This window comes from Herpailurus yagouaroundi, unplaced genomic scaffold (genome assembly GCF_014898765.1).
Source record: "Herpailurus yagouaroundi ecotype Mexico unplaced genomic scaffold, PumYag 250, whole genome shotgun sequence".
Taxonomy (NCBI): domain Eukaryota; kingdom Metazoa; phylum Chordata; class Mammalia; order Carnivora; family Felidae; genus Herpailurus; species Herpailurus yagouaroundi.
This window is the reverse complement of record NW_024412467.1, coordinates 11,652,539-11,712,784: the sequence shown is the minus strand read 5'-3', so window position 1 is coordinate 11,712,784 and position 60,246 is coordinate 11,652,539. Positions and strand designations below refer to the sequence as shown.

The following is a 60,246-nucleotide window of genomic DNA, read 5'->3' as shown; positions in this document are numbered from 1 at the left end:
TTGGGATCAAGAGCTCATCACGTCGCTCTGCTTACAGCGGCCTTTTTCCACACGCATTCCCAGCACTGACACAACGCGAAACGTTCTGCCGTCCAGGGATTATATTCCAAACAGCTGTTCCCGGATGCTAGGCAGGATCCGTCGGAAACCCCTGAATCCTCGGCTTCAGCAGCGATTCTGCACGCATGCTCCACTCCAGCACCGTGGGGCCCCTAACCCCCAGGCCTTCAGAATGGGACCCTCTGTGAGGTGGGGGTCTTTAAAGAGGTTCGTTCAGGGAAAGTGAGGTCATTAGGATGAGCCCGAATCCCACACGACTGGTATCCCTATACGAAGAAGGGATTAGGACACCGACACGTACAGGAGGCAGACCATCTGGGGACCCGGGGAGCAGCCTGCTGTGGACAGACCAAGGAGAGAGGCTTTGGAAGAAACCCACCCTGCCCACACTTTGCTCTCTGACTTCCAGCCTCCAGAGCTGTGAGGCAATAAATTTCTGTTGCCTGGGCCCCCCCCCCCCCCCGCCCCGCCGTCTGTGGTAAATTTTGTTATGGCTGCCTTAGGAAACTAACCCACCGGTTGAAGCAGAATTTCTGGGAATGAGACCTAAACATCAGTATTTATGAAAGTTTTCCTAGAGTGTTGACTCTGTGTTGTAGAGCTCACTCTTCTAGATTACAAATTCCCCTCAGTCTGCTAAGTCCAGGGCTGACTCTTAGATGGCTTCTCCAAGAAGCCACCATGCATGATACTTAGGGTAACTTCCTTTCTCCCTCCCTCCCTCCTTCCTTCCTTCATTCCTTTCTTCTTTCCTTCCTGGACAACAGAAAAAACAGGACAAGCCACGGCCCTCATCTCAGCCTCAAGCTCGACAGACACGAAGTCAAGTCCCGCCTAACACCTTCTGTTAAAATCCGAACCACTGAGCGGTCCCTAAGCAAATCTTTAATAAAGCCAAGGACCTTGAAAAGGCTCTAATCTGATGAACGACTGACTCCAGGGGACAGACAGACCCTGCTGCAAAGGCTCACAGGGAAAACTGAAGGCAGTGCCTTCCCTCTCTGGGGCGTGCCCCTGTCAGACAGAATCTTTTTGCTTCTTCTTCTTTAACTCGTGCCTCATTCAGCTTTTTAAGTGGCCCGTTGGCCACGGCAACCTCTTCCTAGGACCAAATGGCTACGACAAGTGCAGGAGGAAACCCACACACATCTGTGGGAACGGCCAGGCCTCATTTTTCTGCTAATGGTTGGTTCGAGATAAGCCACCAGCGGTGACCTGGTCCCTGCACGTCTTTGAATAATGGTAGCAAGGTGGGCTTGAGAGTTTGCAAGCCTCCTCTCCTTCCCCGTGTCTCTGTTTCCCCACCTGTACCACGGACGTGGGAGATCCGGACACCTGAGCACCGCTCGGGTGGAGGTGAACGGGTACAGCTTTAATCATCCTCCTTTTCAGCATCCGAACCGTATCCACATGTTTCCCCAGCCGCTTGCCGGCCATCCCCTCCCCCGCTTTTTTTATTCATCCCTGAAAGCTTCTATTATCAATCACTGCGTGGGGTAAATTTTCAAATCAGCAGTCAGAGTTTTTAAGCTGCATGACTTCTATTACAGAAAAAGGAGGCAGGTGACCAACACCAATACGGTCTCAAAAATCCGCTCAGCAGCTTACCACCTTGTGTTCATTCACTCGTTTTTCATGGCCTGTCTCCAGGCTGGTTTTAACAGAGCCTTCTCTGAGGAGGGGTCTGTCCTTCACAGATCCGGGGGGGAAAGTCAGGGGACACACTGAGCTGGAAGAGAGGAAGGAAGGCGAGTAGGCCTGCAGCGCGCTTTTCTTAGGGACGTGATCACGTTTACCGGAACCAGCGAGGCTGGGAAGGGTCACGTGTTAAGACGGGGTGTCTGAAGCTCTCTGGGCCATTCTAGCTTCCCCTTCCCAATCATGCAAGTGTCCCGGAACAATGCCTTCCACCCACTGGCCAGGCCATCGTTAGACAAAAAGCGGAGCCCTCTCGGCTCTGCCCCTGTCCGCTGTGGGGGTTGGCATCTCGGCCCCCTCTACTCTGGCCTCCTGGCTCTTCTTCGCGCTCAGCCGTTGGGACCAAACACGCATTCGCATTCGTCTGGTGTCTGAGGACGTCTTTGCATCCAGACACTGCCTTTAATGTGGCATCTAGAGGTTGAGTAAGACCTCCCGGTCCCTCGGAGATGTGGGCAACCTCTGGCTCACCCCATCCCATTCCAGGCCACCGAATGTCCAAAGTCTTTGCTGCGATTTCAGCTGCTGCTTCTGGTTCCCACACCTTCACGTACCATTTCTGGGCTGCGTCACACGGCGACCCTCCCACACCCCGTGTCCAACACCACTCCTGCAAAGCCGTTAATAGGGACTAGAGACAGGGGGACAGAGGGAGGATTCGCATCAGGCACGTATCCATGATACGTGCTCTTGAGTTCCTCTTGGCCACCCCCTAATCTGGAGGAGGGGGAATCCTCCTTTCCTTCCTCAGACCCAGCACCCAGCCTCTCCCCCAGAAAGTTTAATCTTCTTCCCTCCATTGCGCAAAGATGTACAGACACAAGTGCCCCTCACCGACGTCTCCTCTTTCCGAGAAAGGCCCGTAGCCTTTCTCTGAAGAATGGGCTCACCTCAGGCGACGCTTCATGCAAAGCTCACGAACGTCTAGCAGCCTCCACTGCCTCATCTGACGTGAGGAGCAGCCCCTGAGTCCAGCAAGAGTGGGCCGGTGGCCCCTGACGAGATGGGGCAGGACAAGGCAATGTGCACGTGGTGTGGAAACCAACCAGGCCCCCGGAGACCTTCTCTCGGGCTGGGTGATGAGAGTCAGACTCCGCCAAGGACAGCGGCTGAAGCGGCCGGTGTAGCCGCAAGGAATCTGAGAGACGTCACAGGAAGCAGCCGGCGAGCAGAACCCTGGGGGGCACAGGCCGAAGCAGGAATCGTGTGGTGTGAAACAGGAGGCAGGGGGTAGTGGCAGTTGACGCAGGGCAACAGAGAGGCTGTCCCACAAGGCCAGTCAAGGCCCTTGGGAATGAGAGGAAGCACCATGCTCCCCACATGGCCTCAGCAGGCCTCAGTGTTCCCTGCCTGCTTACTTAATCCCCGGGTGCGCGACAAACCCCCAACGCCTCAGAGGTTCGGAGGCCTTCTCTGCTCCGCGCTCACCAGGCCCCCCACCCCTTGCCCTTGGGGTCAGAGGTCCGTCTTCCTCAGATGCATAACCTGGCGTTCGCAGCCGCTAGCACAGAGGCGACACCCAAGAGTGATTTCCTTCCAGCCCAGCCCTCTACATTATGCCCGGGACATTAGCCTGGTTTCCTTAATTCCTCATATGGCGTTACACAAAAATAAACACTATATAAAAATATATGCCCAACGGGTGCCTGGGTGGCTCAGTCGGTTAAGGGTCCGACTCTAGGTCTCGGCTCCGGTCATGATCTCACGGTTCGTGAGTTCGAGCCCCACGTTGGGCTCTGCGCTGACAGGCGGGGGGGGGGGGGGGGGCCCCTGCGTGGGATTCTCTCTCTCCCTCTCTCTCCGCCCCTCCCCCACCTCAAAGCAAATAAATAAACTTAATATATGTTTATTAATATACGCCCGAGCATGAGACCTTCAACTTTCTGCTTCCAGGTTGACAAGCCAACTACAAGGGACAGTTGGAAACAGAACAACAACTGCCTGGGCCCGTGGAAAGAAAGCTGAGAAAGACCTTGAGGTAAAAACAAGAGCTGTGAGTTTACCTCTCCCGACACCCAAGCAGCCATCCCGCCTCAGTGGCCCCAACCACAGAGCCATGGGACTATCAGGTGTTGATTCAGATCAACTGTGGAAGGGTCAAGCTTGAAAGTCCGCGAGTTAAGTACAAATGGCCCAGTTCTATTTCTACCATCGCGATTCTCCACACACAAAAAAATCTATGGACGAGGTGATTCTGTAACACTCAGAGAGCAAGAGAACCAATCAATGAAAGCTATGGAGTGAGGAAAAGAATCTGCAGGGGTGACCCTTTCTGCTGAGTGCAGACGATGCCTCAGGAAAAACATGGCAGCCTTTTCCTCCCGTCAAAAATGGCTACCTATACCAAAAGGGCAGACTTTAGCTATTTTCTCCGATGGAGGCCTTTCTTTTCTGCTTTCTTGCTGAAAATTTCTGACTCAGTTAATAACCTATGTCTGAATATAGCTTATAGAGGTTCACTTTATGTGGCATTTAAATACATAATAATAATCTCACTGGAGTCTCCACCTCAGAAACTCATATTATGATGGGGGATTACAGTATACAGACCCCATCCTCTACCATCATCCACTTTCCCTACTCACCAGTAACTGGAGGGGTCTAATGGGTCTCCCTCCAGCGGAAAACAACCATATCCTCTGAAGGTGTGAGTAGCACAGGCACGACTTGTGACCGCAAGCCTCTAGGTTTCTTCTGACCTACTTCCCAACCCAGATGATGCTCACACCAATATGGCCCCATAAGCATGCCCACGGCCCAGATGCACACCTACCCATTTCTCTCCCACTCAAGAAAGGATATCAGAATTCAAGAACCTAAGAACAACACCCTTATGGGGGCTCTTTCTGGAATGTGTTATAATGTATCAACAAAGTAAATTATTCAAACCTTTACTATTTCAACTCTTTTTAACACATTCCTTCTTACGTGCAGTGTGGACACCGTGGTTGAGAACACAGACTTCTCAGACACCCTAAGATGCCTACCATTAGAATTGTTGACATCAGACAGGTGAACACAAAGAATAACTGCTACTGTTAACTGACTCATAGAAGATTCCAGCACCTTGAAGGGAACCAAGTCACCTCTGCCTTTCTTAAAATGCACTCACCAAATTTCCATAATGTCCAATGACAATAACAATTGTGTAATACCCAATAAAGGCCCTATTACCCTTTAAACAAAGGAAATGATAAAACATGACAAGTTTATCATCATTATGGATGATTACTATTTTGTGTTGTTTAATATATTTCCTAATTCCCTAAAAGTGAACATCTGCCATTTTTTAATAGGATATTGTTCAAAATATTATGTAAAAAATGTATTTTCAACACTAAGAGTGGAAGGTCATGGGATCTGAGGAGATTCTCCAGGGCACAGGCTAATCCCCATACAACATTTATTCAAGAACCTTCTTAGGGCAATGAGGAGAGGGGGACATTTTCTAAAATATCTCCAAAGGGAGAGGGGGAGAAAGGTAGATGGCTATCACATTTTTACTAAAAGTTTTCTCCTTTTGTTAATGCTTATTTATTTATTTTTGAGAGAGAGAGAGAGAGAGAGAGAGAGACAGAGAGAGAGTGCATGAGTTGGGGAGAAGCAGAAAGAGAGGGAGACACAGAATTCGATGCAGGCTCCAGGCTCCGAGCTGTCAGCACAGAGACCGATGAGGGGCTCAAACTCACAAACCCTGAGATCATGACTTGAGCCAAAATCAAGAGTCAGATGTGGGGCGCCTGGGTGACTCAGTCAGTCAAGCGTCCGACTTCGACTCAGGGCATGATCTTGCAGTTCACAAGTTTGAGTCCCACATCTGGCTCTTTGCTGACAGCTCAGAGCCTGGAGCCTGCTTCAGATTCTGTGTCTCCCTCTCTCTCTCTCTCTCTCTCTCTCTCTCTCTGCCCCTCCCCCACTCATGCTCTCTCTCTCTCTCTCTCTCTCTCTCTCATAAATAAGTAAAAACATTTCAAAAAAAATTTTTTTTTAAAGTTCAGATGCTTGGGGCGCCTGGGTGGCGCAGTCGGTTAAGCGTCTGACTTCAGCCAGGTCACGATCTCGTGGTCCGTGAGTTCGAGCCCCGCGTCAGGCTCTGGGCTGATGGCTCAGAGCCTGGAGCCTGCTTCCGAATCTGTGACTCCCTCTCTCTCTGCCCCTCCCCCCTTCATGCTCTGTCTCTCTCTGTCCCAAAAATAAATAAACGTTGAAAAAAAAATTAAAAAAAAATAAAATAAAGTTCAGACGCCTAACTGACTGAGCCACCCAGGCCTCCCCTTTACTGAAAGATTTCTTGACTGCCTCCCATTGTGATAGAGATTATAACACCACTCCTACCTTCTCAACGAACAATTAGAAGACAACTCTTTCTAAGTGTCTGTGAGACATGACCTCTAGGATCTGTTGTATCAAATACACGTTATATCAAGTCACCTGTCCGCTAAGCTTCTATGAATGAGAGACCTTGGTCTCTGGAAGAGGAGTGTCCCAGAAATGGAAATGAAAATGGATCAAAGGTGCATATCCCACTAACCAACACCAAAACTTATTTGATCACTAAGGGCTTGGGCTTACTTCTTTCCACCTGTCTGGGCAGGTGAACCGAGATCAGGGGTTATGATGCTGAAAATCCAGAGGACCACCGGACAGCTTCTCTATATAGCTCACCATGTCTCTAGCTGAAAAGCGTGAGCTTTGAGGTAGGGTGAGGAGAGAGGGGGGCGCCTACCAGGGCTGTGGAGAGACCGTTACACAGGGGGTGGGTAGTCCCTGCAGGAAGAAGGACGCAAATCAAGAGGAAGAAAAAGAAAAGGGGTCCGGGAGGAGAGAGGTAAAAAAATGAAGCCAAGGTAGGCTAGCGTTCTTCACCACAAACATGGGGGAGACGATGGAGGTTTGCTCTTTTTTTTTTAACGTTTATTTATTTTTTGAGACAGAGAGAGACAGAGCATGAATGGGGGAGGGGCAGAGAGAGAAGGAGACACAGAATCGGAAGCAGGCTCCAGGCTCCGAGCTGTCAGCACAGAACCCCACGCGGGGCTCGAACTCGTGAACCACGAGATCACGACCTGAGCCGAAGTCGGACACTTAGCCGACTGAGCCACCCAGGCGCCCAGAGGTTTGCTCTTTGAGCTCATCAGGAGTGCAAGTGATAGTTCACGAATGTCAAAGGACAGGGGGAGACCCCCCCGGGTGACCTTGGCTTTGCAACGAAAACACACCAGGGAAGCAGAGCGTGCAGATGTTTGTGCAACAGAGCTGGGGGGGGGGGGGGCCGGCCAGTGCCTCCATTATGCTTTCGGGTCTCAGTCCTGGCAAATGACCAATGTCTCTTTAATGTGAAAACAGCATCGGAGGCAATAGCAGAAGCCAAAACTCTGGTGACATTGATTTTGCACGTTCGTGGGGTTGCTTCTAAAGGGGAACTCCCACGGCAGCCAGACAGTTTCTTCACCTAAAACACCGCAATTGTGCAGCCCCACAGAGGCCAACGGGAACAAATCCATTCAGCCCTTTCGACAGCGTCACGTTGACGCTTCAATTACCTGATAACCGCGGCAATGTGTTTCTAGCCGAGCAGGAAGAGTCCAAAAGAGCTTAACCTCTTTTCCCCTTCGGCTTCCTCAAAACTTCCACCTGCTTCCGTTCTTTCACGGCTCAATTTCCGTGGCCAGGTTGTGATCAGCGCAGGAAGGGAGTACCGAAGAAGGGTCCCGGACCTGGATTCAAATCCTGACTCTGCTGTTCACCGGCGGCGTGAACTTGGGCAAGTCGCCTAGATCCTATCAGCTTCGGTTGCCTTGCCTATAAAATAGCGGTTGCTATGGAAAATCAAATCAGGTGATACCTGTTTGGAAGGTGCTGCGATGGTTGTTGTAATGCCAACAGTAATAACTAAATAAGGATTCGGCTTACTCGAAAAACTAACGTGGAGGAGTGCCTGGGTGGCTCAGTCAGTTAAGCGTCCAACTCTTGGTTTCGGCTCAAGGTCACGGTCTCATTCAGGGTTTGTGAGTTCAAGCCCCCCGTTGGGCTCTGCGCTGACAGTGTGGAGCCCGCTTGGGATTCTCAGCCTCTCTCTCCCTCTCTCACTCATTCTCTTTCTCTCAAAACTAAATAAATAAACTTAAAAAAAAAAAAAAAGCTAATGTGAAAAGTACACTTCTTCTCACGAAAATGCTCTTGAGCACCTCATGAGCAGGTGGTAAGTAGCCAATCTGTCTTCAGTTTCACATAAGGATATTCCGCTCCAATTATACCAAAAGCTTCTCAAGAGAAAATTAGCGTTTGACCTGATAACATCATCCTCTGATATAAGAAAACACACACACACACAAATTTTGTGTATCTGGGCGATAATTCTGGGTGATTAATATGATGACAGCTTTTAGTTAATGATAAAGAAAAACATGCGACAGTCAACACCCCAAATTCACTTATAAAAGTTTTTTTTTGTTTTTTCAGTCTAAAGATGGCAGCAGAGAATATTGTAGATGGCTCTGGGCCCCAGATCTATACAGATTTCTACTAAACTAACGGGAGTCCCTTTACGGTATTGATTTGTGTGTCCCTCACTGGAATGGGAGTTCCTGTGACTACCACGTTAGCCTTCTATGGGCACCGCGTGCTGCTACATAGTGGGCTTAAGACGGATACGCGGATGGTCAGTCCGCCTCCGCTAACAGGCCAAGCAAGACCCAATCTTAAAAAGAAAGCCATTCGGTAAGTTGACGTTATACTTGTATCGGTTAACACGAAGCTCGGCTGCCTCCATCGATACCCTAACAAAAAGGACTTAATCAAAACAGGTGTGTATTTCTCTTGCACACAGACGTCTAGAGGGACTCTGTCCACAGCTCCCATGTGCCTGCTCTACTGTGTGTGGCTTTCGTTCCCAAGTTTACATCTTGGTCCAAGACGGCTCTGAAGCTCCAGTCATTATCACCACGACCCAGGGAACAGGAAGGTTAAGAGAACGGTAGGGGTGGGTATTTGGGGAACAAAATGGGGGGCGTGTGTCAGAGGATGCTATGTTCCTCTCGATATCGATCTCTCCACTTTTCAGTACCAGAACCCCAATTTTTATGCCAGTCTATTGCCACCCATAATAAATACTATATCCCCCCGCCCACCTTGCAGCTAAGTGTGAACAGGTGACTAGGTTTTAGACAATGAAACATAAGCAGAAATATGACGTAGAATTTCTGGGAAGTTCCTCCTCTTTAAAAGGAACACAGGTATGATGGCTGGAGCTCTAGCAACCACCTTGGATCATGAAGACCATAAAGACAAAAACTGCATCCTAAGAATGACAGATGAATGAACTAGAGGGAAACTCTGTACCTGCAAACCTCATAGAGGAACCATACCAGCCCTGGATTGCCCACTCTGAACATCTCTTATGCGACAGAGAAATTAACTCTTATCTTTTCTTATGCCACTGTTACATTGCTGGCCCCTATAAAACTGGATCTAGTCCTAAGCAGGACAGAACTGAAGTAGTGAATATTTTTCCCCCTCCTGTCTATTTATCAGTTACCAGTAGCACTATTCTCCACCAACATGGCCGTTCCTGAACCTTCTTTCTCTGTCTCAACCTTGCTCACAGGGAGTAGCAAATAAAGGACACAAAGCCCATCACTTTTAGTTTTGCAAACTATGAACATTTGATAACAAAAGGAGATAAAACATGAGCCATCCACAATTCCCTGCCCAGCTATGGTGAAATTAAAAAGTTAAGAGAATCCCCCTCTAAAATCCCAGAAGCACTTCTGTCGCTGCTCGACATCTATGGCCGTGTTCCCAGCGTGTACTCGGTGAGACAACATATTGTTAGGTAAATGGTGCCTCATTCACTTACGTACTTAAAAATAATAAAGGCAGCAGAAAAGAAATAGTTATTGTTCTATATCAAACAGGCAGATCGAGACCTCTTTCCCATTTGGCCTGAAACTTAGCTGAGCAAGATTACCCCATTTTCCTCCTTACAAATCCCTACATATGTGTGTTTGTGTGTGTGTGTGTGTGTGTGTGTGTGTGTGTATAAAAGGTTCGAGCCACATACATTATCAAAGCAACTTTACAAATGAGCTGTTGCCAACACACCCATGAATACTAAAAATATTTTCCTGGCTAAAAGTTGTCTTCTGTAAGACTGTATTACCACTTGGCCTCTTCCGATAGCCTCAATTCTTGTTATATTTCATTTCTCTTGAAATGAGTTCACGGTACCCCCCCCCAAAATAAAATCAAGTCTTTCACAAATCGACACCCACGGAGAGATCAAGATTAGTAAGTGGATGAAGAGGGCGTGTGGGCAGCGTCTTGGAACCTCTCTGCAAGGTGGTAGCTGGATGCCAATGATCACGACAGACCCCGTGACCCGGAAGAAAAGATCGGTGGACAAAGCCTACTTTGAAGACCTGGGCTCCTGTCCCAGCTCCCGTTTCAACACGTAGTGTAAATTTGGACAAGCGTCTTAGTCTCTCTGGCCTCCTTTCTGTTAATTGGGAATAAGACCAACTTTAAATCACTGGGGTGAGGTTCAACACTATACGAAAGCAGTTTATAATGGCAAAGGGTCGCGTAAACGTACTGTCTGCATGTTTGTATGAAATAGTAGTGTTTGGGTTCTGAGTAATAGAAGCCAAACTGTGGACTTTAAGTATTTGTGTGTATGTATGTATGTGCCTCAAGGATACAGAACATTCTGGAAGAAAAGGAAATGAACTGTTAAACAATGGTTACCTTTTGGGATAGGGTAAATATTTTTTTCACTTTAAACATGGTCAGTGGTGGCTGTATATTAGTTTTAAAATTAAGAAAAAATGTGTACTGTGACTAAAGTTCTTTCCACGATGAAAAAGGAGGAGGCCAAAGCTAACGGATTTGAAAGGAGTAGGATATTCTTGTAGCAATAACCATGAGTCCCCTAAATCAGTCCCGAAGGCCCTTACCCTGATGACCCACAAACTGCGTCCTTCAAATGGATACTAATGCTAGGCTGGCCCTAGCAATGAAGCATCAAGATTTAGAACACAGAAATACTTAAAATTGCTTCAATATTCAATACATGGGTGTTTCCCGCATTAAGAGCCAGCTAGCACCTCTATTTCTAAGGAGTACCTTTTTCATTCAAATAGCACCCTTGTCCCCACAATCAACCAGGCAAAAAAGTGTGTGGGTTCCACAATTATCTTATCTCCCATCATTTCCCTTCCTCTTCTTTACCATCCGTCCTATAATTATTCTAAGTCTTATACCTAAAGCCTGAAAAAAGATTTGAAGGCGATAGGGCGACCAAGTATTAGGTCTCCAAACACCTGGCAGTCAAGAACCTCCTTGCCTCCCCCCCAGATGAAAGCACACATTATTTGTCTTTGGGCAAATCTCACTCTCTTCATTGGCGTCTCCAAATACCCACCATGACTGCCTTGTCTCCAGCGCACCTGCCTCGCTGGGACTAAATTCTCTAGACAGGCCCACGTAGAGTCCTGACCTCCATCCTGACATGGCCACCGCCTCAATCCACACACCAGGCTCCTACCAATGCCATCTGGGAGGCTAGTCGGGAGGGAACAGTCCAGGTGAAAAGGACACCAGAATGGTGGGGCCATTATGAAAACTGGTATGACGGTTTCTCAAGAAAATTAAAGATAGGGGGCGCCTGGGTGGCTCAGTCGGTCAAGCGTCCGACTTCAGCTCAGGTCACGATCCTGTGGTCTGTGGCTTCCCGCCCCACATGGGGCTCTGTGCTGACAGCTCAGAGCCTGGAGCCTGTTTTGGATTCTGTGTCTTTCTCTCTCTCTGCCCCTCCCCCGCTCACATTCCGTCTCTCAAAAATGAATCAGTGGGGAAAAAAGAATTTTTTTTTTAATTAAAGATAGAACTCCCATGGGATCTAATACTGTTCACAACAGCCAAAAGGCAGAAGTGACTCAAATGTCCGTTGACAGATGAACAGATCAACAAACTGTGGTACACACATTATTACTCAACATATACAATAATTATGTGCCGGCTTCGGCAGCACATATACTAAATTTGGAACAACACAGAGAAGATCAGCATGGCCCCTGTGCAAGGACGACACGCAAATTCGTGAAGCGTTCCATGTTTTCATATACACAATGGAATACTACTTGGCAATGAGAAAAGATGAAATCTGGCCTTTTGTAGCAACGTGGATGGAACTGGAGAGTGTGATGCTAAGTGAAATAAGTCTTACAGAGAGAGATACCATATGTTTTCACTCTTAGGTGGATCCTGAGAAACTTAACAGAAGACCCTGGGGGAGGGGAAGGAAAAAAAAAACCTTAGAGAGGGAGGGAGGCAAACCATAAGAGACTCTGAAAAACTGGGAATAAACTGAGGGTTGATGGGGGGGGTGGGAAGGAGGGGAAGGTGGGTGAGGGGCATTGAGGAGGGCACCTGTCGGGATGAGCACTGGGTGTTGTATGGAAACCAATTGGACAATAAATTTCATATTAAAAAAATAATAAAATAATATATATGTACAATATTATCTAGGCTTAGAAAGCAAGAAAATCCTGGCACGGGCTACGATATGGATGAAACCTCAGGACACGATGCCCGGTGAAATAAGCCAGTCACAAAAACACAAATAGTAAAGAATTCCACTTACATGAAGTCGTTAGAGCAGTAAAATTCCTAGAGACAGAAAGTTGAATGGTGTTTCCCAGGGGCTGGGGGGAAAGAAGAAGGGAGTGTTATTGTTTCATGGGAACAGGGTTTCAATTTGCAAGAGGAAAAGAGTCCCGGAGAACGGTTGCACACCTAACTGGCTAAGATGGCCAGTTTTATAGCGTGTCTGTCTTTACCGTAACGTTTTAAAAAGGGAAGCCAACGCTTTGAGCAGTGGCGGCAAAGCAGCCAAAGAGGTTTATCCGGGACACGATTGGTGCTAATTAAAAAGCGACGCCAAAATCTCCTATGTCCTCCCCTGCAACCAAAAGCATCACACACGCCAGCCCACCTGGACCTCCTAAAGTCCAGCCTTAGAAGGCCGGCCTGGGTCGTGTTAAAACCCTGCCATGAGCAAATCCCTTCCAGCTAACGGGAAACTTTCCATCTCTGCATTGCTGTAGCCCCGTAATCAAGACTAAATCTCCGTCCCAAACTGTGCTGCAGAAGAATGGTTTTACATGTAATGGGGTTACCACATAGGGAGAAATTCAAAAAAGCTTCCAGCTGTAGTAATATTATTTCTTGATCTGGGTGGTGGTTACATAAGTATGTTTACTCTGTGATAATTCATCGAGCTATACAATTAGGATTTGTGCACTTTTCTGAATGTAAATTAGGCTTTGATTTTTTTTTAAGTTATTGAAAATTTTTCCAGCCCTGCTTTGTTATTGCTTCGTTCGTTTGTACAGTCGTTGGCCTCTCACAAGATGATGAGTTCCCGAAAGCCTCGGAGAGCCTAGCGGAGTGCTAGACTTTTGTTACAAACTTCATATTTGCCTAGTGACTTCATGGAAGTGTGGAGATCCAGGGGTTATCAGAGGGAAGAGGGTAGTGGGATCGTTTTCTGAAATCCTTTGACATCAGTAAAACGAAAGCTTCCTGACCCCAAAGCTGGAGCTCGAGAATACAGCCACGGCAATCGGCACAGGCTTATAGAGCAAACTCAGCTGTGCTCATGATAACCCACACTCTGGGAAGGTAACAATTTTGATATTAAACATAGATAGATAGATAGATAGATAGATAGACAGATGATAGAGATATATATTAAGATATTTTTAAAATATGTATGTACATATATGTACATACATGTACACACACACACAAACACACACCCCCCAAAAGTGTCAATAAAGCCTAAATCCAGCTTCCCCACAAGAAGAATTAAGACGATGGGGTGAAAACTAGAGCCTATATTGAAAATCGGCTTAAACCAAAATAGATTTGCACGTGGCAAGCTCTGTTGACAAGGTCTATGATGGCGGACTCTTAAGGAAAGTCAAAATTTTAGCCAAAGCTCGTTGGTCTTGAAAATGCTGAGGATTACCAACACTCAACCAATATTACTCAACCAATACCAAGAAGTAGAGGGTTGACCCTGAAGGAGAAGGGCTAGAAACAAGGTACCTCCACGGGGGTGAGGTAGAGCCCCCCTCCCCCAATCACTGATAGGAGGTGCTCAGTTTGATGCCTTTCGCCGGAGAAGACCTTCCAACCTGTATTACTCAACCGTAATACAATCTCACGCACCGGGATGTGGGGAGTGGGTGCTGTTTGCACTTCAGCTATTTGTACGCAGGCCCAGGAAGAGTCCCGCCTGGCAGAGCTGGGCCAGCAGCACGTACAGCGTAGACCTGCCCCCCCCCACCCCACCACCAAAGGAGCCGGAAGCCTCCCATGCTCCACCATTGCCCTCTGTCCATGGGCAGAGAGGGCAGCACGGACCAGAGGGAAGCCAGGGGAGGGCTTGGTGCCAGGGAGATGACTGAGGTCCGACGCCAACACCACACTCGTGTGGGACCCGTGAGATGAACAGAACTGGAGGCAAACGGCGTTCTAGTCATGACACAGAGAAGCCCTTCCGCTCCCGACAATCATTAGAGAAAATGTAAACGCAGCGTGTGGGTCAGTTTCCGATGGGGGAACCAAGAAGCCCTCAGTTCTCTTTCTCCCCCCCCCCCTTTTCTGGTTTTCTCTTGTTTGACAAATCAAACGGAATCCCAAAGGAAAAGCACGGGAGGAGGGAACAGTCTTCCTTCTCCAGGCAGATTTATGGCATTCTGGATGCAGCTTGCGTCCGTCAGGCCAAAATGGTTAGGGTGGGCTAATCCAGTAGAATTACAGCTTCCTATAATGGGGAAAGTTAAATAGACAAGCTCGCCTACCCCGAGGAGAACGAAGCAGAGGTCAGTGCTTGCTGGCTTTGAACATGAATGGCCCCTTCCCCTCCGTCCCCTTTCACATGTGGCCCGGCAACAGTAGCAGACAGATGCGACACAAAGACAGACACACCTGATTAACCATGAATACAACAGCTGTCGCTTCCCCACCGCCGCCACTATCCACAGCCTGGCTCTTTCCGCTCACTTTTTTCCCTTTCTTTCAGCTAGCGCGAGGAAATTAAACCCACCATTAAAACCCAAGTTAGTGGGAGGGTGTCAGCAGCCAGGCCTTTGTCTCTGTGCTCACAGCCTTGTAATAGGTACCTTCTGATTCATCCTTTCATGTGAGGAAGAGTTGCGGACTACTGCCGAGGGCCCAGTCAACTCAAAACCTGAGACCCCGAGAAAGGCCAGCGGTGGGTGAGGCAAGATGGCACCGACTCAGATGGGGAAGGAGAAAGTAGACAGAGCAGCACATTGGGTGTGCACCTGAGAGTTTCCCCCTCTTCCCCTCCCTCCTCCTGTTCATTCTCTGGCCTCCGGTCAACCAGAAATCCCTGCTGCTAAAAACACCCACCCTTAAAACAAACTGGCAGTCATGAATCCACTGACGGGAAGTGGAACTCAAGGCAGCATTGTCTCCCTGTGAGAACTTATTTATTTTTGCCCCATTTGGAGCTCGCCTTCACAAAGAAGAATGAGGGCAAGTGTTGTTTTTCGGGTTTTGTTGTCCTCTCTTAAGTAGCCAAATCCTTGAGTTCAATTTAACTTCCCAGACCTTGAGCGTCAAGTGCAGGGGGGAAATGTGAGTGTTGAAATGCAAATAACTTCCAACGAGGTAAATAAAGGGTAATGGGATTGTGCCAAGCCTCCAGAAACCTACAGAATGGATAATTGGAGCCCTAAGTGTGAACTCTGATTTTTCTTTGGGGGGGGGGGGTTTTTTCCGCGGGCCCCCCCCCCGCCATTTTGGTCAATTTGAGTTAATCATTTGACCTCTGTAAGCCTGCATTTCTATTTGCTTAAAACGGCTCTCTTGGTTGTCAAAAAAGTCTCTTAAGTAGTGACCAAGAGAGACTAATAAAAACGATCAGAAATCACCCAGCCAACATGAAGCCTTCTAACATAATAAGGGGTTGATAACTGAGCGATTTAAGTCAATCTCACAAAAATTCAACAAATACCCCTTACTTCCTCAAGAGTGGAAGAGTAACGGAGTAATTCAAACCTGTCATCCGAAGGCTATTTCTAATGAAGCTTCAGCTCGACGGTATACCTCTGGCTTCCACCAAGACCTCATGGACATATCTCCATCAAGATAATTAAAAAGAAGTCTAACTGAAATGCCTAGAAGGTTTTGTTTCAGACAGCATAGTAGAAGTCCCAAGAGCCTCGTTTGTGTAGGACATTGGGATTTGTTCCAGAACACAAAGGTAGCCTGCCACAGTTGGTAATTTTAGACTCCTCTTTCATCCACTTGATGAATAGCCATATTCACTCTCAAATCAACCTAGGGGTCCCTCCCGCCTCAGAGCGATGCGAAAAGACCTCCCTCATTTTGCCATGCAAACCTTCTCCACAGTTCTTTTTTTTTTTATTTTTTTTTCAACGTTTATTTATTTTTGGGACAGAGAGAGACAGAGCATGAACGGGGGAGGGGCAGAGAGGGAGGGAGACACAGAATCGGAAACAAGCTCCAGGCTCCGAGCCATCAGCCCAGAGCCCGACGCGGGGCTCGAACTCACAGACCGTGAGATCGCGACCTGGCTGAAGTCGGACGCTTAACCGACTGCGCCACCCAGGCGCCCCTTCTCCACAGTTCTTACAGCATCCAAGTGTCTCTTTTTTCTTGCTTCACAGAACCCACAGTTTAAGCAGAGTAAGCCTGTCTGTTTTCAATTCTTAACTTTTCACACATGGCAAACGAGTAGAACTTTTGAACACTGCGATCATCTGGCTGATGAGCAAGCTGTTTTCCATTTCTGGCAACAAATACTTCTGGCTTATCTTGACGGGAGGAAAAGGGATGAGAATACACTTTGGTTGGATAACGTTGATAACATTTGTCATCGCTGCAGCTCAAAAAATAAATAAATAAAATAAAATCGCTTAGAAAAAGTCTCCCTCGGTGTTGCAGAAAATGGCAAAAGATGGGTCGCCACCACGGAGATGCCAGTTAAATTGAATTCATAAATGAATTCCGTGTCCTTTCCATGACAAATGCAACGTAGCATCATGAAGCGTAAGGAGGGCTGGACTAGACAGGAATAAGGGTCTTTGCGTCCTGGGGTCTGGAGTGCTATTGTTGGACACGGTACCTTTAAAGGCTTGCTTCACATGTCTGAACCTGTCCCCCTCCATATAAGTCTGCTGGGGCTGCTGTAACAGAGCAGCGTGGTCCGGGGGGGGCCTTCAACAACACAAATGTGTTGTCTCATGGTTCTGAAGGCTAAAAGTCTATGATCGAGGTGTTGGCAGGCTCCGTTTCTCCTGAGGCCCCTCTTGGCTTGCGGATGCCCATCTTCTCCGTGTGACCTCACGTGGCTTCCCTCTGCGTGTCTGTGTCCTAATCTCCTTTTGTAAGGACGCCAGTCATATTGAATTAGGGCCAACCCTATTGACTGTATTTTAAATTAATTACCTCTTTAAAGACCCTCATTCTAAATACAGGCCCATTCCGAGGTATTGGGGGTTAAGGCTTCAACATACAAATTTGGGGGGAACACGCTTCAGCCCATAATACCCCCTGAGGGACCCATTTGACTGAATTAGCTTAGATCTATCTCAGTTCTAGCACATTCTGCGCCTGTGGCCTGGGTCCATAAACAAAGTGCGTCCATCTTGCCATGATGCACTCACGACAAACATGAAGGAAACAAAGTGGACAGACACATCATTTGAAAGCAGGAAAGTCAATCTCACGGATTCCAGGGGCCATGGCCATGATGATGCCACCTCTGAAAAGAATCAGAAAGACCGAGAAACAGGATTGCTTCCCCTTTCAGTGAAGCGCGTTTCATGCCTGCGTACTCTCACCCCCATTGACCAATGCCCTTAATAAAAGGTATTTTGCCCCCATCTAACATTTAGAAATGGCAAAAAGCAAAGGAATGAATCAGCAAACAGGCAGAACACTCTTCCTATGACTCTTACCTGAGCAAAAACATTACTTCCTGAAAGAGTAGAAAGAGAGAAAGTGGCAGGAATGACTAACAAAGGTGACAAGCTGACGCAAAGAAGCCCAGGACAGCACGAACGTTCGAAACAGGCAAGGTTGTGTGCTGAAATGCAGGTGGGTGGACACATTCCCTCTGGGAAATAAGGCTTGGGTGGGGGATTGCGAATAAAAGGCTTCCAAAAAAAGACATGTGTGTGTAATTTACTTAATAGTTCCACCAACGTGCAGCAGTGGGTTGGGTATGATGATTCTAAACACCCTGTGACACATGTTTACAAAGGAACTGGGTGACTCTATTTTAAATGACACCTTCTTATTCATCACCCCCTCTGAACGGCCTGTTTGCAGCACTGCTAATCACCGGGGTTCTTCTGGAAGCAGCACTGTTTAGTCATGAGCCCTGTGCTGGCAGTAGCTGGGACATGACAGGAAGGACAGCAGCTCATGACTACAAAGATCCGTGGGGGGGGGGGGGGGGGTAGCTCCGCATGATGGCGAATGTTACGGGGTGACTTACATCTCCCAAAAAGATATGTTGAAATTCTAGCCCCTAACACCTCAGAATGAGACCTTATTTGGAAGTAAGGTCGTCACAGATTTAATTAGTTACGATGAGAATACTGCCGTAGGGTGGGCCCTCAATCCAATATGACTAGTATCTTTGTAAGAAGAGGAAGATTTGGACACAGAAATAGAGACACAGGAAGAACGTCACGTGATGACAGAAACAGATTGTAGTGACAATCTCTCCAAGCCAAGGAACTCCAAGTGTTGCTGACAAAGGACAGAAGCTAAGAGAGGCAAGGAAGGAATCTCTCCCGCAGGTTTCAGAGGGAGTGTGGCCCTGCTGACACCTTGATGTCAGATCCCCAAGCCTCCAGCACTGTGAGAATCGGTTCCTGTTGTTTAAGGCATCCCGTCTGTGGTACTTTGTTACACGGCAGATCCAGGCCGTGACACGCCTTGTGGTCAACCCCACAGGCTTCCCGCCAGGTGTTCTGCTCCATGACTTCTCTTTTTCCTTAAGTTGATTGATTTGTTTTGAGAGAGAGAAGGAAAGAGAAAGTTCCAAGCGGGCTCCACCCTGTCGGCTCAGCACCCATGCGGGTCTCGATCCCACGAACCGTGAGCTGATTACCAAGAGTTGGATGCTTAACCGACTGGGCCACCCAGGGGCCCCTCCGTGACTTCTAAAATGATACACTCTTCCAAAGGTCTTCACTTTCAGGGATTTGGCCTTTTTTCTGATTCTGAAAAACCCATGCAAGACCCTCGTTGGCCTTCCTGCCCCTCACCCCAACATGTTGCCCAAAAACTCAGCAGATCAGAGACTGACCCTCTACCCTTTCAGTGGTGACTTCCTCTATAATTTTACCTTTTCCCCGACCAGCGTGACTGCGGACAGGTCTCTAGGTCTCTGTCTCTTCATTAGAAGATGAAGGGCTTGAGCTACAGTAATTTCTAGCCTGAAACATTGGAGCCCACAACCCTTCTTTATTCTTCATCAACGTTTCAGACGCCAAGATGATGAGTATGAAAGGGAGGAAAGCTGTAGTACATTTTCTGTGTCTAAGATCTTGTTACAAAAATTAAATGGAAAATATTTGTTGAATAAACTTCAGCAAGTACCAAGAGGAAAGATAAAGGATATCAATTCAAAGGAAATATTTCAAACCATAGTCAGAGCAATCAAGTAATCAATCAGCCAATATTTACTGACACCCTACGGAGAGACTGAATAGACAAATGGTCAGTGGCCAGGTCGTATATAAAACTAGACTTCTGACCTACAAGCTGCAGTGAACAACCCAGGCGCACAACCCAGTTTCGATAGGAACCAGCCCAGGAAGCCAGCCTGATAAAAAAAAGTCAGAACTTGTAGGAAGTCACATTACTATCTCCAGCAACAATCCAGGAAGCCCAACATTAACCCCTGTAACAACTGGCCCAGAGTCTCCAGGATTTAATGAACAGCTGAAAGTTTTTCTAAGTTTTATTTCCACATCCAACTTTGACCCACCAGAGAAAGCCGAGTACGGGCCCCTAACCAATTCCGTGGGATACTTGCTTCTAGTTAGCCCATCACCAGCTTCCTCATACCAGTCTCCAATCAAGGCATACCTGAAGCCTTCCCCTTTTTCCACTATAAATCTCTCCCCCTCCTCCTCCTGCCTTTAAGTCTTTGCCAAAACATAAGTTATGGCAGCTGACTATAGCAGGTTCTGAAAAATAACCTTTTCTTGTTCTTACTTGGTCGGTCTTCATTTGTTTCCTTAGCACCAAACACGAGTAAATTCTACACTAGGTTCTTGGAGGGTAGGAAAAAAAGTACGAGGAGGTATAAGACAGGGTCCTGATACTCAATAAACTTAAAATCTACAGGATTTGAGATAAAATGCACAAAGATCAGGAATAAGTACCACAACAACGAAGCAAGTGATAAAACCAGTCAGGAATAAAAAGCTTCACGTGCAATTCCAGGCAATGGGTATAGAAGTTTATAGGCGAGGGATGACTTTTGGCCAGGGAGGTCAGATACGAACTGGATTGCAGCACACAGAAGAACATAATTCTAGTCATTCCTGAGATTCCCCTCTTCACGCGGTCATTTAAATTTGAAAGTTTGTGGGAACCAAAAGGAGCCCTGGCAGAAAACGTATTTGTTCCATGACTACTTTCACTGTCACTTGAAGACAGCGTGATTTCTTGGGAAGGTCCCTCCTTTCTCTTCATGAGCCCCAAGTGAGTCAGAATGTTCCCTGAGTCATTCAGACTGTAGACAAGACACCTTTGCCCAATTAGCCTCTCAGTTAAGCTCATCTGCGTTCGTATTCCCAGCCCTCTCCCTCAAATTCTTGGCTACCCACCAAGAGTAGATCTTTATCCACACCAGGCCATTGCTGGAGGCCAAGCAGGGAGCCCTCCCTGACGCCGGGGTTTTAGGGCACAATAAATAGTACCCCCTTCCCTGCCCAATTTCTAAACCAATTAAGAGGCATAAGAATTAGACCGTTAGAGGTAAAAATATCACTATTTTTTAAAAGGACAAAGTCTTGGCTGAAGACTGTGATTTCAGGTCTGTAGGCTTGTTAATATGGTACCACTGAAGTCACGTAGCAGGTACCTGGCAGTGCTGGACGACAGAAAACTGCCACATTGGTCGCTGCCCCTTAAAACTTCAGATTTGAAGAAGCAGAGAATGTTCACTTTCCCCAGGCAGTTCTCAGAAAGAGAAGAGAAGGTGAGGCATGCACGTTCAGTGACTCCATCCACACTGACCACTCTCCTCTTCCTCCAATGCAGTGGCAGAGAGGATGGAAAGAGCCCAAGGGACTTACTCAATGGAAGCAGGTCCCCATGGAAGCAATAGGAGTTGGAACAAATGTTCCCGTATAACCCCCACCACAGGCGGAGCTTAGTCTCCTCAGGATTGAGGTCGGTGGTTCAGGTTTTGGAGACTGTTGTGTTCATCTTCCAATCAGCTTTCTAGGTGTGTAGGATGGTTTAGTGTTGGTCTGGCTGCGTTTCATGGACGCGAGACACACGAAAAGCTTCCATGCTCTTCCACCATCCTCAGGGTCGAGGTCTGGAACATACACACACACACACACACACGAACGCACACACACGCGCACCCACAAACATACGCTCTCACACATGACTACCAATACCAGGGTCATGCTTTGTAGCTCTAAGATTTATGATAAATTTAAAGTCTGAGGGAAACAAACGCACTCATGGAAAAATTTCCCCAGTGAGGGATTGCCCTCAGCATGGACTAGTGTTAGAAGCGTAGACCCCTGAGTCACGCATCCTTAATTTCTGTCCTAGTACTGGCATTAAGTGGCTCAATAATTATTCAAGGTCACTTGCCCTCCAGGTTCTCTGTCCCCAACTGTGCACTGGGAACTGGCACCTTTCTTGCCACATGTATAAAGTGTGAGATAAGTTGGGTAAAGGGGCCACCATATCACTCAACTCCACTCCAGAGGTACCAAGGTGGTCCCGTATTAAGAGAAAATAGTAACACCTTTCTTGAAAAATGGAATAAATGGGGTGCCTGGGTGGCGCAGTCGGTTAAGCGTCCGACTTCAGCCAGGTCATGATCTCGCGGTCCGGGAGTTCGAGCCCCGCGTCAGGCTCTGGGCTGATGGCTCAGGGCCTGGAGCCTGTTTCCGATTCTGTGTCTCCCTCTCTCTCTGCCCCTCCCCTGTTCATGCTCTGTCTCTCTCTGTCCCAAAAATAAAATAAAAAAACGTTGAAAAAAAAATTAAAAAGAAAAATGGAATAAATGTGGAGCAGCCTTCTGTCACCACACAGAACTGTTTCAGCACTAGGGAGTTCATCCAAGAGAGGACCCATGAAAGGGAAACAGAAGGGCAGGAGGGAAGGGTAAGGAAGGTCCCTAAACCTGTGAGCCAAAGGGCTGCGTGTTACTGACTCAATTTGGACAACACATAGCCAGGGGCTTAACAACTCACTTGTGACTCATTACATTGATAACTCTGAGAGCTTTAACCCTCAGCTTTAACCTCTCCCTAAATTATCCCTTAGGAACAAAAAACCAGAACACCCCACTCCCGGAATTATTCATCAGAGAAAGGTAGGAACTTGAAAGGGCGTCCGATATTTTCCCCTGCAGCTTCTTCGGGAACAACTGGCGTTGGCTTATCCCTTGGTCACGGCTGCTCTGTCATGCTCTTGGCAACATGTTCGCCTTTGACCAAGTTTGGGGAAGAAAGGGAAGGAGAAAGAAAAAGTTATGAGAAAGTCGAACTGAGGAAGAAGAGAAGAAAAGGGGGTTCGTCCTGCAAATAGAAGACTAGGGGAAAAATTAAGTGCGAAGTTCTTTCAACTCCTGACTGGCATTCCCCAAGACCCTCTCTACCCCACCCTCCCATCCCAAGACCTCAAAGTCAGAGCTTTGTTTATTGGTAGATATACAGAAAGGCTCAATAGGAGATGTAACACCAGTTGGAAGGGTATTCCTTCATTTTGCCAATAAGGGTCTCATTCCATTTTTTTCTGCTTGTTGCTCTCCCTACTATCTGCTTGCCTTTCACGTGGACTCATTCACCGCATCCTAGGAACCAGGTGCTATGACACGGGCTGCACACGCAGAGAAATGAGACGCCACATCCTACCCTCAGGGAGATCCCAGCCAAGTGGGAGAGACGCTAGAACTGTCGTCGGTCACAGTACAATGAGAGCAGTGCTCAAGCACAAAGGCAGTTGAAGGAGCTTCAGAAGAGGGCTCTAACTTGGGGAGTGAGGTGAGCTCTCATAGGAGGGGTTTTCATTGGGCTCCCCAAGAAACAGACTCGGAGACTCTCCGCGAGAGGCTTCCTGGAGAGGACTCACTTACAAGGGAGAGAGAGAAACGGGACTGAGCAGAGAAAGAAGCTTAACTGTGATGCAGTCGCCAAGGGGGCTTTGGCTCACCCCTCAGGGAGATAGAAAGCTGAGATGGCCTTTCAGAGCTATGGCGGACTGAGGCTCGGTGCCTTGCCTTGACCACTCATTGGACGTGGGCTGTCCCACAGGACCTCGCCCAAGTGGAGGCCAGGGGAGGGATTCATCTGTGAGCCGGCAGCGGGCACCCCCCGCCCTCATGCTTGGGCAATGAGCACATCGGCCATGAAGGGGAGAGGGGAGACGGGGCAAACACCACAGCCTCCACTCTGGGAGGTTTTCCAGAAGAAAGGGGGGTGGAGCTGAGTTTCAGAGCCTGTGGATACTGACAAGGAGAGAAGAGTGTTCTAGGCAGAAAGAACAGCAACGAGCCAAGGCAAGGAAGCTTCAGAAAGCATCACACGTTCGGAAAACCACCAGGCATCCGGCAGACTCATGAGGCATGTTGGAAGACGGGACCTAAGGAGAGGAGCAGGGAAAAAATGAGCCAGGAGAACGGGCAGCCAGATCATTAAGAAGCCCATTTGCTGTGCTAACGAGTCTGGATTTTAGCTTGGAAATAAGGGAAAAGCCAGAGAAGGATTTTCAATATTGTTTGTAGGGTGTTTTTTTTGTTTTTTTGTGTTTTTTTTTTTTTTTCTGATTTATACTATGAGTTTGGGAAATGGATCAAGTACAAAGGAAAAATAAAACAATCTCAAAATCCCACCATCCAGAGATAACCGTAATTAACATTTTGACGGTTTTCCTTCCGGTATTTTTCTATTTATAGACAGACGTATTTAGACAGAGAGAAAGGAGCTTTCAAAAGATCGGAAAGATTATGCCATAGGTGCAGGTTTCTATCTTGTCTTATGATTCGGATCATAAACGTCTCCATGCCCCTAAATGTTTTTCAAACACGTGATTTAAATAACCGCATGGAAGTCTTTTAATTGCATTTAACTAATGTTTTCCTTATGGTTGGACAGGAAGATTTCCTTCTGGATCTTGGCCTGTAACTTTTATTATATCGCAAAGATAAATTCTCAATAAGGGAATGATTGGGTTAAGAGATATAAACATTTTGAGGTTGAAAAAGTTGAAGAGATAAGGCTGGCTCCGTAGAAATGTATTTTATTTCCTTTATTTTCTGTTAACTCGCCTCTCGGTCTTCTGTGAAGAACAGGGACAGAGGTCCAAGCAACTAAGGAGTGTTTCAGTTAACCAAAGGCTGATTCTGAGGTTCTGACACGGACCCACGGGGATCACACGAATGTTCTGACACCGTCAGCGTTGCAAGGAGCATGTGAGATAGTGGCCATGTGCCACGTCTAAAACGGAGTCTGTCCTGACCCTCTACCACTTGGAGCATCCAGACTTCATCTTCTCCTTCCTGTTGGAAAAGAGTCAAACATCCAAAGCCTAGCACTGGGTGACTTGTAAGATTCCTTTTCCCCGCGGAAATTCTCGAATTGCATCTCCGTGAATGTTCCTTACCTCATTCGCTGGGCTTTGAACATACTGCTTCTCCCCTAAGGCGGACAGAAGGAAGAACCTTTAAGCCTTCTATTGACACAGAAATTGTCCCAAATGCTCTTAAATTTACCTTTCTTTGTGCTGCTGTCTGAAAATTACTTTCTCATGGGATATGGTTTGAATTACAGAAACAGTCCATGCCTTTCCCCATTGGTTGCCAGCCCTTCCCCGGGGTCACAGGATACTCCTTTTTGATGTTCACATCCCAATTTTAATCCAACTGTATGTTCTGTCAATGGTCTCTGGAGTCTATATCAGACATCATTCTCAAACAACAGGAAGTTAGCTAATGTGACCAGTTCCGTTCGTTAGGACCCTTCTACGACCACCTGTCTACACAGCCTTCCTGACATGTGTTTGCAATCACATGGAGTTATCTCTACAGCAGCTTGAATTGCCTTCCATCTGAAGTGACCCTTCGGGTGGTGCTCATTCATCTAGCATACCTCTGGTTCTGTTGTCGTTGCTTTAATCTGGCATCTCAGGAGGCAGCATGGTCTAATGAAAAGGCAAACAAATTCCTGACAAGAAGTCTAGGTTCCCGGCATAGTTCTGCCACCAGCAATTTAGGTGACAGAGGGGAATTTACTTCCTATCAACCCATCTCTCAGAGTGGTCATGAGGAAAAACCCAAGTAATATTCACCAAAAGAGAAAACAATGTGCACAGTTGCATACGAACGTGGTAATTTATTGCAGTAATCTTTGTATGAGCAAGTAGTAATATAGTGAATAAAGAAAAATATAGTCATTCAAAATACATTTATTAAGCCCACCAGGGACAACAGCAGGTACTCGGAGAACAAAGGGAAACAGAATACACTCAGAGGATTCCAAGACTGGTTGGAAAGCAGACATAGGAACAAAAACTCGCAGCAACGAAAAAAGCTTTAATGGGCATGCGTATAATGTGATAAGGGAGCATAGAAGAGGAAGCAGCCCATCCTGCCTAGGAAAGTCAGAAAAAATCAACAGGTTATCCCTGAACAGCCTTGAAGGAAGAAAACACACTGTCCAGGCAGCTAAGCCAGGAAAGAAATCATCAGTTACAGAATCTCCAAGAAGAAAAAGAACACCTTGCGTTCAGGAAACCACACGTCCGCCAGCGTGCGGAAAGCGTGTCTCAAGATGTGGCAAGGGTGGAATCTTGCCCCCCTCCTGTGGGATGTTGCTTCCTCCTCTGGGCAAGGTAGAGTCAGTGACGTGTTTACAGCCCGGCTGTATCAGTCATGGTGCAGGCAAGAAACACTGAGATGGGTAATTCGAGAAGAGTTGACGATGGGGTTATGTTCAAATGTGTAGGCAGGGCGTCGGGAAACCACAAGAGGTCCTGTTGCCATCCTTGGGCCTGGAAGGGTGAGGAGAGAGACAGTGATTAAAACTTGGAAGGCAGCCATGTGAGAATTCTCCTAATGGGGGCATCGACTGAGGGATGCCGGGTGCAAGGACCTCCAGGGAAGGAGTGAGGGAGACGAATGGCCCCTCTCCTTGCTCCCACGCCTCCCACCTCATCTCACCAGTGCCCCCATCGCCAAACCCAACCAGAAGCCAGAGGGAGAAGGAGTTTTGGAGGAAAAAGGCCAGGTGTGGAAGGATGGCTTTGCAGGGACAAACAAAAGCAATCTAGCACCAGGCAGGAAAGGCCCAACTGGAATTTCAGGCAGCTCCTCAGGCAGCAATATGGAGAAAGGAGGCTGGGGAGAATAGGGACAAGTAAGACATAATCCAGGTGACAAGTGATGGGGATTTGGTAAGGCGGTGGAGACATTAAGGAAGGGGTACAAAAGATTGAAGAACACTTAGAGATACAGTCTAAAGAAATTGACGGTCACTCACTGGTATATCTCAGAAGCTCTTTCCCATACATGTACGTTGCATGGGGCAATCAATGAAACAAGAAATGAGATGATTCTGTGGGATAGAGTCTGTCCTTTCTGGTATCTGCAACTCGTCTTTTTGTAAGCAGTTCATTTTGGTGATAACGCCAATCCTTGGGTTGGAAGCCAAGAACTGATGACAGGAAGTTCCATCCTTGTCAGATACGTCCATACCCACCATCTGAGAAAAAAAATGAGGCCATCGTAGTGGGCTGAGTGGTGGCCTTCGAAAAAAATGTGTTCACATCCCAGAACCTGTGAAGGTAACTTTATGTGGGGACGTGGTCTTTGCAGCTGCAATTAAGTTAAGGATTTTGAGATGAGATCATCCTGGATTGTCTGGAGGGTCCTAATCCAATGACAAGTGTCCCTATGAGAGACAGAAATGGACAGCACGTGGAGACAGAGACATGGAGAGAAGAAGGCCATGTGAAGACAGAGGCAGAGATTGGAGTTGAACAGCCACAAGCCAAGGAATTACTAGAAGCTGGAAAAGGTGAGGAAGGACTTCTAAAGGCATCTTCCCTAGGGCCTTCAGACAGAGATGGCGAGAACCTGGGTTCTTATGATCATACTGAGCCACTGGATGGACCTCTTCTGAGTCAATATATGTCCGTACCACTTAGGCCACTTTCCCGTGTTCTAGTAGCTGCCGCCGCAAGCACCCTGACCTCTACACGTGTCTTCTGAGGCTTTGCTCCTCAACCACACCACCCCAGGCCTCCCCTGGTGACGCTCCCGTCGCTTGTCAGTTGTCGTGTCTCAGTGACAAATGAAACAACATGGATCAAAGCCCCTCGCACGGTGCTTGGCACATAGTAGGCGCTGGCTAAACTTTCTTGCCGCTGCTCCATCCCACTTCTCAGCTTCTAGCACCATCGCTCTCTCGGATCCCCACCGTTGTTTTTGAAATGCTTGGTGTGATAAAAGCCAGGCCCCAGCAGGCCTCTGGATGGTTGTGTGCTTAGAAGCCCCACTGCCTGGGAGGATATAACTGGAAATTCCACGACCCAGAAGCACCAGCGAATGAAATACCGTCCTTATTAGACCGCCACCGTGGCAAGTCACGGATGCTCTCACTCTTTACAGGATTCAAATATGGTGGCAGGCATAAACACCAACACCACAACAAGCTCGGTGAAATCTGGTTTTCGGTCATTCAGAGCCAAGACGTTTCACGCCTGAGTCATCATTACCAGTATCAGTCTTCACGTTGCAGATGTGCAGAAAGACTGATTAATGCAGAATTCTGATTACTGCAATGTTCACAGTATTACTAAAGGCGAGCCCAAGAACTCTGATCAGCAACTTTTTTTGAAAGAGAGACCACTGGATTTCCCCTCCTTTTTACCCTGAAGGCCCTGGTTCTCGTTCTTGGCCTCGTTCTCGTTCGGAGCGGTTGCGACAAATCCTCATTGACAGCCATGTGCCAAACTTTCTTGAGCTACAACGCTGCCCTGGCATGGACTTTTCTAGAATGCCTCCAAAGAAACCTTCCAGTGGCGGTTTTGTTTTTTCCTTTTCAGCTCTTTGGGTTAAAAGTCGTTCAAAACTTTCATGTGAATCTGAGAGTCATCTCACGAGACTTACTTGGGATATGGTAAAAACAAATGCTGAAAACGCCAGTCTGAGAACATCAGCCTGGGTGGAAAGCGTCATCCCCATTTGCCAGTGACTCACTTTGGTGACTCAGAGCTCATCACTCAATGCAGAGATCCACAGGGCCTATCCACCTTCCTCTGCCTACCTGGAAGGAAATTAGGGCTTCAGTAGATAAAGCTACACAGTGATTTCAGTTCTTCCTGATACAGTTTACATGAATAGGAGGCATTCCAATCTCCCAGGTGTTACGGAGCATTCAAATTTAGGGGAGGGAAGCGGTGGGGAGGTGGGGGAGGGATAGGGAGTGGGATCTTACTTTCTCCAATGTGTTAACCAAAATTGAATGTCCCCAAGACCTAGAAACTTTATAAAAGAGAGAAGGCTCTGATGACAGTTTTAAAGGATCAAAACTTTAAATTTCCTGCAAACTTTAAGGAACCCCCCCCCGAAAAAAATCTTAACGTGCCAGTCCAAACTTCTGTTTCACATGTGTTAAATCCCCTTTCGCTCTGAAAGACTCTCAAGTGTCCGCTAACATTTGAATATTTACACTTTTATTCCTCTGCCATATAATCACCTCAACTGGGACATTATGCAAATATGTGAAATCTTCAAACATAAAATGAAGCCAAGTTACTCACAGCAGGGAAACCCTATGTCATCCTTCATTGACGCATGCCAACAATGTCAGGCCAATCCACTCATTTACTAGAACCAAGATGAACCTACCCACCAGCGTCCAGGAGTTCCCTCTCAAACACATGCAGAGCTAACAAAATACTGAACCTTAAACTCATTTGGAAAATAAGCCTACAAATTTTTTCCTTTAGCAAATGCCACTGGGTGACCCCACCTTCGAGCCAAACGCAGCTTGCCTTGTTTCCCTTGAGTACTGAGTTCTAAAGGCCACTAGTTTCAATCTGTTTTGCCAGAAATAACTTGAAGGCTTTCCTGAACAGGCACCAAAGCCCTTGCAACCATGTAGTCATTTGAAATGAACATCCTAACTTAAAATAACGAAACCCCTTTTTTGTTTGTGATCAAAATTTATATTGGAACACCGCTGTGGAGGCGAAGGCGAGTGCATTCACCCCACACAGGGTATTTGCTGACAAACAAGAATTGGACCGGAAGGTTTAAGTCCAGATGCCAAGACAAAAAACCAATCCTATCTCCGAAAAGAAAACTGTTTCTCTACATGGTCAATAACTCTAGGTTATACCTACGGGTCTCCATTAGTTATAAGAACCAATGGGTAAGTCTTCCTTTACAAAAAGTTTTCTTTTCCTGCAAACATCTGCTATAAGTAGCAGCCTGAAAGAAAAATACAAAAAGGGAGAAAATATTATTTGTTGGGCAAAAACTAGGAACAATCAAAATGGCCTTCAATGGGCCAATGTACAGCTACGCCATGGAATGCTAGTCGGGAATAAAAAAGGGTCACCTATCGATACAAACAACAGCTGGGACAGACTGCAAGGGCATTATGCCGAATGAGAAAAAAGCAAGTCTCAATAGGTCACATACGATACAACAGCGTTTAGGCAGCACTCTCAAAATGGCAAAATTATAGAACTGGGAAATGGATTAGCAGTTGTCATGGGGGCAGGGATGTTGGGTGAGTATGATTAAAAACGTGTAGATGAAGGAAATATCCGTGGTGATAGAATAGCTCTGCGTGTTGATGGCTCCATGAATCTACACATATGATAGAATGGCATAGAACTCCTCCCACGCCGTGTACCAACACCCATTTCCTGGTTCTGATATCGTACTCCAATTATGTACAATGTGAGCGTGGGGGACACTGGGAAAAGGGTATGGGGTCTGGGCTATCTTTGCCCTCAATGCTACTTTTTACACATCCATGATTATTCAAAGTTAAAAAAAAAAAAAAAGAATAAAGAATGATCAAAAAAATCATGAGAAGGGAACGAAAGGAAAGAAAGAAAAAGAAACAACTTGGGGTGACTACTGACCACCCCGGAGATGAAAGATGACCGGGAGTATCTGGAGGAAGGGACAGACAGCAAGACTAAATAGCAGAGGTTACAGTCAGGCAAGCCAACAACCAGAAACTGTTTGGATTGTAAGTTGTACATGAACTCAGGGGACAGAGAAGGGGAAAGATCACGCACGGTTACCCCTTGAATGACAAGGATCAAAATGAAGCCCAGTGAGAAGGAGGACATGGAATTATTGGGCAGCCGTAGCTACTGGAAGGTCTGGTGGGGAGGGAGCAGGTGCACGGGGAGGGGATGGCATATGGCAGCTGATATGCCTTAGGAGGTGCCATACGTCAGATCAGAGGAAGAATGGCGAGGGGACATGTCTGACCTAGAAAGAAATATTGAAAAGGAAGATGCACCATAGAAACCAATAAGCTGAGAAAGAGGGGGCAAAATTCTTGGGCTTAAGCAGAATCACCAATCAAATAGTGACGAGGTGATCAAAGAATATCACAGGTGAGTCAGAAGGGGAAGAGAAAAGTGACAGAAATCAGGAAGACAAATGATGAGCAAGGAAATGCAATGGCCTCTGAGAAGGCGCTCCTTACATGGGTCTAAAACCCAACAACACATGCTGAGCTTTCCAGATGTATTTAACAAACATCTTGGATAGTCTGGTACATGTCAAGTATACGTCAAGTATGATTTTCACATCAGAAAACGTGACTCTTAGTGAGTACCATTCATGTGAAAATAACATAAAACTCCAAGAGGGTGGGTTACCGTCGAGGGGGAAAGAATTTTCACAAGACAACTTTGGAGCAAACATCTTGGAGTTCCCAAGGGCCATATGCAGGAGACTCTCCAGTGTTTCCAAGAGGATAAGCAACCAATAATATCAAAATCTGAAAATTGGGGCGCCTGGGTGGCGCAGTCGGTTAAGCGTCCGACTTCAGCCCGGTCACGATCTCGCGGTCCGTGGGTTCGAGCCCCGGTTCGGGCTCTGGGCTGATGGCTCAAAGCCTGGAGCCTGTTTCCGATTCTATGTCTCCCTCTCTCTCTGCCCCTCCCCTGTTCATGCTGTCTCTCTCTGTCCCAAAAATAAATAAACGTTGAAAAAAAAAATTTTTTTTTGGAAAAAAAAAAAGAAAAAAAGAAAAAAAAAATCTGAAAATTAACACAGTAATTCTAAGCTCTTAGAGTCTGAGATTTAGTGTGGTCATAAAGGAATTCGTATCACAAGGAAAGCCAAAGTTCATGATCCCCATGAGAGACAGTGGGGAAATTCCAAGGAGGGTAGCCCCTAAAAAAGAGAAGGAAAGAAAGGTGGTTGGCCACTCCCCATGGATGGAGAAATTACAGAACAGAAGGTCATTTTCTCTCCCAGCTACTGGAGTAAATATCACTCAGAATTCTTTGCGAACACTCAACAGTGAGGAAAGGACTGATGTCATCCTCTAAAAGTGATCAGACAGGAGTCGATTTATCTCCACGGCCACCAAGCCCCACCTCTAGCTTTGGAGAAGTCAGCAAGTAACCTAAAAACTAAGAAATCCGAAGCAGATGGTAAATGTTGCCAGACATTGATTGCTCCCTTATAAATTATGTCCCTGTGGCGCTGCAAAGAAAATCTCATTTTCCTTAGCAGTTTTACATGAATCCCTTGCGAGAAGCAGAGATGTGCATTTTAAGGAGGAATGCTCTGATAAAACCTAATCTAAGGCTGAGTGCCCACGGTGCTGTGGGTGGCTGGTGCGAAGGACTGAGAGAGGTGAGAAATAGCTAAATTTTTCTGCAAAAGAATCATGGGGATGGGGGTTAGAATTCACTAACTCGTAGACTTTGAGAAATGACTCTGTGGAAGGCTTAAAAGATACAAAGGCCAACAGCTGAGAATAAAATTGAGAGGAGAGAGCTTGACAGCAAATTGAGAAGTGAAGTCTGAACGTTGTGAGATGTAAATCCCCTCTTCAGTTTTCCTTATAAAATCTTCAGTACAGCTTATCTTGACAAGCGCTGGGAAACGTAGAGGATTGTCCAATCACTCCATTTTGCACCGAAACTAATATGACACGGTAGGTTAATTACACTGAAATTAACATTAAAATTTTAAAATACAGGGGTGCCTGGCTGGCTCAGTCCGTGGAGCAGGGGAACTCTTGATCTCTGGGTCGTGAGTTCAAGCCCCACGTTGGGTGTAGAGGTTACTTAAAAATAAAATATTTTTTAAAAATTAAAACTTAAAAATCATAAAAAAATAAATTAAATCTTCAGTACAATCTCTGTTGTGGGGTGAATTTTTGTTGAGGGAAACACACGGAAATGCAGAGCCTCGCTTCAAGGTTGCCACAAGGGCAAAAGCATGAGTAGCAGTTACCTTTTTATTAACTATTAATTATTTAAGTTACAAAGAACCCGGGGACACAAAGCACAAGGGAAGGAGAGAGAGGAGGGGGATTTGTAGGTTGGATCCCTTCTTCTTTTACTAAATTTTTAAATTCTTGAGTCACTTACTCATTCTTGGTTACCAAACAGGCTCTGTGGGAGAAGTATGATCACCTTAGTTTTATTATGTGGGTATGGTCTCATTTGTTCCTTCCCAACCTTCAAGCAGCTTTAAGGATCACAACGATCCTTTTCAGCTCTGATATCCTTTTCCTCTCCCAGGATCTCAAAAGCCTTCCCGTCCTCCTCAGACGCAAGTCTTTCAAAGGATCACACGTACTTCCATTGTTCTGTTGCTGTTTCTTTCTATGGGTTGTCATTGGATTAGAGTTCTTTTTGTAGAATATTATGGTTGACTATTTTACCAAATAACCAGATAATCTCTTTACCACTGCCTTAAATACGATTTTTTTTTCCAAAGGGGTTGGCCTTCCTAGAAGGTTACAAGATCGAAGGGCGTCTATGTTTTGATCCCTTTGCAAATAAATCATATCACAGAGGCAGACTAGGTCATGCTGAATCCAGACAGTAAGTTTCTTTTTTTTGTACCAAACACTAAAATAGAGTACAGTGAAGGCACGTGAAAGCAATAGATCATCTGTGTGGTTTCGTCAACAAGCACATCTGTGAAACCGGAGAGTAGCTTTTCAGCTGGGAGACAGCCGCCGAGGCAGCGAATCAGGGCAAGTCTTGGAGCAAGAAAGACCTGTTCTCCAGTCTTGGCTCTGCTCTTGCTGCTGGAGACTCGATAAAGTTTCTTCACAGCTTGAAAAGCCATTGAAAATAAGAAGGAAGTTTGCCATACAGAAACAGAAACAAAAGTACAAGGCAGATAGTCCCTTATTCCCAACCACACAAATAGTAATTGTCAGAAAATTACAAACAGACCGAAACAAAAAGAATGACACCCTACTCTCCAACTCATCCATTTTTTCTTTGAGTTACTTTTTTTTTTAATGTTGTCCTCTCTCTGCCCCAATCCTGCCCCTTATTTATTTTCCATACTTCCCTCCCCCAGTGTGTAATTATTCTTCCAGCTCTCAGAAGCAGCAGAGAAATAATAATTTGCTCCAATAATCATGAGTGCTCGAGGCACCCTAAGCTACCTGATGCTAGGTGATTAAGCGAGGAGGGATGGCAAGGTCAGGTGTTACCCGGTGTGGATGCTTAGGCACGGCCGGCCCATCAGAGCAGATGGCTGATTCCTCCCCCCCCCCCCCACTTATCAGAGGGGACTTAGTCCCTCTGTTCTCCCACACAACACCTCCAAAATAGTCTTGGTACAATACTTTTCGTCATGCACTCCCTACTCAAAAATCTGTCAGTCATCCAGTCCACAAATACCTATTGATTGTTTCCCCCAGGCTCTCCCAGATCATCAATCAAGTTGATGTTTGCTTTACCTCAGCAATAAAAGACTAAGGCAGGTGCTGTGCCCACAAGCCTCCTTGCGTGTCAGAGAATGTTCTTCTCCGGTCTCGCCAGCCTCCTCCCGAGCTGTGGAGCAGAAGCTGCACTTTGCAAGAAGCCATCACAAAAGGTTATGGATGAAGAGAACCACTAGAAACATCCTTCCTACTATTTTGCTTTTCGATAGTTCTTGAGCCAAACTTTTTACACTTGTACCGTAGTCTCTCTCTGGCCTGTGGCCATTCCTCTCCTGTTCTATTTTCTCGCCAGATCTGACACGGTGTTGCATCTCCCACAGCTGTGAGCACGGCACTTTGCAAATACTTCAGCTCAATGTAGATGTGCTGTCTTGATTTGACTTCTCCTAGGATTTCAGTAGCTTGATTGGCTTGGTTCTGAAGCCTTTGACTCACCTGATGGGTGGGGTTGCCAGATTTGGAAATGAAACGAAACAAAACAAAACAAAACAAAACAAAACAGGATGCTCAGTTAAATTTGCACTTCAGAGAAATGATGAACATCTTTGCACGTTCTACGCGGTATTTGGAGCATATTTATACTAAAAAAAATTATCGTGTATCTGAAATTCAAATATAACTTGGGCATTCTATAATTTATCTGGAAGCCCTCCTGTCACCCAAAACCGAGCAAAGGAATATTCCGTAGATTCAGTTGGTGACACTTGGGCAACAGAGATGGCTTCTGTGTAGCACAATCCTGATTATCACTGACTACAGAAACGACAGAAGGAGAAGGGAGGATATACCAATGCTGGCATCTTAGCATATATGAATAATTTGTCTGGCAAAGGAGGGCTTTGTTGCCTTCTGAGTCAAAGTGCCGATGGTATTGTCGGTGGTTGGGTGGGGCGGGGGGGCGGGTATGGAGGAAGAAAGCCCTGCAAGAGAGTAGCATATGGTAACTGCAGCCCTTCTAAGGAAGAACCGCATTCTTCCACAAGGGCCCCCTCTGCCCTGTAAACACGTCCTAAATCAAGGGTGAGAAGAGGCAGGGGATGTAGGTGAGTGGGGTCCCTGGAAAGTCATCTCTACCCACTAAGCCGCCCCACTCGCCAGAGACCCAGCCTGGGGTATTTTCAGACAACAAAAAATAAACCCCCTTGGCCGGAAGTCAGGAGCATCTCCAGAGATTCTGGGCAGCTCCCACTGGTTCCAAGAGTTGGCAGCCTATTTTCCACCTCGAGAATGAGGGTACTTTGTCCTTGGTAATGTGATTTCTTGGCTGGAGTGGAACCGTTAGGCACCCTGAGACGCTCTGTAGAAATGCGAGATGATATTGTATTGTATTAATGTCACTTAATGGTAGCTGTCAATGATAGTGATGGAATAAATATGGAAAAGGAAATTACTGTAATTGATTGACAGTCTGGAATCTTCGATATTCGACCTAATGAGAGAAACCTATGAGCAGCAGCTTCCAGCGCTGGCTATTAATGCAAATCGTATGCACCACCCTGGCATGCTGAATTATGCAATGCCGTGTGAATGTCTAATCCATTTCACCAGGCTTGTCTTTATCCAGAAAAAAAATATTTCCCTGACATGCTGATTAGTATATTAGGAGAGTTTAAGAAGTTTGGTGCTAAAGTAGGTGCCATCGTGGTGTTATTAATTTCGTTCTGAACAAGACAAACAGCTCTGTGCAGCCATCAAAATCACTACATAAGTCTACAAGATAACTTTGTCAAGACTGATGGGAATTTACAGAAAAGTCTTGTGATATGTGGAAGGAATTAGCAAATAGATAAGGAGCACATCATTTTTCTAGAAAACCTCTGTCAAGGACTCAGTACCCATGGAGAACCAGACACTTGCCAAGACATCTACAATGTCTGCCATGATCTCTTGCTCAGACGTTTGGAAACTTGTGGAAATTTAGAACAGAACCAGATGTGGGAGGTCAAGGGAACAACAGGTACAGAAAAGGTTTAGGGCCTCCTCTGGGGTTTCCGTGGAGATTTAAGTACTGCCCGGGCATGATCAACAACAACAAAACACTCTCTGTGGAAATATACTTTATACGGGAAGAAGTCTGTTGGGCTGGAAAAGTTGCCAATTACCCGTTACTTACACATTCCAAGAACTCATAGCTTTGAGAATGCCGTAGCCCTCAGCTCTTTACCCTGTTCATATCAACTCTTAAAACTTGGACCAATAGAGGAAGTGTCTAGACTCCTAACTACGTATCCCAGAGCTATGACCAGGCTGCTCACAAGTACCCCTAGTGTCCCCAGATTGGAAAGCAGAGGGATGAAAGAAAGAGAACATGCTGTGCATTGCAGTTTTCTGCTAGTTAGTCTTGACACACTCCTTGGTCAGTACACAGATGAACTTTTTATCTAATTGCACAACATGTTTCTGAATACCTTTTACGCGCCAGGCATGATGCTACAGCCTAGATGTGGAAGCACAGCTCCTGCCCACATGGAGCTTACAGTCTAGCAGAGGAGGCACATGTGAGGTGGTGATCACCTGTGGGAGAAGAGTGTCACAGAAGAGGAAACAAGTGTATGTGACAGGGGGACCGACTTAGTCGGAGTGGGGGTGCACTGGAGAAGGTGTGACTGAGGAGGGGTACTTAAGCCAGGACTCCGCGAATGTTTTTATTCTTTAAACTGTAATGAACATGTACTGATACAACGTGTGTTGGAGACAATATGCTCGACAAAACTTATGGTCCGGTTGTCGTTATATATACAGATGCACATTTTTGCCTTTTTTTTTTTTAATGAAAAAGCCTGTTTATTTATTTTGAGAGAGAGAGTGTGCGTGATCATGAGTGGGGAAGGGGCAGAGGGCGAGAGAGAGAGAGAGAGAGAGAGAGAGAACCCCAAGGAGGCTCTGCACTGTCAGGGCAGAGCCCCACGTGGGGCTCGATCTCACGAACCCATGAGATCACGACCTGAGCCGAAATCAAGAGCCAGACACTCAACTGACTGAGCCGCCCCAGTGCCCCCATTTTTTCCTTTCCAAGTGAACCGTTTTAAGTTAAAAAGTGAGCCAGCCGATTTAAAGACAACGTTCAGGGGCGCCTGGGTGGCGCAGTCGGTTAAGCGTCCGACTTCAGCCAGGTCACCATCTCGCGGTCCGTGAGTTCGAGCCCCGCGTCGGGCTCTGGGCTGATGGCTCAGAGCCTGGAGCCTGTTTCCGATTCTGTGTCTCCCTCTCTCTCTGCCCCTCCCCCATTCATGCTCTGTCTCTCTCTGTCCCAAAAATAAATAAACGTTGAAAAAAAAAATTAAAAAAAATAAATAAATAAAGACAATGTTCAGCAAATAATAGTGCGATTGGTACTCAAACATATCACAAATTGTGAATTGGGGACATGATTGACTGAAGCTTGGGAAGTCTGTGTGAAGGAAAGGTGGTAAGAAAGGTGAGGGGCCACCTGGGAGGGAAGGGTCTCGGGCAAGAGTTGAAATAACAAAATGAAGGAAAAGACAGAAAGTTCCTCAATGTGCTTTCACATACATTATTGCACTCTTTCACCACACCGGTCCCCTGGCGTGTAATGTATTCCGTCGAATTTTCTATAGAATAATTGAGGCCCTTCCAAGGTTAAGTAAAACACTAGAGGTCACCCAGCAAATTAGCAGCAGAGATAGAGTTACAACGCAGGCCATCTCTCGCCCCGTTGAGAACGTGTCTCTTGCCTCCAAAGTCCTGAGTGTGCAACAAGATGGAAAATGAAACTTTATATAAAGCAAACAGGTAAAACAGAGGACTTCTAAGGGAAAAGTAAAGGCCGCAACTGGCTTGAAAAACATAACAGTGTTTTCATGACTGGATGTCCTTTGAAATGACTCCATTTCAAAGTCCTTGTAGAAGCTCGTTGAATATCGTATATCTTTTAAGGAAGAGACAAGCCTCTAAAAACCAACGATGGCCATAGTGGGGAGGTCTAGGCCCCCTGCAGCCCAGTCCTGGCTCTCACAGAGACATGAAAGAGTATTCCATGGACGGTGTGCTTGTCCTTCTTGATGTCAACTCGGTAGCTGGGTTTTTGCCACCTGGCTCCCAATTACCCCAATAACCCATTAAAAGCCAACATGTCAACCGTCACCGGTGAGTTCCTCTTAAACCATACAGGAGCTGGTTCTGTTTTCAGGCTCCACCATTCTGGGGATAATGAACTCCACAAGCCTATTCCTTCCTGTATGAAGAAGCAAGGCTGTTCCACCGAAGGCTCTTCCAGGAATCTGTGCACTCTTGTTCCATGGCCTGAGAACTTTCTGGAAAGTCTGGCTGCTGTTAAATTCTCTACCCTACCAACGCCTTCTCCCCTCTCCCCCCACACTTTACCAAGCCCACCCTCTATCCCACCCTATTTTTTCCCCATCTCTTCCTTCCCCTCCCCTGACCCCCAGGCTTTCATAGATCTCCAGCTTCAGGGCTCATGACTGATTCATTCAACCAACATTTATACGTGAGCACCATCTACGTGCCGGGCTCTGCTGTAGATCCTGGGCATACAAACACAGTCTTTATTGTCAGGAAGCTTATATTCTAGTGGGAGGAGACAAATAATCTCATCGGTTTTCTAAAAAAGTCAAATAGTGATAATGCTGTCAATGCAATGCTTATTCAAAGACTGATGAAATTGAGTGGACAAGTGGATAGTTTACAGTCTGGAGGGTCTATCTGAGAAGATCGCATCTAAGTCAAGATCTAAACCACACGGAGAGCAGGTAGGGAGCCTTCCAGGCAGAGGGAACGGCTCGTACAAAGGCCCTGAGCTGTTGGGAAAGGGGAAGGGTTTACAGAATTGAATGACAGCCAGCGTGTTGCAGTTATTCTCTGCGAGGCTTTGAGTGGCAATATTGTGTGGGATTCTTCCCTGCATTTAGGGATTTCTAGCATCCCTGGCTGCGCTGCCCATTAAATGCCAGTAAAGCACCTGGTCCTAGCTACCAAAAACCCCTCCCCCCGTGCTGCCCCAATCGAGAAGCATTAATGCACAGTGGGTCGGGAGTAAGAATGCTCCAGGGGCTTTGCCATCCAGTGTATTAATTTCCTGTTTAAAGAACGGAAAGTTATTCTCTCACAGTTCTGGAGGCTGCAAGTCAAGATCAAGGTGTCAGCAGGGTTTGGTTCCTTCTGGGGGCTGTGAGGGAGAAGCAGGCCTTTCTCCTGCTCCTGGTGGCCTCAGGCATCCCTTGGCTTGTTGATGCAATTCTCCCTGTGTGTTCATTCTGTCTTCCCTCCATGCATGGCTGTCTCTTAGCCAAATTTCCCTTTTAAAAGGACAGCGGTCATATTGGACTATGGCCCTACCCTACTAAGTACATCTTGATCACGTGCAAAGACGTGGATTCCAAACAAGTCCTCCAAATAAGTTAGGACTTCAACATCATTTGGGGAAGACACAGTTCAACCCGTAACATGCCTTAAGGAATCTGGGTGTGATTTGACTTGATTTGACTTGATCTGCTGTAACCCTTTGGAGGATTTTAAGTAAGTGCATGATATGATCTGACCCCTGCTTTCAAAAGTTTGTATAGACAGAAAGTGAATTATCTGGGACAAGGGTAGAAGCAGGGACACCAGCTAGCACAAGAATTCAGGCAAGATGTGAGGCTGGCTGGGAAGCGGTCCTGATACGTGTAGCCAGGTAGATACAGCATGTAGCCAGGCGTGGCCTCTCAAAGAACTGACCCAGGAAGTGGGGTGACCCTCACCTGGAGAACGTCTGCTCTGTGAGCGAAAGCTGTCTGGACACAGTCCACCAGGAGAGGGAAATTGGAACTTAAAGACCATCAGCCTTCAGGTAGAGACAAGAAACTGACCAGGACAGGTTCTGAGCACACAGGACAGAACAGGATGATCTTTCGAGTGCCCTTCTACCTGCAGGGGTATATGGTGAGGACAGTTTCCACACCGTAAGTCAACACGAGATACTGCCACCTTCAGCGGGTCAGGCCACGAGAGGTCAATGGTGCCTACCTCCCCACTGCTTCCTTCCTCCCTCCTGTCCGCGATGGTGCACGCCAGGGCCCCGCATTACCGCTTCCTTTTCAGAGCTGTCCCGATACGCATCCCTTCCAATAAATGAATATTTCCATCTCAGTGAACAAAAACAAGTCAACGCACCAACAAAATGGGCTACCTTCCAGGGTTGGTCTGCTGACAGATTAAAAAGTGTGTCAACACAGCTTTATATTAACAAACATTGCAAAGCAGAAGCCTTTGTTTGTTTTGTTTTGCTTTGTCCTCCTGGTTTCATGGTAATGTCAGTGGACCCACGCCTACCCCCGTGCAAAGGTAGACGGACCACGTTCTGCTGGCCTGGCCGGGACCTTGAGATGTCAAAGTGTCGGCGAGTTGCGGCGGTCAGTGTCTCACTCCTGCCAAATGAATTGGCCAGGACAGTGACAGCAAGGTGAGTGCATATGCAGTGTCTTTATCGTGCAACTTGGGGTGATGACGTAGCAGTAATAAGAGGCACTTTTAAGTACCTAAATTTTAATGTTAATATCCAAGGATAGTGGGGCACCTGGGTGGCGCAGTCGGTTGGGCGTCCGACTTCAGCCAGGTCACGATCTCGCGGTCCGCGAGTTCGAGCCCCGCGTCGGGCTCTGGGCTGATGGCTCGGAGCCTGGAGCCTGTTTCTGATTCTGTGTCTCCCTCTCTCTCTGCCCCTCCCCCGTTCATGCTCTGTCTCTCTCTGTCCCAAAAATAAATTAAAAACGTTGAAAAAAAAATTAAAAAAAAATCCAAGGATAGTGATGGAAGGGCTGAGGAATGAAAGAACCATATGACAATCTTCAAGAAAAGCAAAGAAAGAAAGAAAGAAAGAAGAGAAAGAAGAGAAAGAAAGAAAAAGAAACAGAGGGAGGGAGGGATGGAAGGAGGGAGGGAGGAAGGAAGGAAGGAAAAGTGTCTTTTAATTCTTTAAAGAAGGCCCTAGCTCTGGACCTTTTTTCATCCCCCATCCCCAGTGGCTGGCTATTTACAAATAATACTTCAGAGTTGACCTTGACCCAAGGTCACTGCACTGGCCAGGGTGCAGGGCTACTCTGGAGCAGGGGTCAACCAACCACGCACAGCCCTCCAATCAGTTGTGGCCCATGACCTGCTTTGGGGCAGCCCACGAGCTAAGGCTGGTTCTCATATCTTTTAACGGTTGGGAAAAAAAAAAAAAAAATCAAAGGAATCCTATTTTGTAACACAGAATCACACTTCGTGTGATTAAAACTATGTGAAAATCAAGTCTCAGTGTTTGCAGATAAAGTTGTATTGAAACCCAGCCGTGTTCCTTCGCTTGCATATTAACTACGGCCGCTTTCGTGCCACGGCAGCCACGTTAGGTAAGGTCAGAGACCACATGGCCTGCAAAGTCTGAAACGTTGACTGTCTGCCCCTTTGCAAAAAAGTTTGCCAACTCCTGCTCTAGAGGATTAAGGAAGAAGCACGCTGAATCTCGTCCCGTGGTCTCCGATCGCTCTCCCAACTCTTGGTGAATCACTGCTCCATTCACTTACGATATACGTGGAGCTCCTGTTCGGTGCCAGGTGCCGTGCGAGGTCCTGGAGAGACAGCTGTGAACAGCGACAGACCGTCCTGCTCTCAGAGCTCAGAGTCCAGGGGCAGAGCAGGTGTTAAGCGGCCATGCAAACGCAGCGTGCTACGAAGGAAAACCAGGCCAAGTGCTCTGCACGGGAGGCGCAGGGAGCTATAAACCCACATCACAGGTGAATCGACCTCCTGCTCCACCATATCAAGGAAGATACGCCCAAGTTAGATTAATGATCGGGGAGTTGCAGGAAATGGTGAGATTGGCGAGAAGAAGGAAGAGAAGGGTCAGCTATTTCAAGTTCTTGTGCACCCTCTTCTTTCTTTCTTCCACCCCTCACTGTACCTCTGCCTGGGCTAGAGCAGCAGAAACACAGAATGTGAGGGGAGACAGCAGAAGGCAAGAGTGCATAGGGACAGGTGGGGCTGGGATTGCGGAGCCTCGCAGGCCACATGAAGAATTTTGTCCTTAAGGGAAGTCATACGGGGGGGGGGGGGGGGCGCCTGGGTGGCTCAGTCGGTGAAGCTGCCAACTCTTGATTTTGCCTCCGGTCATGATCTCTCGGTTCGCGCGTTCGAGCCCCCCAGTGGGCTCTGTGCTGGCAGTGTGGCACCTGCTGGGATTCTCTCTCTGCCTCTCTGCCTCTCCCCAGCCCGCGCTCTCTCTCTCTCTCTCTCTCTTTCAAAGTAAATTAAAACAAACAAACAAAGAAGAGCAGTTGTACAAGGGTGTTCTCAGCAGCACTGTCCCCTGAGCAAAACTCTGGAAGCAACCAAAGACACCCCCTGGAGAAAAGATCGGTTATGGTATCTCCCACTGCGTGGAATATTACAGAATAATTAAAACAAGTCGATCCAAGCTACATGCAACAGCATGGATGTATCTCGACCGTCTCCTATTCAATGAAAAAAGCAAGTCTCAGAAGGTGACACCCAGAATGATGAACTTTTCATAATGTTTAAGGTAACCGAAATTTAACAGAACACTTTCCAGGAATACATTTATATAATAAAACCGTATTTATTTATTTTTTTTAATTTTTTTTTCAACGTTTTTTATTTATTTTTGGGACAGAGAGAGACAGAGCATGAACGGGGGAGGGGCAGAGAGAGAGGGAGACACAGAATCGGAAACAGGCTCCAGGCTCCGAGCCATCAGCCCAGAGCCTGACGCGGGGCTCGAACTCAAGGACCGCGAGATCGTGACCTGGCTGAAGTCGGACGCTTAACCGACTGCGCCACCCAGGCGCCCCTAAAACCGTACTTAAATAGAGCAAGGCAAAATTAAATAGAAGGCTCAGAACAGTGAGTTTGGCAGCGTTGCGGGATGGGGCTCAACGCACAAGGAGACGAATGTTCTCGTTAATGTTCCCGTGCTTGTGGGCAATGGATTCAGAGGTATTTATAATATTAAGAATTTTTAAACTTGCCACGAGAAGCCATTAGAGCAATTTATAACAGAGGGTGACACAGCCTGATTTGCAATTCAAACGGTCTCTCCGGGCCGGCCGCACGGAGGAGACTGATTTGGAACAGGGCATGCGTGAAGCAAGCACACCAGGAAGGGGTGTGGTGAGCAAAGCAGCAAGAATATGCTCAAAGCAGGGAGAGGGTGGCAGAGATGGACGGTGTCGTCCCCGTACTCAGACTAACTTGCCGTCTGTTTTTCCATCGTAGGCACCAGTACTGAACAAACAGCAACACAACGCTGATGGTGGAAAAAGTGGAAGGGCCAGAAACTAAATCAGGACAGTGTCTTTTACGAACAGACTCCAAGCCTTTCCGTTAGAAAAAAAAAAAAAAAGAGTTATCAGATGAGTAAACACAGCCTACCTCTGAATGAGGATTCAACGATCGTTAGAAGGGTTATCAGCCAGGCCAACTAGCCTAGGAGAGCTCATGGAAACCCCTCTTATCTCCTGGAAAAATAAATATGAGAAACACAATAAAGCTACTCTCAGACCCTACCGTGTCGTGTACCTTCCCTGAGAACTGTTCCCCCCTCACTTCTGCCTCCTGCCTCCACGAACGTGCTTGAAATTCTCCGAAGTACCAGTTCTGGGAAACTCATTTCCCAACTGGCATGTTTAGCTTGGCGAGCTGCTCCTGCGTGAATGCAGCCCGAGGTACAACGATCAAGGTTAAAGTCCAGCCCTTCCATCTTTGTTAGGCAGCTTTGGGCTTCAAAGGCAATGAATGGAAGCCTTTTCTATCTCTGACATATTCTTTCCTGCGACCAGCTCAGTGAAGGGACCCTTAGTGGCTAAGGGACTCTGGCAATACCAGGCCCATGAAGACCCTCTGTGAGCGTTGGTCACCCATCCCTAAGAAGCCATCTCAAAAACACACCTACTTGCCTTAGGTATACCCTGTTCTCTGCACCATCATGAAAGAGTCCAAAATAACTTCAACTTCTATCCAACTGGTTCCATGTTCTCTGTAGACTCAGAACCCAGAACAGAAACAGAAGTCAGTGAAAGATATTCTTGGAAACGATGAAGTCCTGTTTTTACACCCGGGTGCGTTGGCCACGGTCACCTGCCGAGTTGAGGACAGGTCTTATCCTCTGCAATGCTGGGTGCCTTCTTTTTGTTTTCCCTTCTGCTTGGTTTTTTGTATCTGATTACTTCTTGGTTATTACACCTGTAAATCAAACGACCTAAAGAAAAAAAAGAAGAAGGACAATGGGTCACTCACCCTTTCCTCCATCACATTCCATCAGCTCCATGGACGGACCCCCTCTCTTCTTCCCGGCCCCCCCCACCCCCATAAATAACAACGACAGTATTTACAGAACAGTTTTCTTTCACAGTGTCAAGCTTTAAAGCTTACGAATGAGTTTTCTGACTCTGGGGGATAGAAGATAAGAATCTGCCCCTCAAATGATAGGAATAATAATAATGGTAATCTTTCAAAACTGCGGGAACAACAAAGGATGTGAAAGCCCTACGGATTTTCAGAAATCCGGAGGGTGGCTCCTTCAGATAGCCTCACATGATGCTGGAGGATATGGTTCTCCCTCAAGAGCCTCCTGAGTACACGTTTAACATGCTTGGTAGACATAAGAATTATGCACCCTGGTAACCCTGGCGACATTACAGTTAACTTACTTATATTGAAAGTTGAACAGGGACGCCTGGGTGGCTCAGTCGGTTAAGCGTCCGACTTCAGCTCAGGTCACGATCTCACGGTCCGTGAGTTCGAGCCCCGCGTCAGGCTCTGGGCTGACGGCTCAGAGCCTGGAGCCTGCTTCCGATTCTGTGTCTCCCTCTCTCTCTGCCCCTCCCCCGTTCATGCTCTCTCTCTCTCTCTGTCTCAAAAATAAATAAACGTTAAAAAAAAAAATTAAAAAAAAATGCAGAATCGCAGGCTCACCCCTCTACCTAAGGGATCCCAGTCTGCATTTTAACAAGATGCCCTAATGATGGATCAGTTCACACGCACATTAAAGTTTGAGAAGGATTGGGGCGCCTGGGTGGCGCAGTCGGTTGAGTGTCCGACTTCAACCAGGTCACGATCTCGCGGTCCGTGAGTTCGAGCCCCGCGTCGGGCTCTGGGCTGATGGCTCAGAGCCTGGAGCCTGCTTCCGATTCTGTGTCTCCCTCTCTCTCTGCCCCTCCCCCATTCATGCTCTGTCTCTCTCTGTCCCAAAAATAAATAAACGTTGGAAAAATAAATAAATAAATAAATAAATAAATAAATAAATAAAGTTTGAGAAGGAACAATGTCCAGAACATTGGAGATGCTTCCTCGCAAGGGTGCCTCCCTCGGTCACAAATTTTCTTTCAGGCCTGGGGAGGAAGACAGGTCAGCGATTTTGAAGATTGAATAAATTCGATGCTAAATGCTAAGTTAAATGCTAAAACCCAGCCTTGAAGGGTCGTGGGGGAACACACACATCCATTTTAAATAGTTCACTCCATAGCAGTAATGAATCGGTCTTTCTTCTTCAGGCCGGTTGTCATCTGTGGCAAATTCACAAGACTTCCTATAAGAGGCTGCGTTTGCAAAATCCAGAGGGATGTCCAATATTTCCAATATTTACAGCCTCTCCTCGGTCAGAAGAGTGTCAACGGCAGGAAGGACTTAAATATTTCGGACTTTGCCAAATTCCGTAGCAAAGCAAAGCTCCTTCCATGTGTTGCTGGAAAGGGGGGACTGGGATGGGACAAAGCTGGAAGATGTGGATCACTCCACGGCCTAGAAAAGGCAACTTTGCCACCAAGGGTTCTAATGAACACCCTCATGGCAAGATCACAATAAAAAACTTAGCAGGAGACAATGTTCAGACGTCAGACGCAATCGTGAAAAAATAGGCCAGTGAGAATAAGAAGCATCTTAGGTACAAGCATTTCCACCTTTGAAGCTGGCGAGGGAACATCGACTTATATGCTTATTTCTCCCAAGTGTGATGTCATCTCGTGTGTCACGTTGACACTGACAAGGATTTCTTGTTAAATAATCCCTTTGCCAACATTGGGGACTAGCCTTGCCCTTTGATCTAAACAGATAGGATCTTGAGAGTTACCCTGCTTACACGTCTCCAGTTATGCTGCTCAAAAATAAGATTTCTGAAGGAAGACCAAGGAGAAGAAAAGCACACATAAAAGTAGAATGAGCGTGGGGCGCCTGGGTGGCGCAGTCGGTTAAGCGTCCGACTTCAGCCAGGTCACGATCTCGCGGTCCGTGAGTTCGAGCCCCGCGTCAGGCTCTGGGCTGATGGCTCGGAGCCTGGAGCCTGTTTCCGATTCTGTGACTCCCTCTCTCTCTGCCCCTCCCCCGTTCATGCTCTGTCTCTCTCTGTCCCAAAAATAAATAAAACGTTGAAAAAAAAATTAAAAAAAAAAAAGTAGAATGAGCGAGCTCAGAAAAGGAAGAGAGAGCACAAATTCTAGAATGTGCATCCTATGAATAGATACTGCCAATGTGCAGTGTGTGTAAAGCACTCTACACCATTCACAGATTTTCTTTAATCTGCAGATTTTGTCAATCATGTTCATATGTATGGCCGTATGCAACTCTTCATAATTCAAGACCTAAAACAAAGGCCAAAACTTCCACCCTGGAGAATCTGAGTTGTGTGCCTTTCCCTTCTTTCTACACACAACACACGCACACACACACACACACACACACACACACACATTCATGCCTGCGTATGTTTCCTCTGCCTTCAAAAGATACTTTTCTCTATTTTTATTGGACTTTGAAGCCATTACCAGAACGCTGAAAGGCTGACCACTGTTCCAATCTGTTTCGTATTTGAGCTGGCTCCAGCAACCCAAGCAAATTGTGGATCAGTTCCTGCTATAAAAAAATCAGCAAACCTGAACTTTAGTCTTCCGGTCGTAACGAGCAGGTCAATTGCAGTTGGGACCCAGTCCTCAAGATTTGAGATATTTTGTCTCTTCGGAAGTCTGGGGGACACAGGGAGGAAAAATACTTTATAATTTTTTTCATATTTATCTTTGAGAGAGCACAAGTGGAGGAGGGGCAGTGAGAGAGGGAGACACAGAATTGAAAGCAGGCTCCAGGCTCTGAGCCATCAGCCCAGAGCCCGACGCGGGGCTCGAACTCACACACCGTGAGATCACAGCCTGAGCTGAAGTCGGAGGCTTCACCTACTGAGGTCCCAGGCGCCCCATGGGAGGAAAAATACTTTCGATGAGGAATCAGCCCCATGAAATGCAAGGCAACGCCGGGAAGGGGGGTTTTGGCTCACTGCCATCGTGCAAATGTGTTTTCAAAACCAATTACAACGCAGTGATCAGGCCGGATATCTGCTGCCCCACCAGGCCACTTACCCCAATAAGCTGGGTGGGGCTCTTCCTGGACTCACCTCTTCCTTGGAACCGAGGGGCGGTCTTCTGTGGAAGCCTCTTGTAGGAGAAAGGATTTCTTTTAAAAAGGACATCTTTTATTCTCCCATCTGCTGCTTCTCACAGCAGCATTTGGGGTCAAACCAGGTCTTAGAACGTTCTGCAGGAGAATTTGGCACTTTCCTTCCATCAGCTTGAATATGGAGACAGAAAGGGCTTACTTAGAGCAGGGCAGGACTGAAGGGAACAATCCTCTCCCCACCTCCGTGTTAAGAACCCGTTATTAACAGACAGGAGGGGGTGAATGACTTTTGAAGGGGGAGAAGAAGGACACCCCCAAAGAAAAGGGGGTTAATTAAGTTTGTTTTCAGAAACTACAAATCCTTATATCTGCTTAAAACAAATGAGGCCTTAATGCCACGAAGACCCCTGTGCCTATTGTCTAGACGTCCCTAAATGGAGCACATGGCCACCGTGTCTTGTGAAATGGTGAGGTTCAGCTCCTCAAGGTCAAGCTTCTGGGACACGGTATGAGGTTACTGTGGACCCTCGGTCACAAACAACCTGAAACTTTTACACGAATCCAAGGACAAAAGGAGGAAAAGAACAAGAAGCAAAAACAAAGAGACTTTTTTTTCTTCCAGCTGCTGAAAAAAATGAACTGTCCCTGCCTTTCTCCACTGCTCGCACTAGCCAGCCATAGAGGGGTGAGCTCCCTGAATGGAGAGGTAATCAAGCGGATGGTATGCTGGCTGCCACGGAGAAGCCACCAAAAGAGCCATATGAACTCCATCACTGCCACCCCGTGCTCCCTGTCTGATCCCCAGCGGCTGATCTCCCCTCCCTCCCTCCCTCCCTCCTCCTCTGCAAAACTCAAAGGTACAGGAAGCAACACCACCTAGAAGCATAGTCCAGTTTTTTGTTCCCGCATATAGTGCTAAAGAGAATGGAAAATGAAATCGTTCACCGCAAAATGGCCCTTGTGAAAGAGTAACTAATTCTATACGATGCTTGTACCTCCAGGTAAAGGGGTAGAGGAAGTAGATATAAAAGAGAAATAAAGATTTGCTTAAATGGAGAGGTAAGTTTTCCATATGGTGTCGAGGCAAACACCGTGCCGAAATTAAAAAGTTAAATTTTGAAAATTGAAATGATACGAAATTTTAAATCCGTATTACCTAATATCATAATTAGATGTGACAACTAATTACTAAGTTAATATAGTTAAAAAGCCTCATTTAACAAATGCGTTAAGTATAGGGGCGCCTGGGTGGCTCAGTGGGTTAAGCATCCGACTTGGGCTCAGGTCATGAACTCGCTCGTGGTGAGTTCGAGCCCACCAAGGGGATGCTGATCCCACCAAGAAGGGGGCTCCACAAGGCCTGGGGTTTCCTGAGGCCGGACCTGACTGAGGTCTGGGCACTGAGAACTTTCCAGGCTACCAGGGCAAAATTCAGATGTTGAAGCCCCAACCCTCAGTGTGGTGGTATTTGGAGGTGGGAATTTGGAGAGCTGATTAGTTCTAGCTTAGTTAATGAGAGGAGGACCTTCATGATGATGGATTCGTGGTTTTATAGAGACACCAGATTCTCTATCCTCTCCCCCTCGCCCCCACCACGTCCCCTCCACCACCAACGAAAGCCCATGTGAGGACACAGCTAAAGACAGCCGTCTGCAAACCAAGAAGAAAGCCCTCACCAGAACCCAGATCTGCCGGCACCTTGAGCTTGGACTTCCAGGCTCCAGACCCATGAAAAGCAAACCTCTCTTGTTTAAGCGCCCCAGTCTGTGCTACTTTGTGGTGGAGACTAAGACACATCCCACTCTGTCCCTCCCACCACAGCCAGCCAGCTTCTCCAGGAGGCCACCTTCCTCTACTGCTAAAAATAATCCCTGTCTTAACCCGGCCAACTGATCTTCACTTCCTTCCTTCTGAAGATCATGGGATTAAGCCTTTGACTTCTGGGAGGGAAATACAGAAACGAATTGTGTGTGTGTGTGTGTGTGTGTGTGTGCATTGCGCGGAGAATATCCTCTCTTTCAAAGAGGGGATACCAACTAGAAAAATACAACACTGTAGGCGGGTTTTCCAGAACATCATTCCAGAGAGAGGTGTGCTTTCTGCTTCCTTCCAACTGTGCATGGCCTCCTTGCGTGTTATCTCTCCATCATGTGCACCGTGCCTGGTTCTTATAAATACCCTCTTGAAGAGGGTGAAAAGGTCATCCTGATTCACATCGGCAAAAACAAGGGGGCATTTGATGGAGCTTGTCTCCATCGGCGATATATTTTCACAACCTCCTAGCAACCGCAAGCCTTTGGTAGCGGAGTGAAATGCTTTTGAAACACGGAGACACAAGACACACACAAAGTCTGAGCACACCCAGACACACAAAGCTGTTGCACTTGACAGTGCAGTGAGGGTAGACAGCAGAAGGACAGACCCCAGGCTGAGATGCAATTTTCATACCGCGTTTCCCTCTACCTGCCCCTAAATATGGCCCATCCCCAAACAACCCACAGAGCTTAGCTCTAGACTACACCACGGGATAAGCCTTGCTTTCCCCAAGCCTTCCCAAAGGTCAAAAGCATCATGAAAGGGTGTCATTATGATTAAACCAACAGCTGTCATCTCCCACAGGCTGCAGGAGAACGTGAACGTACGAGAAAAAAGGAAATGGGATGGCAGAGGAGGTGGCTTAGAGAAAATTCTGGAGAAGAGTCAAGGGCTGAGGAATGTGGGGGTGGACACAGGCTCCTGCCCTCCAGCGGAAGAAAGGAGAAGGCTTTCTAGGCAGATGGGGAGCCTGGTGGGAGACTACAAATATCCCTGAACAGACTTGGGCCATCCCAAGGGTCAGGAATGTGCACAGGAGGCGCAACGGAGAAGGTGGACTTCCACAAACAAGTAAACATCTTCTGCGTCCTTCCAGACAGTCATACCCATGGACAGGAGGGCCCATAGGCAAGGCCTGAAGAGTGTCAAGTCCCAGCCGTTGTTTTGTCTGTATGTTCTCTTGCATGGCGTTCGTTGTTCTTTGATGCATGCATATGTTGAACTTGCACACATGGTCGGTGTTTCCTTTTATTCATTTTTTTAAGAGAAGCCATGATGCTTGGCACATTTAGCGCATTGCTTTAAATTACTGCATGGCACGTACATAGATGACCTCCATCTACCATGTTTTAACTGGTAATTCTGCTGAGAGACAGAAGTCTCTTACTCCCTGTCAGCCCAATAGTATAGCGACGCACGCACGCAGACATCCTCACGTATTTATTTCCCTGTCCGGACTAGCGTAAAACTTTCTCCGGGGCATACGTGTCGCTACGGAATATCTGTGACACAGTTTCGGCAGGTACCTAATGTCCAGAGCAGCGCCAGGTTACTCACGAAAACAGCTCCGTGGAAGTCTAGGCTCAATCAGCAGAGCACAAGGGAATTCCAGACAAGCCATATCACCACCATCAGTTGACATAACTGGGTTTTCTAATTCTTTTCCAGTCTAAGTTGGAGTAAAGCAAAATTTCATCGTTCGTATTTGCGTTTCTCTGGTTGTTAGTACATACGAGCCTCTCTCGACGTGTTCACCGTCTTTTAGGTTTTCTCCTTCCTAAAATGTCTGTTTATGTCTTTTGTTCATTTTTTCCACGGGAGCTGATTTGTAGGCCATCTTTGCATGGTCTACAGAGTAATCCTTTGTCCATTTTAGATACTAGGAACATCTCCCACTGAAGATCGTATCCATGAGTTTTCTATTGCTTTCCATTTGGTCTATATGTCCGTTTCTGAATACTATTTGTATGACTATGATTTGGTTGTATGTTTTAGTATCTGAATAGATATACCCCCCTTTCACTTTTGTGGTCCTTTTTTCATATTATTCACTTAGCTATTTGTAAATCATAACACACACACACACACACATTTATTGCGTTCCTGGGAAAAAAGTCCAACTGGAATTTTGACTGAGAGTGCATGGAGATTATAAATTAATTTGGGAAGAATTTCAATCTTCATAATATTAAATTCTTTGTCCAAGAACACGATAGTCACTGATACTATTTTCTTTGTCTTTTATGAGAGTTTTCAAGCTTCTCCCCATGGAGGTCTGAGGTAATCTGGGTTAAATCAACTCCAAAATAGCATTGTTTGGTTGCTCCTATTGGCATGGAATCTTATTTTTTATTATATTTTCTGGACAGTATAGCACAGCAGGAACTGAAGTTATAACTGTGTCTCGCTTAATTCTTCTTCCCTATTAAGAAGGGAAAGCGATCATCCCGAGCTGCGCCTTTGCAAGAAGAATGCCCCATCTGGAAGTTGCTTCTCTCTCTCCAACACTCCACTTCTTTTGGACTCTTGTTGTTCCAGTCTCCCAACGTGGAACGTCCACTCTGAACCCAAAGAGGGGTTCTACCATTTTCCCTTCTTGTTTCTTGCAAATTTGCAATTTCGGCGATTATGAGCAGAGGTTGGGGGGCATGGGTGGGGCAGGGGATGAGCTCCAGTACTGTGAATGGGAACAAAACCGGGTGCCGAATTCCAGTTTAATACTTTAATCGCCACCAAGAAGCACGCTGGCTCACTCCCAGCTGCTTTCCTTAGTAATTGCAAAGAACGCCTCGCCAAGCCAAGCATTAATTTTCCTTGAAGACATTACAATATTATTTCAACATGGAGAAAGGACATCCCTATGGTAAATGTGACTTTGACCTTGCTCCTCTCAAAATAATGAACTTTGGCATGATGGTGTGATGAAGTCTTTTATTCTTCTTTCCTGGGCTTACATGCGTATACCCAACAGTCATTACAACAGCCATCAATGGCTCTCTTCCCACCATCCTCAAATGGATGGCACCAGCTCGGATGACATTTGCTGGTTTGCTTTGTTTTGATGTCAGAGTCCTTTAATAAGTGGGGTAAGTGCTAAGGAACAGGGGGAGGTTGGCTAGCCTACCAGAATCCCTCTCCCGAGGCTGGTAGTGACACCATGGAAACGATGGGACCCACCACTTCCTTTCTCTCTGCTGTTCCAGGATCAACCTGAACAAGACCAAGTATCCTATTGATGACCTTCTACAGGCTGAGAGGGGGCAAGTGGTGAGAATACAAAGCATCCCAGGGCCCACGCTGTCAAAACGAGCTTTCGTTGCAAGGGAATTTGATTGGTCCCAGTTTTACCAAATCCCCAGATGTTTAGATGGGAGTTGGGATCACTCGGTGCCTGGAGAGCACTTCGAGCGCAGAAGACTTTAGCTCGGTCCTTGGCCTAGCTGTCTCATGATCTGGCGCTTTCAGTCAGACGTTTCTCCGTGTTTCCCCCTCTTTAAACCAGCGACTCCCAGCCTTCAGCACACCCACCACCCCTGGCCTTACCTCTTTGCTTGAATCTGTTCACACTTCACGTCTGCACTTAGGCTCCAAAGCCAGACTGTGGGCTCCATGTGGAGGAAATATACGTGGTTGACGTCTCCTGGTCTCTCCCAACACAGGGGTCCGGCCTTCAGAGTTCTTCATATTAATACATATTGAATTAACACACCAGCTCAATGTTTGAAACTCCCATGCAGTTCTAGGGCTTGAAGGCAACCCTGCAATTCAAACCTAGGTTCCTGAGCCAGCCATTTCATTAATCAGCAGGGAGAAACCAGAGGCATGGGGACTGTTTACATGTGTATGTTAAGTCAGTGCGTCTGTACATTTCCTGTCTCCCCTGGGTTTTGCCTTTTCTCTTTGAAGAGGGGGATTTCTGTTTCACATTTCGCTGTCACATAAGAATTTACTCGCATCCAAGTGTGAGGTGGGGAACAGGCTGTAGCCTCCGTAACGTGTGCCCAAGGACCGGATATTGTAGCCCCGAGGATTTTTAAGCCCCCTGATGAACATACCGTTTCGCATTCACGACGGAGAGGCGCATTGTTATGTTTTCAGCAGCCTGCGAGAGAGATGCCCTGCTGAGCGGGATGGAGAAAGTGCTTGCGATTAATTGGTAGAGTCGGATTGTTAACATTCCCTCAGTGTTCCCCAGCGCAGGGCTCCTGACTGGCCTGCTGGAGAAAATAACCGGTGTAGGGGAGGGGGAGCGTAGGGTGGAGTAAAGGAGAAAAATCTCTCATTAAAACTCCAATCAAGCCATTTGAGCGCGCTTTTTTCTTCCCCCACAAGGCATTTGCTCTGAGCCCCGAATGTTACACTTGTTGAACGCTTTATCTTAAGAGATCCCTGCTCTTTCCTAAAAACCTCAATCATTTGCTTACGTCGGGAAATTTGGGGGTGGGGTGTGTGTCTCGAGAAGCTCACAGAAGCAGGGTCCTTAAGAGATCATATGTTCACGCTACAGTGTCCCTGACAATATGTGTTTTCTAGGCACGGGCACACATACGTTATGTACAGCATGGGACAGAGATGTGTGTGTTACAACAGGATACATTCCAACTTCTGTCTTTCCTTTCCTTTCCTTTCCTTTCTTTCTGTGTGTTGGCATAAAAAAAAATACTGGCTCTTTCTCGAAAGTGGGCCTTAGTGCCTAAAAAGCCTTTTCTTCCCTAAGGATTGCTGGACGAACAGGTGCCTATTAGAGTCTAGGTGCCGTCCCCCTTTCTGGAACTGCCCTCCACCCTTCTGCCTTGGTCACAGGGAACTCCCGGGAGCTATGTCTGCTCAACGAGGTCCTTTACCCCCAGCCAAGTTGACTGGAACAAGAGTAGGCATGGGATCCATTGCAGAACAGTAAGAATTCCAAATCCCAGACCCCTGGACTTTGGAGTAGGGATTAAGGGGTGGACATCAGGGTGTGGCTGTGTTTTCTGCCTTGTGAACTGAGGCCAAGGTAACATCATCTTGCTGCAAAAAGAAAATACTACAAGGGTGCGAAAAGAAGGGGAAAAGTGAGATGGAGGGAGGTTGTGTCTGGAGGCCCAGTGGCCCAGCAAATGAGCATCCTGTTCGCTGGGGCTGACCTGTCCAGCTGACCTCTGCGTTCATGGAGCGAAGGCCCTTCCACTGACCCTCAGGGCCAAGGAAGAAAGGTCAGGATAGAAAACCCCACTGAGGGCTCCTAAGAAGAAGAAACATTCCCATGCCTCTTACATGACTGTCACCTCCCCTGGCAGTGAACCTCTGGCAACAAAGCATATCATCGAACACATCTTATTCAAGGTAAAAGTATCAGCATACTGTTGTCACGATGAAATGTGACCCATATCAAAATAGCTACTCAGAAATTCCATGTGCTGTATACTTATCTGCTCACGTTTCTGATAAACCCAAAAATACAAAGCCTGGGAGGAAAGGCTAACTTTGCTTATAAACATACCCAAGACGTCCCTACACACTGACACTTCCATAGACGAAGGAATTTGAGTGGCATCGAAAGAAGTGTCTAGTCCCAAATATCCCCCACCCTTTCTAGCTTCTATTTTGCTACCTGTAAATTCCATTATTACAATCATTCCCCTATATTACTAAGAACGCTGTTTGCAGAAATTTCTTCTTAAGATGTCAATACCATGTGGAAAATGTTACACACTAAACTACACATTAGCTTCAGTTCAGTCATCAGATTCATTCGTTGATATTTTAAAGCTTAAGGACCTACCGTGTCCTATGGTCATCGTTAATGAGGGAGAGAGTGGATTTCCCTCATGCTAGGGAAAATTATTGAGTCTCCACTGTATGTCTGAGATTCTCTCAGTGACATCTAATGAACATGACCCTGTTCCTTCCTCAAGAAGGTCTGAATGATAAAGTCTCTTAATATATACCAAGGAATTTGGGTATTTTTGTTATACATACACCCCCGGAATGTTCACGAACTCCAACGGGCCACCTGCCAGCCAAGGTCAAACATGCAGAGCCAAGAGGAAACATTGAGAGAGGTACTTCTAAATTCTCAAAAGGAGTGTAAACAGAGGCCTGCCGAAGGGAAACCCAATGTCTTCTTTCAGCTTTTCCAAGTCCTGGTCCCCAAGCTCTAAGGTCGCAAGTACTTCTTAGGAGTTTTGTTTGCCTTTTGTTTTGGTTATTGACAGGGGTTGTCACAACTGTGCATGACTCTCTATTTACAGTACTTACAGCCCTATTTCCAAAATGGACTGATATTTGGGTAGTTTTAATGGTTAATACCCAGGGATTTCTCTTTCTTAAGGCTCAACTGATGAACCCATTTAGGCACGCTGAGGTCCACGCACGTGTGATACTGTATGGCGAAATTTACGCTAGGGTGAAAAGCTCTACACTTTTGCTCATAATCAAAGGATCATTTAGGGCCATTGAAAACCAATCCCTGTAAATACACTTTAGAGAAAGGAAGAAAATACACACATATATTTTTAAGACAAAGGACATCATGGATAAAGTTAACAGACAACATATTGGAAGGAGATATTTGCAATGTCAAATCTGACGAGGGACTACAATCTAGAATATATAGAAGGAACTGCTGCCAACTTACAAGGTCCAGGCAGCCGTTCTGGAGAGAATCTGGCAGTACTCGGCCAATGTAAAGACATATATATGCTATCACCCAGCATTCCTGCCTCTGAGTCCTAGGTGATACACGTCAGGAATCCCTAAGGACTGTCCTATCGGTCAACAAGGGGGCGAGTTTGAGGGTACTCGCCACAGCATTCGCGGCAATGGGGAGCTGGAGACGGTCTAGCGCTCATCACTGGAACGGAGGCGTCAAACGGGGATGCTGCGCACAGCCACACAGATGCCCGTGACCAGGCAGAGCAGAAAAAGGAGGCGGCGCCATGAGGTTTCCGGTATGCCATTTGCGTAAACTGAAAACACATGTTCCCCAAAGAGAAATACATGGTTTATAAGAATACAGGCAAAGAACACAACGCACACAAACAGGTGAAACTGGTTGCCTACAGAGAGGACCAAAAATGAGGGGGGAGATGAAAGGGGAACAAGGAAAACATTCCATCAATCAAGAGAAGAGCCTTGAAGAGGTCCGTAGTTGTGGCTTACCATGAACGGGCCTTGTGCACTGGAGGTGTAAAAACAAACCAAAAAGGGGGCAGGAGAAGCCACTGGGTCTTCAGGTCCTGGGGGAGAAGAGGCAACAGACCCCTTTCTGAACGGCCAACAGCACCAAGCCCCGTGTCCTGTCCTTGGGCCACGCCTACCATTTGCCCAATGGAGCCATGGAGCTGCCCCGTCAATAAGGAATTCCTGATGCTCTTTTATGCGCCAGGTACCGTGCTAGACCTTGGGAATGAAATGAGTGAAGAGGGAGACAGTCGCTGTCCCCGTGGAGTTCAGCTGAGAGAGAAATCAAGGAGTCAGGTAGCAATGTTGACACACTGTGTCACCGGCCATGACGCAGATCAGTACAGGGTGCCCGGGGGACCCCGAAGAAGGGCTCTGAATCCAACTGCGGAAGTTCAGGAAGAGCATCCCAGGAGGCACCGGTGCAAGTAAAAGTCACATAAGCAAGGATAGAGGTGGGGGGTGCATCAGAAGCAGGAGACATCGCATGTGCAATGGAGCCCGAGGTCAGACCTCTGATACCTACTTCAGAAGAGCTTGTCTTCCTAGCCTGACGATAGAGCAGTTACTTTAACAGGTGGAGCTGCACGGCATTTATTAGTGTTCTGGAGGCATCTCTCTCAAACAAAGGAGCGATCCCTGGGTAAAAGAAAAAAAAAAACAAAGCCTTCAGCTCAAGCCCGCACATCCCAGCCGATATTGCGTGGAGCAGGGGAACAGGAGTCGAGGACTTATCGCCGTCCTGTGAAATCACTGCAGTTCGACTGAAGAGGGATAAAGAATCTTGAACGAAAAGGCTTTGAGCCTGCCGGTCCAGTTCACCTTTCTGTAGTTCTCCTGACATCGCATGATTCTTCTAATTCTGCGTTTGCATTTGGGCAACGACACACTTCGCGGCTGACCCACTTCGGAGATGCTCTCCTGTGTGTGTAGGGCTTTGGGTCTGCCGTGTCCCGAGGAGCCGAAGGGCAGGGTCATACAAGCATAGGTGCTAGCAACTCATTCCAGGGGGTCTCAACCTTGAACCTGCAGCAGCCCCCTTTGGAGGGCTGGTTGAAAGCCCGGGAATTGCTGGGCCCCTCCCAGGGCTCTGACTCAGAAAGCCTCAGCCGGGGGTGGAGGGGCGGGGCGGGGTGGGGGGGGGCAGGTTGAGAATTTGCATTTCTAACCAGTTCCCAGATGGTGCCGAGGCTGCTGGTCTGGGGACCGCACTTTTGAGACCCACTGAACTACTCCTAATTCTGCTGATGGAGAAACTGAAACTCAGAGAATGTTAGAGAAAACCTACACTTCTGTGTGTCTCACTCAACTGCGACCCTCACAGTGTCTGGAGCACAGATATGGGGAGGGGGTCCCCACCAAGCGATTCTCTGTGACACCAGCTGGGTGCCCTACAATGTAACTCAATTCCGACACTCTCATAGCAGTCCCTCCAGACTGCTCCCCTCCTCCCCCCTTCAGATGCCAATTACAAGTCCTGGCAGTCACATGGGCGACTGACCCATGGGCTGGCAGCACATCGGAGGTTTCCACAACCCCCCTCTTCGGGTTTGATTAATTTCCTAGAGTAACTCACAGAACCCAAGAAAACAGTTTACTTACTGTTGACTAGCTTATAAAAGGATATGATTAAAAAAAAATCGAGGTAGGAGAGATGTGCAAGGCAAGGAATGTGGGAAGGGGCACAGAGCTTCCATACTCTTTCTGGACACCTCTCTACCAGCACCAACCCAGAAGCTCTCTGGACCCCATGTTTTGGAGGTTTTTCTGGAGCCTCCATCACACAGGCTTGATCAGTCGTTAACGTCATCTCCAGCCCCCCCTCCCCTCGCTGGAGAATGGGGGCAGGGCTGAAAATTCCAAGCATCTAATCCCGGCTTGGTCTTTCAGGTGACCAGCCCCCATCCCGGAGCCACCTGAGAGCCCACCCAGAGTCGCCTCAGCAGAACAAAAGATATGGCTATCACCCAGGAAATTCCAAGAGAGGTAGGAGCTCTGTGTCAGGGACAGGGGTCAAAGACCAGATATAAGAAGGAAAGATTCTTCAAGGACTCTGATCACTTAGGGAGTTACAAGGGTTTTTAAAAGGGGGGGGGGTGCCTGATGGCTCAGCCAGTGAAGCACTGGACTCCTGACTTTGGCTCAGGTCATGATCTCATGAGATCTTGTGAGATCAAGCCCCACGTCAGGCTCTGTGCTGAGTGTGGAGCCTACTTGGGATTCTCTCTCTTTCCTTCTGTCCCTGCTCTGCTTGCTCTCTCTCAGAAAGAAAGAAAGAAAGAGGAAGGAAGGAAGGAAGGAAGGAAGGAAAGAAGAGAGAGAGAGGGAGGGAGGGAGAGTGGAAGGAAGGAAGAGAGAGAAAGAAAGAAAGAAAGAAAGAAAGAGGAAGGAAGGGAGAAGAAGGAAAGAAAGAAAGAAAGAAAGAAAGAAAGAAAGAAAGAGGAAGGAAGGAAGAGAAAGAAAGAAAGAGAGAAAGAAAGAAAGAAAGAAAGAAAGAAAGAAAGAAAGAAGAAAGAAATTACAAGGGTTTTATGAGTTCTGTGCCAAGAACTGAGGGCAGAACCCAATATACACTATTTCTATTATCTCACAACAAGTGGCTTCTGTAAAAATGGTAGAAAGTCTCGGTGATCCAACGCAGATTTTGGGGGAATATAGTGAGCAGCCAAGAAACAAAGAGCTATGAAGATTTTTGAACCAAGGTCCTCACAAGTAGTGGCCTCACAGATAAATAGGAGACATCTTACCCGGTTCTTACAACCCTCTCCCTTCCCCGCCCCCCGCCCCCCAGCCCCCGGTCCCAGCCTGAGAAGTGCCACCAAGGGACGGCGAGGGCGGCTGCACCAGCAGCAAAGGAGGTGAAGGCAGGCGCTGAGCATCATCAAAGTCCTGGAGGTCCTTGCAAATCAGATGCAGGCAATTCTCGGCGCCCTGTCTCCGCGCTCCACGCGCGGTGCCCCAGCCAGAGGTCGGGACCGTGGGAACAAGTGAGCACTCTGCCGGAGCCTCCTTGACCTATGCTCCCTGCAAAGATATGTTACGTTCCTGCAGATGGCCTCTCCAAAGGGCCCGCTCCACCTGTCAGCCCTCACTACCTACGCGGGGGTGGCCGCTTCGGTGGAACCAACTGAGGCCCAGAGGAATCGCTGCCGGCCTCCCTCTCCTGCTGTCTCCGCCGCGGCGCGGGTTGTACCCCGGGAGGACGAGGGCTGCAGCGGTTGTGAGACTTTGCAAGGCTTCGAGCACGTGGGGGAGGGAGGACAACGAAGCGAAGGCAACCGCCGGCCTGGTGACCGGAGAGGTCGCCGTGGGTTTCATGAGAAAGAGCAGGACGCCTGTGCTTTCGTTCTTCCTTGTCAGCGCGGTGGGGAAGAGTCGAGCTGGATGAAGCTGCTGGCTGGCCGTCCTTGGTTGCTGTCCACACCGCCCCCGCCCCCGTCTTTTTCCCAGGAATTTGACGGGAGAAGAGAAGGAAGCCACCCGCTGGGGCCCTCGCCATCCACGATGGCAGTGACTGAGCTGGAGGTGAGTTGCTTGGACGTTCAGAGTTCTGAGGTCAAGTCCCTCTGACTGTCTGTTATACCTGGGGCCCAGAACATTCCAGACACCTGCAATTACTGAGAAGTCATTACAGAATGATTCCCGACGGGCCTCCTAAAGATCTGCTCGTACAAAGATGGAAACTGCTTTGCCAGAAGCATGAGTTTGAATTCCGCTAAAAAAAAAAAAAAAAAAAAAAAAAAAAAAAAGAATAGTTCTGTCCTTCCGGTCAACGGGATGTCCCAAGACGATGATCGCAGACGGGCCGAACAAGCAGTGTCACTTTCGAGCCACAAGTTCTAAGTTTGCTCCAGGTTCTCTTTCTTTTTTTTTTTTTTTA

General features: G+C 47.1%; 2 long non-coding RNA genes and 1 other non-coding gene across 3 annotated transcripts in view; 1 reads left to right on the top strand and 2 right to left on the bottom strand.

Moving 5' to 3' along the window:
- LOC121020623 (uncharacterized) overlaps nucleotides 1-1,740 on the bottom strand; it is a 5,156-nt gene extending 3,416 nt beyond the window's left edge. Inside the window, exon 1 of the long non-coding RNA XR_005786229.1 lies at nucleotides 1,669-1,740. This is a non-coding gene — a long non-coding RNA (uncharacterized LOC121020623). The remainder of the gene's footprint in view (nucleotides 1-1,668) is intronic.
- A 10,029-nt stretch (nucleotides 1,741-11,769) lies between these two features.
- LOC121020644 (U6 spliceosomal RNA) lies at nucleotides 11,770-11,876 on the top strand. The gene has a single exon (XR_005786244.1). It is a non-coding gene; the product is annotated as a U6 spliceosomal RNA (small nuclear RNA).
- A 13,598-nt stretch (nucleotides 11,877-25,474) lies between these two features.
- Nucleotides 25,475-34,441, bottom strand: LOC121020469 (uncharacterized). The gene is made up of 2 exons (XR_005786147.1): nucleotides 34,008-34,441; nucleotides 25,475-26,079 (listed from the first exon to the last, which is right to left on the bottom strand). It is a non-coding gene; the product is annotated as an uncharacterized LOC121020469 (long non-coding RNA).
- Between the last annotated feature and the right edge of the window lie 25,805 nt (nucleotides 34,442-60,246).